At 37.4% G+C, this 61,217-nt stretch overlaps 1 pseudogene; it reads left to right on the forward strand.

The window, feature by feature from the left end:
* The first annotated feature begins 841 nt into the window (after positions 1-841).
* On the forward strand, positions 842-45,561 carry LOC118592877 (annotated as a pseudogene).
* The last annotated feature ends 15,656 nt before the right edge of the window (positions 45,562-61,217 follow it).

Raw genomic sequence — 61,217 nt, forward strand, 5'->3', positions numbered from 1 at the left:
CAGGCAAAAATGGAGGGGACCTTATTTAGGGAAAGTGGAAAGTGATAAATTCACAAGGGAGATTGTAATAACAGTAAGAATGCATGGGAAAGTCATCAGGAATCATACTACTAACAACCCACCACCCCAAATAAACTATAATTGACAAGTCTTCTCTGTATCAATATAAGTACATATTGTACATAGAATTTTTCTTCTAGGTTGACAGACAATGTTCCCTCCAAGAACTAAAACTATCTAACAAAAACACCAATCACTGGCAAAAGACACACTGTGTGTCTTTTGATTTTTGGTAGGACTTGTCTTACTGAATTCAAAATATTATAGACTATTCCTATTGCACTTGGTTGATCCCAAGAGGTGGAAGAAAAGTCGATATTGCTGAAGATACAATGTAGTTCATCATCGGACCCAAAGGACCCTGAGCCAGAACTCTCCTGAAAGCCTCCTCCATGAGGACCAGCATTCATGGTACCAGAAGACACCATGCAAGTCTCAAAGAAGAGATTCAACCAACAGTCCTACCCAGCTATGATGCCTAGTATAAGGCAAAAAAAAATTAATCTCTTATCTTTCTTTCTGAATACCTAATTATATTGGTCTAGGAGACTTGCGCCAAGAAACTGAATGATATTTCATTGTTTAATAAGTATAAAATGGTTAGAGTATTAATGTGAAAACACAGATTGAACATTGTTTATTTTGTCTCTCCTTCTGTGACCTTTGATATTTACCAAACTAGCTGCCAGTAATGCAGTAAAATTCAAAGTCACGCACAGTACTGCTAATGACAGGATTCCCAGAAACCCCACCATTGCTGGAGAGCTTTGGATTTTAGAAGATGGGGTGGTGTATCCTGTTGCTCTTTGCCAATGCTCTAACCCTATGGCTTTCTGCTGCCAAAGGAGAAGGTAAGTGGAGACAGATTTGAAACATGTCCTTCCTATGCAAATGTATTTATCTGCTGTTTGTATACAAGAATAATTTTAATTCATTTTAATTTCTAATAAAACATTACACATAGGAAAATAAACTATGAGAATATTTTAAGTGAAGACAGAAAACATTTTAAATGATAAAATACAACCTACTTATGGAAATAGTTTCTGATAATCAAGAAGAGAAAAATTGAATGAAAAGGGGATTCTCTCTGTTCTCTAAACTGCTAGGTGTGAAGAGCCCCTAAATAAAATTTATAGAGAAAAAAAGAATTTATTTTTAAAATGCAAAAATTGTAAATGTAATAAGATGAATTCAACTTAATTTAAACAAAGCCTCTGACCAGGACAAAGCTCCAACACACTCTAAACATCTCTGGGTCTGTGTGAGGTTGATTTCATCTTCACAGATTGGATATGAGTAATTTTCTCCATGTCAGTCAAATTATCATTCATCTAATGGAAATGAAGAATGCCATTATTTCAGCTGTAAACCACCAAAATGCCAACACTTTGCTCTTTTCTGATCTCTCCAATGTTTGTGTGTAGAAAGTAGGAGATCACAACACCTCTGTATTAACATGACTCTAAAGAGGATTTCACTTCTGTCCCTCAGTGTTTCATAAAGTCACCACATGAAGCCACTGCACCCATGGAATTTCAAATATAATGATTTCAACAAGGTGTAGGATTCTGGAATTTAGTCCTTGTCCTTGACCCTGCTTTCAGGAAGTCTTTACTTTTCCATCTGTTGTTTGCTAATGGTTATGTTAGGGGTATTCATGTAACTCCCCAGTCCTCACATTACATTTGTGTAAAATCCAGCCTTTCAATTTGTAACATTGTTTCAGAGATTTAAACTCATTTTATTGTGTGACCACATTTCACATTCATTGTATTTGCATTGTAATCATGGGAAATTTGTCACCTAAAGAGAAAAATCAGTCCTGCCAAGACCAAAAAAAAAAAAAAAAGTTTCCTTTCAACTTTTTTATACTTTTTAATTATTGAGATTAATGTAATTACATCTCTCCTGTCCTTTCTTCCTTCTAGACCATCCCATATTCCCCTCCTTGTTCTCTCATAGCCTCTTTTTTCACTAATTGTTACTGCATGCATGTACTTATATTATATACATACATATAATTATCCTTATATATAATAATGTATATGTGTATATATATTTACACACACACACTTAATTACATCCTGGTCAGTTCATTAAATTTGATTGTAAATACTGTGTGTCTGGTGTTCAGTACAGTCTGCAGAATGACCTACAATAATCACACTTTTCCTATTGAAAGCATGAGTTTTCGAAGTATACAGGAAGAAAAGTAAAACACTATATAACAAGTAAGAGGTGACAGACAGATACATGACAAGAAAACATTATTGCAGGCGGGCCCTCAAGATGTCCATCATTAATCCTCTAAGGCAGATAATTTATGGCACATATGTACCTGGATTTCCCCTCTGAGAGTCCCCTTGTAAGGAATAGAACAAATAGCAACCGATAGACATGACATGATCAAATGAGGTCCTCACAACTTCCAGCAGAAACTGACTGGAAAAGTTGTCACAGTGAGCTTGAGTTTCCAATTGCCCTGACCCCACCACGAGATAAACTTGCTTTGGCCAATCTTTCACCTATTTTCTCTGGTCTTCCTGGGAACCCAGATGGGCACTCCAACTGGCTTAGACATGCTTCCTCCATTTCTGCTGTAAATCTGCAAGCAAATTTGATGATGTTACCTTTCTGTTAGTTTTGTTTTTTACTTGGAAGCCTCATGCAAAGGGCCACTGCTCTGCCCTTTGGAATTCCAGCTGGCTGCAATATAAGAGCTTGCCTCCCATCCAAGTACAAACCAGGCCCGACTCTGCTTAGCATCCGAGATCAGACGAGATTGGGCACGTTCAGGGTGGTATGGCCGTAGACGTTGGAACTCTCATCCAATAACTGATGGAAGTGGATGCAGAGATCCTCAGCCAGGCCCCAGGTGGAGCTCCAGGTGTCCAATTGTTGAGAAAGGGGAGGGACTGTAAGAGCGTGTTGAGCCCAAGATTGGAAAAGCACAGGGACAAATAGCCAAACGAATGGAAGCACATGAATTATGAACCAAAGGCTGTGGAGCCCCCCAGCTGGATCAGGCCCGCTGGATAAGTAAGACAATTGAATAGCTTGAACTGTTTGGGAGGCATCCAGGCTGTGGGACCCAGACCTGTCCTTAGTGCATGAGCTGGCTGTTTGGAACCTTGGGTTTACACAGGGACACATGCTCAGCCTGGAAGGAGGGGACTAGACCTGCCTGTACTGAATCCTTCAGGTTTAAATGAATCCCCAGGGGAGTCTTGGCCCTGGAGGACATGGCAATAGAGGGGAGGGGATGGGAGGAAGGTGGGGTTGTGGCGGGAGTGGGGAGGACAGGGGAACCCATGGCTGATGTGTAAAATTAAAACAAAAATATAATAATAATAAAAAAAGAGCTTGCCTCTTCTGTTTCTTCAGGTTATTCTCTGCAGCCAGTCTGATGATCTTTTATCACTAGTCTTCTCATTTGTATGTCTTTTTTTTTTTTTTTTGTCTCTCTGCCTGCCTGCCTGTCTGTCTGTCATCTAACTATCTAGTCATGTAATTGATTCTTCGTTCTTTTATGGAAAATAGGTTCTTTTCTCATGGAATATATCCTGATTACAAATTTCCTCTGCCTCTACTTCTCCCAGTGCCTCCCCACTTCTTCTCCTCTCCAAATCCACAACCTTTCTATCTCTCATTAGAAAAAAGAGCAGTATTCTAGGAGACAACAACAAAACATAACCTAATATAATATAATACACAAAAAGAACAATTATCACATTGAATTTGGACAATGCAAAGAAACAGAAGAATAAGAGCCCAAGTCAAGGCACAAGAATCAGAGAACCACTTGTTCACATACTTAGGAGTCCCCAAATCACCAAACTAGAAACTATAAAATACACACAGAGGACCTGGTGCAGACAACTCCAGGGCCTGTGTTTGGTGCTTCAGTCTCTGTGAGTTCATAGGAGTTTACTCAGTTGATTTGGAGGGCCTTCTTCTTCTGGTGTCCTCCATCACTTCTGCTCTTACCCTCTTTCTCCCTCCTCTTCTGTGAGGTATCCTGAGTTTAAGGAGAAGATATTTGATGGAGATATTACATTTAGAGGTGAGTGATCCAAGGTCTCTTGCTCTTCCATCCCCCATCTCTTGTGTATGAAATGTCTGGCTGTGAATATCTTAAATTGTTCACATCTGCTACAAGAGAAGGCTTCTCTGATGACTGCTGAATAAGGCACTGATCTATCAATACAGCATAATATCATTAGGGATAATTTTATTATTCTTTTTATTTAAGACCAGTAGTACTTGGTTTTACCCTAGGTCTCTGGGCTACCTATTCTCTAGTTCTTGAGTCCCCAAGCAGTATTGTGTATGTGTCCCATCTCATGGAGTGGGCTTTAAGTCAAATCTGACATTGTTTGGCTATTCTTAAAAAATGGCATGTCACTATTGCCCAGGCATATTTTACAGGCAGGACAGCATTGTAAATCAAAGGTTTTGTGGCTGGGTTGGTATATGTATTTCTCTTTTGATAGCCTGCAGAGTAACTAACTTCCCCTAACAAAGTCTCTAGAATCTAGGGATAAAGGTTTTATGTAGCCACCAGCTTGTCATCTCCATGTTCAATGACTTGTGTGGGTGTTGCCTTCCCCAGTCTGTCCATCAATTTGTGGAGGGGAACCCATTGCCTTGGCAACAATTGGGTTGTTAGAGACTTTCCAGAGATCCCATTTGTCCAATAACTCAGTTTGGATGTAAACCAATCCCATGACTAGAAGCTTCACTGGTGACAAGAGATAAGACTCTATCTCCAGTATTATTTGGAGACTTTTGTAGCTAGAGTTTTTCTGGTCCTGCCTGGCCCAGGGTCAGGACAAATCTCTCACCTGCCAGTCCTGAAGCCGCTCAGACCCAACCAAGTAAACACACAGAGTCTTATATTGCTTACAATCTGTATGGCCGTGGCTGGCTTCTTGATGTCTAGTTCTTCTATCTTAAATTAACCCATTTCTATTCATCTGTACTTTGCCACATGGCTCGTGGCTTACCAGTACTTTACATCTAGCTTATCATGGCAGCAGCTTGTGGTGTCTCTCTGCCTCAGCCTTCCACTTCCCCAAATTCTCTTCTCTGCTTGTCCCGCCTATACTTCCTGTCTGGCTACTGGCCAATCAGTGTTTTATTTATTAACCAATCAGAGCAACACATTTGATATACAGAACATCCCACAGCAGACTTTATTAGAATCACTTCATATATTTTAGCAAGATTGAACTATGTGAAATATCTGTGCCAACTCTCAATTGCTCCTCAAGTCCTGCTGTCTCTCCCTGCATTCCCTCCCACTACCCACCTGATTCTCCAGTTCCAGTTGGCCCTGCTCTCAAATGCCCCAGTAAAATCTATTCTAGTTCCCATCTCATGGAGATCCATGTGCCCCCCAAAATCCTTTCCTCTATGCCTAATCTCTGTGGATCTGTGGATTATAGCTTGATTATCATTAACTTTGTGACTATCATCCACATATAAGTGAATACATACCATATTTATCTTCCTGGTCTGTGAAAAATATGTGTTGGAATTTTGATGGGGATTTCCTTGAAACTGTAAATTGAGTTTGGTATGATGCTAAATCTACTGATCTGTGAACCTGGGAGATCTCCCCATGTTTTGGTATCTTCTTCAATTTCTTTCAAAAAATGAAGATTTTTATCCTACAAGTCTTTCACTTGTTTGGTTAGTTACCCCAGTATATTTTATATTATTTGAAGCTATTGTGATTGGTGTTTTTTCCACAGTTTCTTTCTCTGTCCATTTATTATTTGTATATATGAAAATTCTAAAAAAATAATATTTTTAATTAAAAAATAAAAGTAATATGAAAAAGCAAGAAAAAAACCCATGTTTTTCCATAGAGGCATATAAAGGACAATTTACACGTTTAATTGAACAACAGCAGCAAGCAGTAATGTTCAATCTGAAGTAAACTTACCCTATCTGCTACACTTGTAAGGAGCATGAAAAAACATTCCAAGAACAATTCTATGTTTTGAAGAAATCGAGGTCTCGAGATTCTTGTCTTATTTACTTGGGGTCTTCTAACAAACACTCAGAATTCTTGTCATAGGAAGCCATTCCTGGACTGTTTCCAGACAATTTCCTGGTTTCATGGTTATAAATCACCTCTTTAGGTTGTAGTTTTCCTTATTAAACTTTCTGTTGGACTGTATTTGTAAATGGATATGACTTGAATTTTGTTTATCATGGAATGTCTTGTGTTTTCCCTCCATAGTGACTGAAAATATTACTTGGGATAGGAATCTGGGTGGCATCTGTTGTCTCCTCCAGTCTGTAGCACATCTGTCCTAGCCCTTCTGGATTTTAGAGTCTCCCCTGAGAAGTTGAGTAGAATCCTAAAAATTCTGACTCCATATGTTACATGTCTTTCTCCCTTGCAGATTTTAATATTTAATATTCTCCCTCGTTCCACATGTATAGTGTTTGGATTGTCATGTGCCAAGAGGATTTTCTTTTTTTGTTGTTCCAGTCTTCTTAGTTTTCTGTATGCTGTTTCTACTTTTAGACTCATCTGGTTCTTTAAATAAGGAAAATTTTCTTCTATAATTTTTGTTGAAAATAATTTCTCTGCCTTTGACCTGTGCCTTCTCTTTCCTTTATTCCTATTATCCTTAGATTTTTGTCTTTTCCTAGTGTCTAGCTTCCCTCAATGTTTTGTGTCAGGAATTTTTTTAGATTTCAGATGTTCTTTGACTGTTGTATCAATTTCTTTCAGTCTGCCTTCAAAGCCTGAGATTCTCCCTTCCATCTTTTGGATTCTATTGGTGGAACTTGCCTCTGTAGTTCCTCTTCAAACTCAAGAAAATACAGTTAGTTAACTTTTTAAAACAAACATTATACACTTTTACTGAAGTTATGGTATCTCTTGATAGGAGAGAAAACAAAAATGAATCGTCTATGAAATAATAATTCTCAAAATGTTTGACATATGAGGGAAGAAATGTTCAATTAAACACATTTTTGATGATTTAGTAATTATAACAGAAATGAAGCTATAAGAATGTACCATTGAATGGTACTGTTAGATAGTTGTCAAAAATGTGTACTTAAATGAAATGTGTTATACTAAAATAATAAATAATGTGAGGAAATGCAGCTAGCCACAAAAAACATGACTGACAGCCACAGATAAAATTTAGGGTTAAAAACACGTCAGACGAGGGCTGAGTAGATGGCTCAGCAGGCTGAAACCATTTCCTGTGTAAGCATGAGGACCTACATTTGAAACCATTTGAATCAATCTTCTGACTGAAATCCTGAGTTCTCACCTAAAAGAGTTTCACCTGAACTGCTTTGTTTCCTGTCTCCTCGAGCCTTATATACCTTTCTCCACCCTGCCTTCACTTCCTGGGATTAAAGGCATGTGTGCTTCCCAGCACTGGGATTAAAGGTGTGTGCCACCACTGCCTGGTTCCTCTTCCAATGTGGCCTTGAACAAAAAGAAAGAGGAAACAATAGGAAATGTGTGTGCTTTAGTTAGTATTTGTTGGAATTCTTTCGACATATCGGGTGAGGTTCCCTGAAGTAGAATCATCCTTCATGGAAAAACTAATACTTTCTGATACTAATGTACTGAATATTTATCAATAAGAACATGAAAAGGAAAAATTTTAATGAAACATGTCATATAAACTTGTATTATATAAGCTATAATAGCTCACTGTGATGTAAACACACTATATTTCTCTTCAAATTCAAGTAATAAATAAGCAGTTATCATATTGGATATTAAATATCCCTGACCTGCCTCTCTGGTGAACTGTAAGGGACAACTTGATTTCATGAGGAAAGGCATTCTCACACACCTCCGTTGCCTGAATTCCATTTGTCTCCTTCTCACAGACATTGTCTAGTCACATAGTTATTTTAATTCATAGAAAGCAATTCACTGATCAAATGGTTTGTCTCTGAATTTTTCCTATCTCTTTTCTTTTTATTGCAAGGGAAACCATGTGATTTTCCACAAATCAAAAATGGAGGTTTATATAATGCAAAGAGCCTCAGACCCTACTTCCCAGAATCTATAGGAAAGCAATTCAGCTACTACTGTAACAGAGGATTTACGACTCCTTCAGGGACACTCTGGGACTACATTCACTGCACTGTGCAAGGGTGGGAGCCTGAAGTTCCATGCGTCAGTAAGTCAATGTTTATATTAAATCATATTTCATTCTATCAAAAAGTAGGAAGAGAAGAACACATACTTAATTATGGTTAAATTTCTCATGACAAAAATAAGACCAGGAAAACAGTTTATGTGCAAGAAAGACTAATTTCTGTCTTTTGTGAGCAGCTCTTCATGAAATGCACATCAAAAATAGGGACTATAAGAATGCTTTTTATTGCTTAGATATTTTATGTATAAAAATTAAGAAAAATGGTACTCTTTTAAACATTGAGCACTGGTTTGATTTTTGAATGTGACACATGCACTTAACTATGCTAAAGATAAGTTTTAATTTAGTTTTTAAATAAATGAATGTTTTTAATTTATCATCTTGTGGTCCTTAGGGCAATGTTGTTTACATTATGTAGAGAATGAGAAATATTTACAACTGAAAGGAAGCAATGTACAGGAACACTCTGTAAGAGTCTAGTGTTATCCTAGCTACAGTCTTCCAAATGGTCAGGACACAATTACATGCACAGAGAATGGCTGGTGTCCTCAACCCACATGCACCCCTGTTAGTAAGCAACTGCCTCTGAGATCACAAGATGCTCTTGACTCCCCATCCCATATATATTAACTGTGGCAAAACGCTTATTTTCAAGTGTGTATAAATGTATACTGGTATACAGCAAAGTAAACAACTTGTAAGCATTAGGTCATATAACAACAAAACATTTAGTAAACTTTCAATTAATTTATAGTACCATAAACTTTGAAATCACTTTGTCATTTGACTCAAAACAATTATACAACTATAGTTCAAAATTAAATAAATATGATAACAGTTACACACATCATTCATATACTCAAATAGTAACCTGCCATTTTAAAGTACTGATAATTGTCTCTGAATTCTATGTAATATGTAACTGGCAAGGGAATTCTGGGGAACTGTGCATTATCTTGTTTTCATGGTTTTCTCCAAACTCTGTACTAATATATGTTTGTGTCAAATTTTTTTTCTTGGTCCATATCCTTGCAAATGATTGCATGTCACACTTTATGCTCATGAATAAACAACTATAAATAATACAACATAATACTGTGATATTCATTTATTTATTATGATTTGGGTTTCCAAAAAGCAGTTATACATCAGTTTGGAGCTAATAATTTTAATTTTTCAAATAAAATTTTTTTCTAATTCATACATTTGTAATTAGTTTGCTGGAATGTTAAGAATTCTAAAAATCAGTCTGTTTGAGTTGTACATATCACAATTGTGTTCTTTGTTTACTTCAGACTGCCAACTTCCTTTAAACAACCTTGTTTAGATTTGATTGACATCGAATTTTCAAAACAATTTTGAAATAATCAATCACATATTAATACTGTGTTTTCCTATATATGAATGTGATATGCCTTTAAATATTTAACCTGGTTTTAAATTTTTGTCTAATGTCTTCTCTTATACCATTTTGCTGATAAGAAACTTATCTTAGCTTTATTCTTTTTTAGATAGCTTGGTCATTACCTTACTTAAGGCTTTTATTGCTGTGAAGGGACACCATAACCATGCAATTCTTTTATTTTTCTTTTAATTATTAAGAAATTTTCTATTCACTTTACATACCAACCACAGATCCCTCCTCTTCCCTCTTCCGCGCCCCCACAGCTTTCTCCACCAACCCACTTCCAATCCCCACATTACAATAATTAAGGTCTTCCATGGGGAGTCAGCAGAGCCTGGCACACTCAGCTGAGGTAGGTCCAAGTCCCTCCCCCCTGCACCAAGACTGTGCAAGGTATCACACCCTAGACACTGGGCTCCAAATCACCACCCATGCACCAGGGATGGATACTGATCCCGCTGCCTGTGGGCCCCCACAAACAGTTCAAGCTAAACAACTATCTCCCATATCCAGAGGGCCTAGTATAGTCCTATGGGGGCTTCATAGGTATTAGTCCACAGTTCATGGGTTTTAACTAGTGTGGTTGGTCATCTCTGCATGATTTCCCATCATGATCTCAAAGTCTCCTGCCCACAGGATTTCTGTTCTCTCTCATCTATTGGATTCCCAGAGCTCAGCCTAGTGCCTGGCCATGGATCTCTGTATCTACTTCCATCAATCACTGGATTGAAGTTACTAGGTTATTCACTAGTCCCGTCACCAAAGTAGGCCAGTCCAGGCACCCTCTTGACCATTGCCAGTAGTCCAAGGTGGGGTCATCCTTATGAATTCCTGAGAACTTTTCCCAGCACCATGTCTCTTCCTATGCCCATGATGTCTTCATTTATCATGGTATCTCTTTCCTTGCTCTCCCACTCTGTCCCTGTTCCAGCTTGAACCTCCCATTTCTTTATGTTCTCATCCCCCATTCTTTGTTCTTCATTACCACCACATACTCCCAGTTTTCTCATGTAGATCTCATCTATTTCCCCTTTGCTGGGCTATTTATGTGTCCCTCTTAGGGTCGTCTTTGTTAGCTAGCTTTTCTGGAGCTGTGGTTTGTTGGTTGGTAATCCTTTGCCTTACATCTAGTACCCACTTATGAGTGAGAAGATGCCATGTTTGTCCTTCTGAGTCTGGGTTACCTCACTCAGGACGATATTTTCTAGTTCCATCCATTTGCCTGCAAACTTCATGATATCATTGGTTTTGTGTGTGTGTGTGTGTGTGTGTGTGTGTGTGTGTGTGTTTTGTTGTTGTTGTTGTTGTTGTTTACTGCTGAGTAGCACTCTATTGTGTATATGTGCCACATTTTCTTTATCCATTCTTCAGTTGAGGGACATCTAGGTTGTTTCTAGGTTCTGGCTATTACAAATAATGTTGTTATGAACATAGATGAGCATGTGTCCATGTGGTAAGATTGAGGATTCCTTGGGTATATGCCCAAGAGTGGCATAGCTGGGCCTTGAGGAAGATTGATTCCAAATTTTCTGAGAAACTAACATACTGATTTCCAAAGTGGCTGTATAAGTTTGCACTCCCACCAACAGTAGAGGAGTGTTCCCCTTGCTCCACATCCTCTCCAACATGAGCTGTCCTCAGTGTTTTTTTTATCTTAGCCATTCTGACAGGCATAAGATGATATCTCAGAGTCCTTTTGATTTACATTTCCCTGATGACTAAGGATGTTGAGCAGTTCCTTAAATGTCTTTCAGCCAGTTGAGATCATTCTGTTGAGAATTCTCTCTTAAGCTCTGTAGCCCATTATTTTTTTTTAAGCTGAGGATCGAACCTAGGGCCCTGTACTTGCTAGGCAAGCTCTCTACCACTGAGCTAAATCCCCAACCCATTTTTTTTTTAAATTTGATTGTTAGGTATTTTGATGTCTAGTTTCTTGAGTTCTTTATATATTTTGGAGATTAGCCCTCTGTCACATGTGGTGTTGTTAAGATCTTTTCCCATTCTGTAGGCTGTCATTTTGTCTTATAGACCATGTCCATTGCCCCAAAAAACTTTCTCAGTTTCAGGAGGTCCCATCTATTAATTGTTTCTCTCAATGTCTGTGATACTGATGTTATATTTAGGAAGTGGTCTCCTGTGCCAATGTGTTCAAGACTGCTTCCTACTTTCTCTTCTATCAGGTTCAGTGTAACTGGATTTATGTTGAGTTCTTTGATCAACTTGGACTTGAGTTTTGTACATGGCAATAGATATGGATCTATTTGTATATTCTACATGTTGGCATCCAGTTATGCCAGTACTATTTGTTGAAGATGTTTTCTTTTTTTTCCCATGGTACAGTTTTGGTTACTTTGTCAAAAATCAGATGTTCATAGGTGTGTGGATTAAAGTTAGGGTCTTCAATTTGAATCCGGTGGTCCACATGTCAGTTTTTATGCCAGTACCAAGCTGTTTTTATTACTATAGCTCTATAGTAGAGCTTGAGGTCAGGGATCATGATACCTCCAGAGGTTGCTTTATTACACAGGATTCTTTTAGCTATCCTGGATTTTTTGTTCTTCCATATAAGGTATTGTTCATAAAGTATAAAGTATTATTCTTTCCAAGTCTGTGAAGAATTGTATTGGGATTTTGATGGGGATTGCATTGCATATGTAGATTGCTTTTGGTAAGATTGCCATTTTTACTTTGTTAATCCTACCTATCCATCAGCATGTTTCCATTTTCTGATGTTTTCTTCAGTTTCTTACTTCAGAGTCTTAAAGTTCTTATCATACAGATCTTTCACTTACTTAGTTAGAGTCACCCCAAAGTATTTTATATTAATTGTGGCTATTGTAAAGGGTGATGTTTCTCTGATTTCTTTCACAGCCCAATTATCATTTGTATATAGGAGGGCTACTGATTTTTTTGAGTTAATCGTGTATCCTGCCATATTACTGAAGGTGTTTATCAGCTGTAGGAGTTCCCTGGTAGAATATTTGGGGTCTCTTATGTATACTATCATATCATCTGCAAATAGGGAAAGTTTGACTTCTTTGTTTCCAATTTCTACCCCCTTGATCTCCTTTTGTTGTCTTATTGCTCTAGCTAGAACTTCAACTCTCTCTCTCTCTCTCTCTCTCTCTCTCTCTCTCTCTCTCTCACTCACACACACACACACACACACACACACACACACTCACACACACAGCTATAAGCTTCTCTTTAATTTCTTTTCACAAGTTGGAAACTTAGCTGGGTGGGATCTTGCCCTGAAGTCACTTCTCCCTTTATTTCATTTCTTAATCTTTTTATCTCCTTGAACAAAGGATTTAGTTCTATTTCACTTCCTGGTGACCCTTTTCTCAATCTGTACATTTTATATTTTTTTTCTCAGTTTCTTCCTTTTCATTATAAATCTTCATTGGAGTTACCACTAATAACTACACAACAGAATCTTTACTAGGCTGTTTTGAGATTTCCTCTACCAACAGAATTAAGCTGAAACTTCACTTAAGGCTCATATAGACTCTTGGGACAAGGGCAAAAAGCAGCTACATTCTTCACCAAAATATCACAAGAATGATCTTTAGGACACATACTAAAATTATTTTATCTGAAACCAGTTGAGCCAGCATGTCACAGTTCAAATAACTCAAATAACCAATGTCTTCCATGTACCTACTAGTATGACCCATTAAGCAGTGCTTAAAGCATCCATTGCTTTCCTAACCCAAAGAACCAAAGTCCAAATTTGTCCAAACCAAAACATGGTCAGGCTTATCACAGCAATACCCCAGTCCCTGCTACCAACTACTGTCTCAGTTAGGATTTCTATTGCTGTGAAGGGATACCAGGACCATAGCAACTCTTATAAAGAAAACATTTAATTGGGGTGACTTGCTTACAGTTTCAGAAATGTATTCCATTATCATCATGGTGGGACATGAGAACATGCAGGCAGACATGGTGCTGGAGAAGGAGCTGAGAATCCTACATGTTTCAGGTAACAGGAAGTATTCTGAGTGTCACACTGAGAGAATCCTGAGTGAAGGAGACCTCAAAGACTACTCCCACAGTGACAAATTTTCTCCAACAAGATCACATCTACTTCAATACGGCTATAGGTTCTAATAGTGCCACTCCTTTGGGGGCCATTTTTTTCAAACCACCCATAGGTGTTATGTATTTATCTCTAAGAATTTTTATCTTCTGTGATTTAAAATTCTATGTGATCACTATTAGTGACAGTTTTAAAATTTGTACTGAATTTTTATATGATAGTCTTTCCTTTATGCTAATTTTGCTCTTACTCTTAATTTTACATATTCTTTCTTGAGGCTTTGTTTAAATGAACATTCTCCTTTTTCATATTTCTGTGGATTTTCACTTTTTTACATCTTATCCAGGTAGATTACTTTGCATTTATTATTTCAAGTAACTCAATAAGATCTTTAAACAACTGACATCTTCATGCTTACATTCCAAAGACTCATCTTTGAATAATATTTTTTTATCAAGGCATTAGTTCAGTTCACACATATTTATTGTTCAGGTCATTGAAAATTGAGTGGGTTTATATGACTACAACCCCATCAGTCTAGAACAAGTTTAAACTCTTAGCAATTTCTCTTGTTCCCTTCCTCTTCAGTCTATGAGCAACTCCACCACTCTAGGTAACAACTTGTCTTTTATTCCTGCAGTGTTGAGATTTTACTATATGTTATCAATAGATTTATGTATCATTTTTCTAACTTATTTCCCTTACTTCTCAGTAAAATATCTGTGTCACTCTCCCATCTTAAGTCTTGGATAATAACTAATTTTTATTATATAAGTATTTACCTTCACATAGATATATAATAACTAAGCTATCTATACCACTAAGTTAACATTTTGGCTGTCTTTAATTGTGATAAATTTTGAGCTATTTATGAAAATTTAACATAAGTCCTTGTATTTAAATTTATAAAATACTTCTTAAACAAATATTTAAACTGAAATAAGTGAGAACTGTCTCATGTGTACAGCTGAGAGAATCTGGCACATGGATTTTAAGGGTATTTGGAGTATTCTGCATTCATAACAACAATGAGCAAGGCTTCCAGTTGACTTGGTTCACTCTAAGCATCAGGAGAATCTAGTTTTAGATCCTAAAACATCAACAAGGAATATATCATCATACTTTAAGTTTGTCTATCTTGGAGACTATTACTTGCAGTCACCTAAAAATCCTGTTAATTGTATGTTTTATTGTATAATTTATGAATATTTTCATGCATAACCTGGCTCATCATGAGTTTCTAACAGTTGTTTCCAGTATATGTACTTTTACACTTAATTAGATGCAAGTAAATACTATTTGTGATTTATTTTTGTTTATAATGAACACTTAAAATAATTTTAATTTTTGAGATTATCTTTTTTATACTTATTTGAAAATTTCATACAATGTGTTTTGATCATATTCACCCATGCTGAACTACTCTCATCCTTCTACTACCCACCCAACTTTGTATCCTTTTCTTTTCTTTTTTTCCTTCTTAAACAAACTAATAAAGTCCAATTTCAGATGTATTTATATTCTTGGATATGCAGTATTACAGTGGAGAGTGGCTGATCTACCAGTGGTATGCTCTTAAAGAAATAATAATCTCCCTTTACCAATAGCTGTTGGTTGTCAGTAACTCTTCAGCTAGGGTGGGAATCTGTGCCATCATCCCTCCTTGTGCTGGAATTGATCTGTCTTGAACTTGTGTAGGCCTTGTGCATGTTCTCACTACCATTCTCAATCCCTATGTGCATCTTCATTGCTGTGTCTGAAAAATATTGCTTCCTCATATTCACCTACATTTTTTTGCTCTTCTACTTCTCCCCATTCTTCTTCAGTGTTCCTTGAACCCTGGCAGGAGATAATGTGATAAAGATATTCATATAGCACTGAACATTTCCGTCTCTCAGTCTCTGCATCGTGATCATTTGTAGGTATTTATTGAAAATGCATCTTGAGTGCATGAATACATCATTTTATCAACTCTCCCCGACGCCTTCTCTTCTACTTTCCTTTCTTCTCAATGTATGACCTCGTCTCAATTGTACACACACACACACACACATACACACACACACACACACTTGCACATCCTACTGTGTCCTTTTAGTTTGGCTTGAATGTAAATTTATTTAGGTCTGATCACCTGGGTTTAGATCACTTACCAGAGAGATGCTTATTCCTAGAGAAGTCTGATTTTCCTCTCCCAGCAAGTACTGATTACCTATCACTCTTCACCTGGGGTAGTGACTGAGAATTTCTCCATACACATTGGCATGTCAACTGGTATTGTGCTGAGCTCATTTAGACAATGATATTTCTGAGATTCCATGGGGGCTGTTTTCCTGTCATGTATAGAAAGCATTATCTAATAGCAGGCATTCTGGAGAGCTGACTCTCACAATCATTTTGTGCCTACTTCCATAAAGATCTGTGAGCCTTCAGTGTAGAGATTGTTTTGGAAAGACTTAACTGGGATTGGTAAACCTGCAGCCAGTTGCACCAAATGTATTTTCTTTCATATCCACCACTGTCCTTTTGAATTAGGCAGCAGTGCCCTGATGGAACTCTTGCAGCTAATGCTTGGGACACAAGACCTGCAGCATTGGAAGACTAAGTTTGTCTGATCATTTTGTTCTCTTTAAATTTTGGTTACACTGGTTTGGGTAGCTTTTCCTCTCCAACTATAGTATTCAGAATATTGATATACCTCTTCTGTGTTCTTTCTCAAGAATGAGAGTGATCAAAAGAATCAATCAAAAGAAACTTCCAGTTTGTATATCTCACATAATTGGTGTGCTGGAAATCTTTGACTTTACAGTTTGGTGTAGTTTTTGTCTCCTGGTGTTTGCATCATATCATCTCAAGCTGTGCTATACTATACTGGCATCTGTCCAAAGAAACTAGAGGATAGGCTGTGGAGATCTGCAGAGGTCTACCCCAGGTTTTCTCCCTTCTTCTCTACTTTGCTTTTCTATGCCATGGGTCTCAGTGACACAAACCTCTTCAAGAAGAGTGATATTTGTTGCTTAAATTCAGTAAAGTACTTATTTTCCTGGCTGGGTTCTTTCTCATTATGTTATTTTCTGGAAAATCCCTCTATATATAAAGCCACCTTGATAGTGTACCTCATTAATCTTTTGATACTTTGGAATGCTAGTCCAGTGCTCTTTGTCTTCCAATACTTGGCATGGGTAATTTTCAACTAGAGACCTCTGTTTCCTCATTTTTACTGCCCAACATTCTTTTATTTATAATTGTATTACTTTCCTTTACAAGATCATATGACTTCCTTACTTTTCCTGCTGAGAGCTGCTGGTAGCAATGTCTTTGCCAGAGGCTGTGGGAATATACAGCAGGTGAAAACTAGTATTTAACAGGTCAAGCCATCAGACAAATATCTCTCTGTTGGAAAGCCCCACTAGGCAAAGTCTGTGGGATCACTGGCTGTGGAAACCGGTTGTTTTCTGTTTGTAACTTTCTCATGTGCCACTACTTACCTCCCTAAAAAGAACAGCTGTGGGGTTCTTTCCACAGTCCATTGGTAGTGTCTTATAACTGGGCATACATTTTTGGGCATATATGTAACTGTGCATAGTTAGAAAGATGATTTTTGCCTAAGCTGCATAAGAATATTTTTCTTCACTGACACCAGTAAAGTAACATTATTCTTAGTCACAAAGACAGCCAATTTTAGATTTCAGAACAAATTCAAAACAGACTAGCTGCCCCTGCAGAGAACACACAAACAGAAATCCCACATGTTTATTAATGAATCAAGGTCAGAACTGAAGCAAAAGCAACTTTGGTAGACATAACCCCCTGCAGTAATTCTCTTGCTGCATGCACCCCTACCACTCCAGGATCATCAACTACTGCTCTTGTTAAGTACTGAACTTCAATGTCATTCTCTGTCTGGGAAAAGGCTAAGATGTGATTGGCCAAGCATTACTCCCTGGCTGGTCAGTGCGACCCTCATAGCCTGAGGAAAACTGTGACACTTCTATGTTATGAGAATGCATCAGACCCTGAAAATGTAATGTATCATTGTCCAGAGTTTGGCTGTGAGGAGGAGGAGAATAAGAAAAAATGTGAGAGTAAGGTGAGAGAGTGAAGGAGTGAGAAAATTAATGAGTCAAGAGTGAATAAATTATGTAGTAACATGTGAAGGAATGTAGCAGAGTAGAGAAAAGAAATGTGTATAGAAGAGAGATGTGGAGCTATGTAAGAAAGAGATGTCAAAGAAAAGGAAGCTGTGTAGATAAAAGATGTAGCTGTGCAAAGGAGGTGTGTGGCTGTGTGGAGAATGTATGGAGAGTGCAACAATGTAGAATGTATCTATGTGGAGACAGAGACAGTTTTAAAAAGAGATTATTTTTAAGATGAAGTAAAAGAGAAAGTTAGCATCAGAAAGCATGTGTGTTTCCTTATTTACCTGTCAGACAGATAGAAACTTATTTCTAAAGACCCTCAGATAAAAAAAGTTTACTAAAGCCCTCACTCCTCAGAGGTCTTCTATTCACAAGCATGGGGCATTTCTTGGGAGCTGGATCCCATGGACTGCATTATTTGCCCTTGTCTAATTTCTGCTTGATCTCCCTTCATCATTTTAGGTTTTCAAAATTTATGCTTATGTGGCTATTTAGTTTTTTCTAAATACACAAAGTGAAAACATATTTTGATTTGTATTCTTCATTCTTTTCCAGCTCTTTGATGGTGTTCCTGTCTCTTCACTACATCGTGCAATTTCCTAATGTTTTATCTTATGTTTACAGTAGTATTTATATAAAATAGTTAATGTTTTCTCCTTTGATTTCCTACTTATCTGTAAATAAGAAGATACATGTTTTGGGAAGAAATCTAGTAATTGGAAGAAGTATACTGCTATACTAGGTTTTTTTGTTTGCTTTTTAAATGTTACTTTATGTGTTATACATCTTTTTTTTTTTAGATTTATTTATTTATTATGTATACAGCATGTATGACTGCAGGCCAGAAGAGGGCACCAGATCTCATTACAGATGGTTGTGAGCCACCATGTGGTGCTGGGAATTGAACTCAGGACCTCTGAAAGACCAGTCAGTGCTCTTATCCTCTGAGCCATCTCTCCAGCCTGCTGTTTTAAAAATAATTTTTCATGCAATGTATCTGTATCTGGTACATTCACAATGAAACATTATTTAGCTTACAAAAATGAAATTAATAAATTTACTTTGAAACTTTCAAGTTCATTTGCATAAGTTTTGAGAAGGCATCATCTTGGCATAAGAACATTGAATAAACTTATTATTTGTTCTGAACTTCTTTGAACTTTGAGCATCCGTTGTTTATTGGGCATGCAGTTATGAGGACATTTCAAACTCTTGGTACTGGATTCTGTAACACCTATGTATTTTCCAAGATCATCATCCAAATACAGAACTCTAGTTGGATAAATGAGTTCTATACATCTAAAAGATCCAATTTACTCTAAGGTTTAAAGAAAAATACAAGAAAAAACATTTTCAAGAGTTCAGACATTCTGAAGGATCATGGATTCTCTTAGACAAAAAATAATATTTTATGACTGATCTAAATCTTGCTTTGTTAGAAAAGAATTTCAGAGAGGATTATGGTGTATCTTTAAAACTATGATTAGTTTTCTTCATTCTAGTAATGTAAATTATTTTGATTAACCAAGACATCACATATAAATGACCAATGGCTATTTTTATATTTTGTACATTGTGAATCCTTAAGCTACTGAGCATGCACTCATTTTTTCTTACTCCTTTTCCTTTTAGAGACATGTTCAAAGTCAGATATAGAAATTGAGAATGGATTTCTTTCTGAATCTGATCTTACATATGCTCTAAATAAAAAAACACAGTATAGGTGCAAACAGGGATACGTAACAGCAAATGGAGAAACATCAGGACCAATTACCTGCCTCCAAAATGGATGGTCAGCTCAACCTTCATGTATTAGTGAGTACTTCATGATACTCCTGCCATTATATTGGTGATGTATAAGAGTTTAGATTTATTTTCCTTTTATGTGGCTGATGCTATTTCATTTGAAAGATGAGTTTTAAACTTCAAGAAAGAATACACACCACTATTTTTTCCTTTTGGACTCATTCCTGTATTGTTGAATATCAGTTCATTTCTCTTTTCAATGCTTTAAAATATATAATTTTAAATCTAGTGAAGGATTCCTTGGCTAGCTGCCCTTTTAAAGGGTGTTCACCCTTGAATATCAAAACCTTTCCTCCTACATATAAGGTAAAGTTTCTAAGGAATATATATCTCCCTGTTTAAAAAAAAAAACAGAAAGAGAAAACTTTTGCTATAATACAATAAATGTACCTGTATGAAATTCAGGTAATCAACTTTTCTATATTTTATGAATCATTTTAACTACTAAATATGTACACTGAATTCACAAAATGCTGCCCTACAAAACACATATACTCTTTTTATTTACTTGTAGTATGGGATAAGTATAAGAAAATTTGAGCTGAGAAACTATTTTTAAATATTTTAAAAGCTTAAGTGACCTTATAAATACAACATAATAGTGTGTTTTTCATTTTAATAATTGTTTCAGTTGGTCTATTTCAGTTACTGTTGGTCTTCTAAGGTTGTTTTTATACAGTATTTAATGTGTTATCACATATTGACCTATGAATACTTGGTTCTCATGGGAATTACTCAGATTGTCCATTGACACATTAGAAATGAAATCTTCCATTTTATTTTTCATTAGAGTCTTGTGATAGGCCTATATTTGAGAATTCTGGAACTAACACTAATAACACATGGTTTAAACTCAATGACAAATTAGACTATGAATGCCATGATGGATATGAAAACAAACATAAAGATACCAAAGGCTCCATAACATGTAATTATGATGGATGGTCTGACAAACCCTCATGTTATGGTGAGTACTATTTTCTCTTGAATTTTATAAAATAAAACTAAATATTTTTATGTTACTTTAAAAGTGAATTTCCTAGAATCTTCTTTCTTATTTCGTGTAAACTGGGAGAAAGGGATGTCTGAAAGGCTAAAGACGATCATAATTGTTATTATTGTTTCATCATATTCATTTATTTATCCTGTCTGTTCATGTATGCATGTGTGTGTTTATAGAGGTGTTCACACTGAATGAAAAAAAAAAAAAAGACAAAAAGAGGACATGACTGCTCCTAGGTATGGGTGGAGGAGAAAGTTTACTGTAGATGTGAGGGAGAAAATAGCCAGAGGCATCTGGAAGAATCCAGGCTGAATCAGGCAATGGGAGGTGTGGGAGACCAAGACAGGAAGAGGAGAGAGAGAGAGCAAAGAGAGTACCTGGGAACTCAGAAACCCAGAAACTCAGAAACTCAGAAAGAAAGAGATCATGTAGCCAAAATAGCTGGATTATATATTGAAGAACAGCTGGAACAGGGCAGTGAAACTCAGGTTCCACAGAGGTTGGTTGTAGAGGGATGTACTGAGAGGAGTCAGGCCTCTGTAACAAGTTTTGGTGATGCTGAGAGAGACTGGTCAGCATCTCCTTGGATATGTTAAATAGGTACCTGAGTTAGCCATTAGTTTGAGAGCTAACACTCCACAGTGCACATGTAGATGTCAGAATGCCTGTGAAAGTCTGCTTCCTCCTTTCATCATGGAACTCCCAGAGACTGAACTCAGGTCTCCAGATTTGGAGGCCAGCCACTAACACTGACTGAGCCATCTCACTGGCCTGATAGTCTATTTTAAAATAAACCATTCTTCAGGTGTAGATGGCACATGCTTGTGATTCCATCACTTAGGAGCAAGGCACCCAAGGGGTTACATTTGAAGACATATTGAGATACATGATGAGTCCCCTGTTTCTAAAAACAAGCAAACAAAATATGTTAAATTAGTGATTCCTTTGTATGACCTGTGTATATCACATCTCTAATTAAAGTATAATTGTTTTATTATCATAAATGTGTTGTGTGATAGTGTGATAGTGTGATAGTGTGTGTGTGTGTGTGTGTGTGTGTGTGTGTGTGTGTGTGTGTGTGTGTGTGTGTGTGTTTTCTGACAAACAAAGTTTGCCTGGATATCAAAGGGCAGAGCTAGCCACAAATTAACCATAGAAGTTGGGTGGAGGTGGCTCCCATCACTATGGAAGTGGAGACAGGAAGTGATAAGGCAGGATAGAGACAGGATCTCAGCTCTTTTTTTTTAGATGCAGGAATGGAGAGACATGGGAATCAACTGACAGCTTCTCCTGGTTCTCTGATCTTCCAGGTTTTTACCCTGATATCTGACTCCTGGGTTTTTATTGATTAAGATTAATTAGATTAACACTTCATAAATGCAAGCACTTAATTATTTGAACTAGGTCTAAATTACCAAAATTTAGATTTGAAGTATGAAACAAAGTCATGAAAACGTACACAATGTGAAGGAAGAGGAGACAGGATATGTTGTAGCCCACTAGGTTTCCTAGTGGCTGTACCCAGGAGGACTGCATAAGAGGCTGATTGGACCATAGGACTAGGTACCAGTTGTTTGTGAGGGTCTACACTTGACTATAACTAGCAAGGGGAAAGTCTTTTGCTCCACCCCTTGGCATTGTTATAAATAGACCTTTGGAATAAACTTCTGGGCTGGGGATAAGGATCCAGGCTCACCAGAGTCTGTCCTGGGTTTTCTCTGTTTCTCTCCCCTCTATTTCTAACTAAGTCTCTTATTCCTCAAGAGTCCCTAGAGTAAATAATGTTGGGGGCTGGGGTCTCCCACAGGGATAATTGGAAAAGTGAAAATAAAAATTAAAAGGATAGCAGCCGAGACTGGGAAACTTGATTTGCAGCTCAATGGTCCACTCAAACAGAATTCATTAAGGATGTGTATGCCTGGCAGGGTAGTACACAACTCTAATTTTAACACGGGGCAGGTAGGAAGTATGAAGGTCTTTAGTTCCACACCAGTCTGGGCAAAGGGACTCTAGCCAGCCAGAGCATGGCTTACATGGCTCTGCCAGGCCTTATCCTTCTCCCTGTTTCTCTCTGCCTTGCTAGGAACTGTTAGATTACATTCCTAACGCTAACCTCCTAGTCCCTTATTTGGTCAATTCCTCCTTCTGAGGCTGGCTACCTAGGTCCAGCTATCTTCTGTCTTTGTCTCTTTATTCCCTGATATTTTTCCCTCTGGGGCAAATAAATCTCCTTTGTATTGAGAACTTGGTCTTGGAGTATATTAAGCTGACTTCAAGGTTCCCTGTACTAGACTACATAGGAAGGTCTATCATAAATAAACAGAAATATGTGATCTCCAAATTAAAAATAAAAATCAAACTACACAAATGGTGAAATGGTGATCATTAATTTCTCTCTGATAATAAGCAGTTCAAGATTATGAAATCAGGGCTCTCTATAATACAATCCAATACTAAAACAGAATGCTGAGGCAGGGCTGTTAGTTAAGATGAGTAATACTTGGCTAGCCCATATCCTAAGGATCAGTCCTAGAATTACAAATATAAAATGAAAAAAAAAAAAAAAAAACGGCATTTTTCACTTTAAGACAGAGTAGTATGGTATGTTTAATCAGGTAATTTCTATGAAATCAGCAAAAATACATAAACAGACACAGATATAAATAAAAGAACATCTCTGAATTATTATCATTATATTATAGAAGAATTGTGACGAGTCTTGTTATGGGGGACTTCCAGGTTAACCTAAAACGCAATATTAAAAGAAAGGAATTATTTGGGGAGTGTTCCCAGAGGGTCTCACACACTTAGCATGTGGCATTCCTCTGAGTTCCATCTCCAGCCACACTGTAAGTTATATTCATAGTAGTTTTAAAGCATGTTTTTCAAATCTTTTGGTGATTATGTGCTAACAGCTGACTTTTGAAAGTATGAATTATTTTTTATATCACCCTAATTTTAAAGTTGTGATTTTTAATTTATAAATCAGCAAAGAAAGGAAATTTCAAGGAAGAAACATTTTTATTTGTTTTTTTTTGTAATAACAATGCTAAGTATTGAAGAAAAATTTAATTTTAATGGAGAATGTTACCCATTCATAATTTGAGTAAAAATAATTAACAAGTGGTTATTAATAAGAATTGGAAGCACAACAAAGCAGTTTAGAGTAATGTAAGTGTTTTGCACATGTTTTGTACTTCCTTTAATTTAAAATATATTAATTATATTTTCCTAACTTCAGATATATTAGAACTGATTTTATGTGATATACTTTCTCAATTATATTAAACTGAAAATTTTCAATTGTGATTTAGATATTGTATAGCATTAATTTCTAATACAGGAAACAATTTTGTGTTGTTGTTTTTTGTGTGCTTTCTTTTTTTCTTTATTATTATGTGTTTTAAATTTTATACATCAGCCATGGGTTCCCCAGTCCTCCCCATTCCCGCCCCCAGCCCCATCCTCCCCCCAGTCCCTCCCCTCCATTCCCATGTCCTCCAGGATCAAGGCACCCCTGGGGATTCATTTAAACCTGGTGGATTCAGTACAGGCAGGTCCTGTCACCTCCTTCCAGACTGAGCCCAAGGTTCCAAACAGCCAGCTCATGCACTAAGGACAGGTCCTGGTCCCACAGACTAGGTGCCTCCCAAGCAGATCAAGCTATTCAATGGTCTCACTTATCCAGAGGGTCTGATCCAGCTGGGGGCTCCACAGCCTTTGGTTCATAATTCATGTGCTTCCATTCATTTGGCTATTTGTCCCTGTGCTTTTTGCAATCTTGGATTCAACAATTCATGCTCTTGCAGATCTTCCTCTTTCTCGACAGTTGGACACCTGGTGCTTCACCTGGGGACTGGCTGAGGATCTTTGCATCCACTTCCATCAGTTATTGGATGACAGTTCCAGGACAACTGTTAGGGTGTTTAGACATCTGATCACCAGACTAGGTCAGATCAGGCTTTCTCTCGACCATTGCCAGCAGCCTACAGAGGATGTATCATTGTGGATTTTTGGGGACCTCTCCAGCACTCTGCCTATTCCTGTTCTCATGTGGTCTTCGTTTATCATGGTCTGTTATTCCTCATTCTCCCTTTCTGTTCTTGATCCAGCTGGGATCTCCTGCTCCCCTAAGCTTTCTTTCCCTCAAATCTTCCCTTCATTACTCCCACTGTCATCCAGGTTGTTCATGTAGATCTCATCCATTTCTCTGTCATTGGGTGATCCTTGGGTCTTTCCTAGGGTCCCGTTTTCTAGGTAGCCTCCCTGGAGTTGTTTGACAGTCTAGTCATCTTTGTTTTACATCTAGTATCCTCCTATGAGTCAGTACATACCATGTTCGTCCTTCTGAGTCTGGCTTACCTCACTCAGGATGATATTTTTTAGATCCATCCATTTGCCTGCAAACCTCATGATGTCATTGTTTTTCTCTGCTGAGTAGTACTCCATTGTGTATATGTACCGTATTTTCTTTATCCATTCTTCAGTTGAAGGGCATCTAGGTTGTTTCCAGGTTCTGGCTATTACAAACAAAGCTGATACGAACATAGCTGAGCAAATGCCCTTGTGGTATGATTGAGCATTCCTTGGGTATATGCCCAAGAGTGCTATAGCTGGGTCTTGGGGGAGATGGATTCCCAATTTTCTAAGGAAGAGCCATATTGATTTCCAAAGTGGCTGTACAAGCTTGCATTCCCACCAGCAGTGGAGGACAGTTCCCCTTGCTCCACATCCTCTCCAGCATAAGCTGTCTTCTGTTTTTGATCTTAGCCACTCTGGCAGGTGTATGGTGGTATCTCAGAGTCATTTTGATTTGCGTTTCCCAGATAATTAGGGATGTTGAGCAATTCCTTAAATGTCTTTCAGCCATTTGAACTTCTTCTGTGGAGAATTCTCTGTTTAGTTCTATAGCCCATTTCTTAATTGGACTGTTGGGCATTTTGATGTCTAATTTCTTGAATTCTTTATATATTCTGGATATCAGCCCTCTGTCAGATGTGGGGTTGGTGAAGACCTTTTCCCATTCTGTAGGCTGTCACTTTGTCTTGTTGACCGTGTCCTTTGCTCTATAAAAGCTTCTCAGTTTCAGCAGGTCCCATTGATTGATTGTTTCTCTCAGTGTCTGTGCTCCTGGTGTTATATTTAGAAAGTGATCTCGGTGCCAATGCATTCAAGACTACTTCCTACTTTCTCTTCTATCAGGTTCAGAGTAGCTGGATTTATGTTGAGGTCTTTGATCCACTTGGACTTAAGTTTTGTGCACGGTGACAGATATGGATCTATTTGCAGCCTTCTACACATTGACATCCAGTTATGCCAGCACCATTTGTTGAAGATGCTTTCTTTTTTCCATTGTACATTTTTGGCTTCTTTGTCAAAAATTATATGTTTATAGGTGTGAGGGTTAATGTCAGGGTCTTCAACAATTTTGTGTTTTAAAATTAGGGAAGTTGTAGCTTTAGCATTAGTAACTTTCTGTAGCAAATCAGATCCTGTAAAAATAAGTTGAATTTATTAATCAATTCTATAACTAATATATTGCACCATCTTACAGTTCTCAAAGACTTCCATGCGGATTTTGGTGTGGTGTGTAAGTTTTCTCAGGCATAGGTTTTCTCTGGTCCCACCCGGCCCTGTGGTCCCACAGTTGCTGTGGGATGTTGTTCTGTATGCTGTGAATATGTGTTGCTCTGATTGGTTGATAAATAAAATGCTGACTGGCCAGTAGCCAGGCAGGAAGTATAGCCAGGACAAGCAGACAAGAAGCATTCTGGGAAGAGGAAGGACTGAGTCAACAGTCACGAGCCAGACAGAGAGGAAGCAAGATGGCAAGGCAAAACTAACATAAGATACCAAGCTACATAGCTAAATATAGATAAGAATTATGGATTGATTTAAGTGTAAGAGCTAGTTAGTAATAGGCCTAAGCAAATGGCCAAACAGTTATAATTAATACAAGCCTCGGTGTGCTTACTTGGGGGACCAAGTGGGAAAGATTTGTCCTGACGGCCGGCCAGCCAGGACACAGAAAAATTTCTGACTACACACAATTGCTTATAAAATAATCATTCAGAAGTTTATATTAATTACCTACTATATGATCTATGGTAGGCTTCTTGCTAGTTAGCTTTCATCTTAAATTAACCCATTCCTACTAATCTGCTACCACATAACAGTGGTGTTACTGGTCTGCTGGCATCTTGTTCCTCCTTTGGTGGTGGGAGGGTGTCTCCTCTGCTTCTGTCTTTCTTCTTCCTCTCTTGGATTTCCTGCCTGGCTATAAAACGATTTGCCATCAGCCAATCATAGCAACATATATTCACAGCATATAGAAAGATATCCCACAGCAAATACGCAGCATTTTTGATGAGGAAGAGGGTTACTGATGCTTCACTATAAATACACGAGAGATAAATCTAACTTAACAATATTTAACTGTATATTATGATGATCTTACTTTAAAGAAAGAGAATGCAACATTCCCCTACTAGAACCACGCTTAATCGTTAATCCCAAGAAAGAAAAATATAAAGTTGGAGATTTGTTGAAATTTTCTTGCCGACCAGGCCACAGAGTTGGACCAGATTTGGTGCAATGCTATCACTTTGGATGGTCTCCTAGTTTTCCAACATGCAAAGGTCAGTATCTGTCTTACATTTGGTAAATGAGGATCGGAAGTTTATTTCCCTTCTCCTAATATCACCCAGGCTTCCAGCATGTCTACAGGCTAAAGCATATCCAGAGATGCAGACAGCCATAATCAAGCCATTTTGTGTAGCTAATACACAGTCACTTACTTAAGAGGTTAATCTCAGGCTAACTTGCTTCTTAAAAATGTGTAGCACTGTGTGTACACATGCAGACAGTGACAGCTGAGACTACAAAGACTTCTTTCATTTTGTTGAGATTATAATTAATGCTGGCATTTTTATAGGATAAGCCTTCCATCCCATCTCACAGAGTATGTCAAAACAGCAGGAAAGCAGGTGTTTATTTATTCAATATCATGTATTGAACAAATTGAAACAGATTAATTAGATGTTTGCTGCAGTGATGATGTCTTCTACAAAATGATAACTAAATGACAAAGTATTGCCAGAAAATGTGAAAACCACTATAATTGACGTAACTTCAATTGCTGACTAGTTTACATTCATCTTTGAGGTGTCAGGTTTATTGAACATTGTTCCACCTTCAGTGCTATTTCAACAGGCATGTTACCAATGTAAAATGTAAGTCTAGTATAAATACTACTGATTTTGAAAGGTGTTGTAAAAAGTGATATGGGAAATACACTTTTAAAAATTTCTCCTTGTAAAAACCAAAAAAAAAAAAAAAAAGCCAGGAGGTAGTGACACACGCCTTTAATCCCAGCACTGGGGAGGCAGAGGCAGGTGGATCTTTGTGAGTTCGAGGCCAGCCTGGGCTACCAAGTGAGTTCCAGAAAAGGTGCAAAGCTACACAGAGAAACCCTGTCTCAAAAAACCAAATAATAATAATAATAATAATAATAAAATAAAATAAAAATTTCTCCTTGTACTAGATTTTTAGACTATAAGATGGACATTTTCATTTATAGTTACACAATATTTCCATAATAGGTCAAGTAAGATCGTGTGATCAACCTCCTGAACTTCTCAATGGAGAAGTTAAGGGAACAAAGAAAGAAGAATACAGCCATGGTGAAGTGGTGGAATATGATTGCAAGCCTAGATTTCTCCTGAAGGGACCCAATAAGATCCAGTGTGTTGATGGGAAGTGGACAACCTTGCCAATGTGTGTCGGTAATTAGTGTTCATACTTAAACACTGCTTTGTATCTCATGTGATGCTTTAATCATAAATACACATTTGTGAAACATCTTTCTGCAGAGGAGGAGAGAACATGTGGAGACATTCCTAAACTTGAGCATGGCTCTGTCCAGTTTTTTGTCCCTCCCTACCATCATGGAGATTCAGTGGAGTTCAACTGTACAGAAAACTTCACAATGATTGGACACGGGTCAGTTTCATGCATTAGTGGAAAGTGGACCCAGCTTCCTAAGTGTGTTGGTAAGGTTATGTGCCTCAGATTGGTACTTCATGAAGTGTGGTATTTTTATTGAAGGAATAATTCCTAATACATATTTTTATAGTTTGTAATATTCTTAGAACTATCCAGTCTTAAAAAATATGAATCCAAACTTTTATTGTTTATAATTTGATGCATGTCTAAAGATGAATGAAAATTATTAATATAATCTATAAATGTTTGTTGTTTATCTTCAGTCAAATCTAGTTGTTAGTTATAAATTTTCATGTGACTAAAATGTGAATAATAATACCCAAGAAGATATGAAAATGTTACAAAAGCATGATTGCTGTTATTATATGGCACCCTCCTTCCATATCATTAAAAAAAACTAAGAAACCAAGTCTGCAGATCACCCATTCTTACTCTCCCATAACAAACTTTCCTCTCCCAGAATTTCTATGATGCTTCTGTCTATTCTACATGCTAAAGCTGAAGACGATGTGATGAGTGTGTGGTCCTAGGTCCTCTCATTGACTGTAGAAATCAGCTCTATGAAAAATTTTGGGATTGGATGAAAAATATGGGTGACTTCACTCTGCAATGACTCCCTCTGTTCTTTTGGCAATTGAGCCTTTAATGAATAGTTGAAAACATCTTGGTGCTGACATGTACTTTTCCCTGAAACTGTGGTGTTTTTCAGAGTGTTTTTGTGTCATTACTTCAGAATAGCCATTGGTGTCCAGTCCTTGATAATCATTTATTTATTGGAGTTTTAAGTGTTGGATAATGCCAGAGAAACATGGATCTCTCTTAGAAAGGTCATGTATGCCTGTGTTATTTAGTGATATGTTCTCTATACACAGAAGACCTACCCACTTTATAATAGTTTTTTCATGTAAATCAATATATCTACTGCATATTAATCCTTACACTTTTTGCTAAACAAATACATCATGCCTTCAAGCCTTTAATATCACTGTTTTAAAACTGCTTAACAAAATAAATTTCATATGGGAGAGAAATCAGACATATTGTCAGCCATGAAAACCCAATTCTGCATTCTTTTTACAAAGTTCTGCTTTATCATTTGTTCAGACTTCAGAGATTTTGTTCTGATGGTTGATTCGCCTATAGTCATCTTCATATGACTCTCTCCAGTTATCACAAGCTGTGCTACGTTAACTTTACAGTATAAACATTTTATTTTGCCACATTCACACAATTCTTCATATCTTTTGCTTTCTCTTGATGAATAAGAAATCCTTTCAGAAACAAATCAATCACACAGTCAACATGGTATCTTGACTATAGGTCTTCCCCCACTTACCTTTACAAAATATCAGGTTTTGTCTTCCTATGAGCCAATCTTAAGGAAGGGATTAATTCTCAAGTGTCTTGAGAGAGTAAATTACTCTGGTCAATATTTTAAATATTGTTTTATAAAACAATTGTAGCACTTTAGCTAATTACTTACTTTTATTTGCTTTATCCATTCTCATCTCTTTCTTTACATTTCTAATTATTAATAAATGTTATCCAGGATCCATATTGAAATTTTGTCAGTTTCAAAGAGAACTCTCATCTTCACTGAGTAGTTCAAATATATAGAATATTAAAAGATCCACATATAGACCTTACTTAACTCATAACACAATCAACCAGTTTTATTACTTTTATATTATAGGATGATCTAGTACATAAAACAGCTGCTTATAGATGCTTTTAAGGGAATATAAAGGAGATAGGTGGTGACTACAAGCATTTAATTTCTTATATCAATTCTTAGAAAATAGATTGAAATATTTGTTTTCTACACAGTATATATTAAATATTCTTTTCTTATATCACATCTATTGAAAAAGAACATTTAAACAAAAAACTTCTTGTGTTCTATCCACATTTTTAATTTTATTTTTTTAAGTATTGGACTAAAGATATTACAATTGGAAAGCAACAAATGTGAACATTTCCACAGCTTTCAAGTATGGGACCAAAGCTGGTCATGTCATAGTCATTTCCTATATAGAAGAGCATCTGGACAGTGATTTCCTATGTGCTTGCAGTAGTCAAGTACCCAAAACCCTTCATGACCTAAACTCTCTGAGATGTATAAGACTGGACATGAGATCTAGTTCTCACATCATAAACCACTTCTGCATGGCAACCCTCAGCATTTTGGTTGGCAGAATTTATAGACGCAAATCATAGTTTCATTGTACATAGACTACATAGCTATTTTTAATGTAGTGGCTAGCTCAATTCTTGTAATTGGTCTTACTTTTCATGTAAATATTTTTGTGTAGCAACAGATACACTTGAGAAGTGTAAAGCGCCAAGGTTAACTGCAGTAGGGGCAAATCTCCCCAAGAAGAGTGAATTTAATCATAACTTTAGAATGAGTTACAAATGTAGAGGAAAGCAAGACTATGAACACTCAATCTGTATCAATGGAAGATGGGATCCTGAACCAACGTGTACAAGTAAGCTCTTGTTTGTATTGTCTTCCAGTGATTATTGTAGTCTTTTTTCACCTGTAGTAGTAATAGCTTTGAGTTCCTAAAACAATGTAAGTTTTTGAGTATTTCATAAGAGAATTCTGTATGTATATAATTTCTGCCTCTCCCTCTTCCAACTCCAACCTGTTTCTATGAATTGAGCCTGATGAATCCATTTAGTGTTTCTACTATGTGTATATGTTTAGGAATAAATGTTTGGGATTGGATAACCTATTGGTTGGCTCTCTGATCCTGTGTAAAGACTGATTTCCTTTTCTAGATGGCCATTAAGGAAGGGCCTAGTAAGATTTTCTTCATTCATGTTGGTATGTCAACTGGTATTGCCATCATGCAGGTCTTGTTTAGTTGACCATGCTAAAATTTCATAGGTTCAAATACTCTTATATGAAGACACTGTCTCATAGCAGACATACTGGAAAAATAATTTTAATAGAGTAGATGATTTAGAAATTGATAACTATTACATCTGTTAGTGACCTGCAACATAAATACTCAAGCAAACCCAATCAACACAAATTCATCTCTGTGTCATAATGCCCTTGCTTCTAGAGTCCCATTATTTCTAATTCTTTTATCACAACAAATGTGCTATACCATTCTTATAAATATGCTTAATCATTATGCATTTCTGTATGAATGTCAATCAAATAATCTATTCATTCTTGTAATAATTGATCTGTTTATCTAGAAAACTGACCAATATGGCATCTCCAGTTCCATGTAAATAGCAAAGAGTTCTCCACTATATTTGCTTACCAATCTGTACTTGTTACTTCCATTTTTGATGCCATGCCTCAGTTGATATTTTAAACTACATCTTAAAGACTAAAATTCACAGAAAGTATTTCCATGCTATTCCAAAATCAACTCATTACATACAATTTTCATGAAATATACACTATTTGTATTTGCCCCTAGTTTTATTATATCTGATATAGTTTTGATAATAATATGAAGTAAAGTGGTAATTGTTTTTATTTCCTGTATGGTTAGCTAGTATTCAAATAATGTGAAAAAATGGATTTAATACATAAGTGTTTTAATATCTTTCCAGTCATTCTGCTCTGCTTAATCAGAAATAGAAGAAAAATGATTACTATTAACCACAAATAAAGTACACTTTCATGTTATGAATCTGAAAGATGAATATGAAGGTGTCTTGATTTTATAGTGAATTAGACAAGAAATTTTAAAAGTATATATGCACATAAAATATATGTAATTATTATATTGTCTTAATTTGATATTTAAAGAATATTATTACTTCATTAATTTGAGATACTATATTTAGTCAAGAAATCTGATTTCCAATGTTTTATAGGAGTAAAGAAAGAATCCTGTCCTCCTCCACCACAGATTCCAAATGCCCAAGTAATGGAAACCACAGTAAAATACCAGGATGGAGAGAAAGTATCTGTTCTTTGTCGAGACAGTTACCTAATACAGGACACAGAAGCAATGATGTGCAGAGATGGAAGGTGGCAGGCATTACCACGCTGCATTGGTCAGTAGCTATGACTTATTTTACAATGAGAATTCTGGTGTAGGGGAGGATATTGAAAAAATGAGGGCATGACATAATACTGTGGAGACATAATCCAAACAGTTTGTTTTTATTTTCCAATGTAACCTTTTTGTCTATGCTTCACTAATTCATTTCTGTTCTTCATATAGCAAAAATTCCATGTTCCCAGCCCCCTGAGATAGACCACGGATCTATTAAATTACCCAGATCATCAAAAGAAAGGACAGACAGAATGGACTCCAGAATTCATGAACACGGCACTACACTCAGCTATGTTTGTGATGATGGATTTAGGATGGCTGAGGAACATGGGGTAACCTGTGACATGGGAAAGTGGAGTGCTCCACCTCACTGTGTCGGTGAGAACAACATGAAAATTCAGTTCTGGTTTTAGAACAAGTCTTTAATAATAATCTACTCTCATGAAAACCAGGAGAAAGAATGATTTAGATTGGCACATACAATTGTTTTTATTTATTATCCATAACTTACTATTTGCATAAGTCAGTCTTTCCTGCTCTTGTTAATTTTATTGATTGTCTTGAAGTCATTAGCTCTTCCATTTCTGTTTTTAAATATGGTGCATAGTCTCTTGATTTCACCCGCTTATGTGAGCTGTAGTGTGTGATTTGCCACCAGGTGTTGAACTCCTCAGTTCCTTTTTCCCACAATGAATTGCACCTGCGATATATATTGTGTTTCCTGAGATTATTATTTCCTCCTGGTTCTTTTTTTCATTCCTTTTGTCACTCATGATATGTCAGACATTTTGTTGTCAAGTTCTTCCTTAGTGTTGAAGCAGTTGAACAGATGCAAGACACAGAAGGTGATCTTAGGAAGCACTGTCCACCTCTTCTGTGATGGACAATCTTCCTTGTTAACATTTCCTTCTGGTACAACTACACATAGAACTGACACATACGAGTGAGTTTCTGAATTAGTGCAATGTGGAATCATTTCACTCTGTTCCTCTCATTGTGTTATTTTCAGGACTTCCTTGTGGACCTCCACCTTCAATCCATCATGGGATTGTGTCTCATGAGCTGGACAGTTACCAACATGGAGAAGAGCTGGCATACAGTTGTGCTGAAGGCTTTGGAATTGTTGGACCAGCATTGATTAAATGTGTAGGAGGAAAGTGGTCCCAGCCACCCGCTTGCATAAGTATAGTTTTGTTTTCATTCTCTGTGTAATAGATTATCTAACTCAAGCTATATGTGGTACAAATAAGAAAGTACGCTGTAAATCTAGCATATCAGAAGGTTTTACTGGATGCTGGCAGACAAACACAGTACTGATAATACCTAGTTTGATACTTTGAACCTAATTACTTCATTTTTGCTTCATGTACCCTGAGCTATCAGCATCCTCAGACTTCAGAAGACACTGGCTCTGTTCAAGAGGCCCATCACTACCATGATGGTTTTAACAGCAATGCCACCACAACTACATATGCTCTAAAAATTTAAAATAATAATTATAATTATTTTACATTTGATGAATCTAAAAAATAGAAGTATATATAAGAGTGGAAAGTAAGTGAAAAAATTATACACAATGAAAATATCTCAAGAACTATAACTATCAGTATTCTTTATCCGTGGTCATTCCCACCTCATTTATTTTCAGAAATATGAAACAATTCTGTATATTTAAGTCAAAATGAGCAGCTATATTATTTACTGTTCTCCATGAACCTTACTATTATTTCATATATTATATATTCTACAGTTTTCTGAAAACAAAATCCTATCTATACTTTTTCTTTCAGGAACTAATTGTGACAATATTCCCAGGTTTGAAAATGCCATACTCATAGAAGAGGAAAAAATTTCATACAGGTCAGGTGAACAATTGACATTCACCTGTGCACCTTCTTATCATATGGATGAGTCCTTCACTGTGACATGTGTTAATCGCAACTGGATTGGAGAGGTGGTATGCAAAGGTAGTTTGGTGAATTTTCAAAATGTATTTATTATATTTTTACAATATTGATTAAAAGGTCTAAATAATTTAAAAGTGGGCAAAGGTTAGCTTTTAAAGCAAAATGAAGTTGGTTTATGTTTAAAAATAAAATGCTGAAATTGAAAAGCCAATGACTAAGCAAATAGAGTGATGGTCTCTAGTGTGGTCCATGGCCAGCATCATCAGTATCTTTGGACTGGGTTTATGAAAGTAATTTAGTACTGAGAAGCTCATCCTAGAGATCTTAAATAGAAAAATATCTAAAGGATCTTGAGTCCACTATAATGTCCTTCATAGATTCTGGGCAAACTCGGTTTGTAGTAAACATTTGTAAATGCATTGCTAAAGAATCACCTTTCAATTGATATTTTCTACATATATCATTTTCTATAATTGTTAAGATATTAGGATATTTTTTATTTGAACATAGTTTTCCTATAATTTGATATTCTTGAAACAATCTTTCTCTGATCATGTTGAAAATGGATTTTTTTCCCACATGATATATCCTGATTATGTTTTTCTTCTCACTACTCCTCCTAGTTCCTCTCCACCTCTTGGCCCATTTGAACACAGTCCCTTTAAGAAAAGACAAGAGAATGATAGAGACTGAAAACCCCACTCATTCCCACACTCAGGAATTCAAAAAATACACTAAACTGGAAATCATAATATATATACAAAGGATCTGTAGGGTCAAAAGAGAGGAGGAACATATAAATAAAATAAAGTAAAACTAAAAGCAAAACAAAAATAAAATGGAATTTAAAAAAAAGAAAGCCTTAACAGGACATTGTGAGACAAAGAACCTCCAAAGATGTCTTTGAGTTTATTTTATTCAGCCTTCCCTTGAGTAGTTTGTTTCTCATGTCATATTTCCTTGCAGAACTCTAAATTTTTATCTGCCACTGGTTTTCAATTGGAGATTGCTTCTAGGTTAGGGATGTGGGTGTGTGGCACCTGCTCCTTTTAGCTCTAGAACCCCATCTGGTGCAGGCCCATCCAGGCTCTTGCATGCTGACTCAGTCTCTGTGAGTTCATATGTGCATCAATCTTGTTTGTTTAGAAGGCCTTACTTTCATGGTGTCCTCTATCTCTTCTGGTTCTTACACTCTTTCCACCTCCTCTTCTGAATGGGTCCTTGAGCCACATAGGGAGGGATTTGATGGAGTCATTCTATGACAAATCTTGGAGTGTTCAAAGTTTTCTACATAATGTCTTTATTTGGGTCTCTGTGTTTGTTCCCATCTGCAGCAGGACAAAGCTTCTCTGATGACAGCTGAGCAAGGTACTGATCTAAGAGTGTAGAAGAATGTCATCTGGAGTCCTTTTATCACTATGGGTTTTTTGTTTGTTTGTTTTGTTTTGTTTTTGTACAAGAGTCATATTTGGTTTTACAGTAGTATTAGGTATCTGGGCTATCTAGTCTCAGGTTCTTGGTCACCCGAGCAGTGTCAGATATGGGTTACACCTCATGGAAAAGCTCTTAATATATTCCATATTTCTTTGTCAATCCAACAAGCTAGGTGTCTTCATTTTCCTATCATAAGTTGCAGACATAATTCCATTATAAATAAAGAGAGTGTGGATAGGTTGGTGTTTATGTCTCTATTTTGGTAACATGAAAAATACCTTCCTTTACCAAAGATGCTAGCCTATATGTAGGCACCAGTTTGACTTTGCTGTGTTCAGTGAGGTATGAAGGTATTGTCTTTCACAATGTGTCCTTGCCTCCAGTTTGTGTAAAACAACCTATAGCCTTGCCAAAAGCTTGGGTGTTTTGGAAGTTCTCGTGTGACACCTTTGGCCACTAATTCAATTAGGTGTAACCCCACCTTGGTACTAGAATCTTCATTTGAGTAACAAGAGTTGTCCATTGGGGCTCTGTCTCCCCACATTTTTGGTTATTTCATTTACATTGTCTTCATATATGTATGTATTTTAGGAAGTCTCTACTTTATTATGTTTCTATAATATCCCTCAAATGATGCTTAGTTTTAGTTGTACTTTCATGTATTCTGTTCCTTGCCTTGCCTTTCCTAGTCCATAACTATCTATACTATTTCCCTATGCTATGGAGAATACTCCCTCCCCTGGTCTTTGGCTGTACACCTAACCTCTGCTGGTCTATGGATTGTAGCCTGACTATCGTTGACTTAACAGCTAGTATCCATATAAGCAAATGTACATCATATATGTCTTTCTTTGTCTGGATTCCCTCACTTGAAATGACTTTTTTCTTGTTCCATCCATGAATTTCATGAGTTTATTTGTGTGTGTGTGTGTGTGTGTGTGTGTGTGTGAGAGAGAGAGAGAGAGAGAGAGAGAGAGAGAGAGTATGCATGTGTGTATGTGTAAATATACCATATTTTCTTTATCTACTCATCTGTTGAAAAATACATTCAGAATCTCATGTGTTGACGGATACTTAACATGAACAAATAGGCAGTGATACTTTCTCTTGCTCCCTAGACAATTCTTGTGTGGATCCACCACTTGTGAAAAATGCTACTATAGTCACAAGGCCCATGGATAAGTATCCACCCAATGCAAGAGTACGATATGAATGTCATAAATCTTTTGAACTATTTGGGGAAGTAGAAGTGATGTGTCAAAATGGGGTTTGGACAGAGCCACCAAAATGCAAAGGTAGGCCATCATATTTCCCAATGTTTATTTGATAATGTAATTTGGTGAATGTACATTAGTGAAGATAAAGTAAAGTAATTCTTATGAGAAGCATTTTTCTAATTTTCTTTTTCCTTTTAAAATTGAAAATAGGTTCTTCTCTAATACAATACATCTCTACTGCAATTTCCCCTCCCTCCACTCCTTCCAACTCCACACACACTCACACACACACACACACACACACACACACACACACACACATCCACTCTCCTTCATCCAGATCCACTCTCTCAGCATTTACCTTCAGAAAAGAATAGGCTTTCAAGGGACAACAACCAAACAGGACAAAACAAGATACAATAAGACAAGGTAAACCCCCTCATATTGAGGCTGCACAATGTAACTCAATAGGTGGAAAAGAGTCCCAAGAGCAGGCAAAGAGTTAGAGATATACCCACCTCCACTGTTGGAGTCCTAGAAAAACACTAAGCTAAAAGCCATAACATATATGCAGAGCACCTACTGCAGACCCATGTAGGCCTGTGTTTTCTGCTTCCCATGTGAGCCCTGCTGAGTGATTCAGTTGATTCATGTTCTCCTGTTGTTCTTCATCCCCTTTCACTCTGCAATCTTTCCTCCCCTCTTCTGTGGGGTTCCTCAATCTCCACGGGATGGATCCAATCAATACCACCAATTTAGACTCCTCATAATGTCTGGCTGTGGTTCCCTGCACCCACTCCCATCTGCTCCCAGAGGAAGCCTCTCTGATGATGACTAGACAAGGCACTGATCTTATTACTCTGGGCTATCCAGTATTTGTTTCTTGGTGACTCAGTGCTGTCTAGAGATGGCTCAGCCATTAAATGATAGACTCACAACCAAAATGATAAGAAAATGAAAATAAAATGGTATTTATAAAGTTTTAATTCTTTTGGTGAGTTTAATGAAGAATTGTGGTGAGAATTTTTCAACCAAGGCTCTATCAGATTACAGAAACATTTTTCACTAAGAAAAAATGCATCACATTAAATATTAAGCCACTCACTTATTTATTGAATATTAAATGGATAAAATACATTTATATGAGGGTTGAGAAAAGATTTTCAAAATATTTACTTTGAAATGTAAATGAATAGTGTAATAGAATATCTTCACATAGTAAAATGCAATATCTTCTTTGTTAGATTTCCCCGTATCTTTTTTTAACCATTTTATTGATTCCTTGTGAATTTCACATGGTGCATACTAATCCCACCCATCTCCTTGTACCCTTGTTTCTGCCCTCTGTCCTGACAACCTCCCTTGAAAAAAAAAATTTGAAAGTAAAACCAAAACCAAAACAAACAAACAAACAAAATCTCAGCATTGAAGCTGTAGTGTGGTCCAGTGAGTTACATAGTATACCCTTTGGTCCACACATCTTTACTTGTAAGTGTTTATTGCAATGACTCATTGATCTGGTTCAAGGCCACTGGCTTCTGCTAATCTGTTGATACTGGGTCCTTACTGGGACTCCTCTTGGATATTCTATTTTTGCATGTGTCATGGAGATCCTGTAGCTTTGGATTTGCAGGTTTGGCCCCTTTACACACTCCAACAGTTCATAGGTGAGGTGGATGTTGGGTGGTCTACTTTGTAGTCCTGGTTCTGGGTCTGGGTTATAGCTGGGTTGTTCTGCCTGCCAGGTTTCCCTCATCATCACTCCCATGGCAAGCTCTCCAGCATTGTCCTGTCTATCTCACCCAATGTAGCAGACATCAGGGAGCAGGGCCAGTTTTCCTGTTCTCATATCCCAGGCTCTGGCTCACATTCACTCACACCACCAGGACCAGCTCTACTCTTTTCCCCAAGGAAAGTGCAGTGCCCACTCTCTGGATTGCACTTGGAGAGGGACAGGGCCAGCTCTGTTCCTCTCTTCTCATCCCCCTGATCTGACTTGCCTGCCTGTCTGTCTCAGGTGGTAAGGAGTGGGGGGCATATTTCCCTTACCCTTGCCACTCCATGGCATATGAGGCCTTAGACTTCTGCTACACTCTTGATACTGGGCCCTCATTGGGACTCTTTGTAGATCTCCTGCTGTTGCCCTGCGTGATGGAAATCCTACAGATTTGGATCCACAAAACTGGCCCTTTCATGTGCTCAAGCAGTTCATAGATGGGTGGATGTTTGGGTGGGCCAACTCAGTCCTGGGTTTGGGCCTGGGCCTGGGTGGCAGCTGGGTTTGTCAGCCAGCCAGCTCCCCTTCAACCTCACCACCATGGAGAGCTCTCCAGCACTGCCTCAGCTAACTCACCCAATTCAGCAGGCATCAAAGGATGGGGCCAGTTCTCCTCTCACTCCCTCAGGGCCAGCTCACTTGTACCCACACCACCAGGGCCAGATCTACTGTGGGTACAAGGTGCAGGGTCCACTCTCCCAAATGTAGCAGCCTGTGAGGGGCAGGGCCAGCTCTCCCACTCTCATGCACCCAAGACCAGTTCTTCCTCTTGATGCAGGTGGCAAGGGGTGAGGGTAAGGATGGCATATTTCCCTTACCCATGCTCCACATGCCAGAAGGAGGGCCAGCCATCCCACTCATGTCCTAAAGGCCAGCTCAGACAAGCCCTCACCAACAAAGTCAGCTCTACTGTGATGACCAGGCCAGGTGCAGGAACCACTCCACAGCAGGTCAGGGGCAGGGCCAGCTCTCCCACTTTAATGACCCAGGGACCAGATCTCGTGCCTGCCACATATGATAAGGGGTAATGAGATTTTCATTTTTAAAAAATATTTTTTTATTCATTTTACATATTAAAACCACAGATTCCCCCTCTCATCCTTCATCCCTCCTCCCTTTTTTCCTCCTCCAACATCCTCTCCCAACCCAACCCCCCACTTCCCTTTCTCCAAAAGGGAGTTATCAAAACCTGGTACAATCAGCTGAGGCAGGACCAAGCCCATCCCCCCTGCATCAAGAGTGAGCAAGATGTTCAACCATAAGTAATGGGCTCCAGAAAGCCATCTCATGCACCAGGGATATTCTTACACGTTGTATTCAAAATATGCCTTTAATCCCCACACTGGAGAGGCAGAGGCAGTGGATCTCTGTGAGTTTGAGGGCAGCCTGTTTTAGTAAGTGAGTTCCAGGAAGGGCTCCAGAGCTGCACAGAGAAACTGGACTCAGAAAACAAACAAACAAACAAACAAACAAACAAACCAAACACACACACACACACACACACACACACACACACACACACACACACACACAAAAAAAAAAAAAATTAGAGGTATTTTCTGTGAGTACATGTGGAGACTTAGTTTTACAAGAACAGAAATTTCCCAAATTAACTCTATAAGTCACTTACTTTTGAATATGAACTATATATTGCTGATGAAAAAATTTACATCATATCCATAAAGAAACTTCAATTGCCTAGTCCACCACTAAAATTTCGGTATTCAGATCACTTGCATGTAAACAATTCCTAGTAAATTTGATATATCTCTTCTTTTGTTAATTTATGTTTGAGTTCTGTGATTATCAGCCATATTTCTCCTTTTTCCTCTTGCTTTGGAGGAATAATTCTTAAGAATTTTATTTTGGCATGCATCTTTTGTTGGTTTTGAGTGCACACTTTGAGTATGCTATCTCTAATCATTCCCTAACCACCTATCACTGAAGTCACCCTAGATCTGTGTTTGCTATCCTTAGTAATGCTGACATTATATATTTCAAAGGAAAAGTAGAAACATAAAATCTATTTATGGTTCCCATTTTCCATATTTTACTTAAAGATTCCCTTAGCATTTCCTGTTACATATATTGAGCCCCATTCTCTAATGGTAGATTTTATCCAAAAAATAAACATAATTTTATGAGCAGAAAGATCATCTAGTATATACTCTCACTTTATTGGTTATTTTTCTCCTAAAGTCTAATTGTTATCTTTATTCCCTGTATAAAGAACTCTGTTGGTGATAATCCTTTTAATCTGCTTTTATCTTATAATATCTTCATTACTGTCTTTATTGGAAAGGCTTGCACCACAGGACATAGAACTCAAGGCAGACATTTATTTCCATTACTTCCTATGGCCTCCATGGTGGTAGATGGGAAGTTACTGTCTTTTGGATCTTGAACCTGCATGACTGGTGATTCCATAAAGATGTCGTTTTTCAAGATATTTTCTTTAAGCAATTTCAATACATGTATCAACATGAACTTAATGAGACTTATCCTGTTTGAGTTTACTTAGCTCTTAAATATGCACATGCAGCCTTATGCCCAACCTTTTTCATTTTCCTTCATGCTAAGACATTTTCTTTGAATCTTGAACACTTTTTTTTCTTCTAAACAATGTCGGAGTTCAATTCAGTTTCATGGTGCTCCAGGTGACACCTTACTCAACACAACATACCATCAGTAGTACTTGATTTCAGCCTTTTCCTGTGGCTTCACCAGGACAATCAGCAGTCCAGAAGAGAAATAAATATCACACAGCACTATGCAGCTAGTTGAGTTCTGAATATCTTAACTAGAATTCCCAATGTCTTCCCTTTCCTATATTGTTTACTAAAAATATTATTATGTCCAAGAACTCTCTTGTACCCAGCAAATATGACATATAGATGCTATACTTACTTCACCCACATCAGGGATCCAGAAAGCCTCTTTTGCCTTCTGTAACTTTAAAAGCTTCACATTCTTGTCTATAAATATGTGTTGCTAAAAAATGATAATGAAAATAAGGACTATATAGAGCAAAAAATACTCTGATGTCTTGAAAACAAAAAAAACACTGCCTATTTACATTGGAGTCTGTATGCTCAGAAGCTATTAGGCCATTTATGAGCACTGGCTTCAGAGCAGACATGTTTGTTCCATTTTGTTAAGTGCTTTAGGTGAGAAAGAGGGAAGAACTTTTAACTCTGTTTAAATGATTGAACTTTCTTCTAGCGGTCATTTCTGTAGCCAGAAATCACTGAAGTCTTGTTTAGTACTCTTTCATTGGTTTTGCTGAAGTCTGTACTTTGATTTCATCTCTCAAACATTCAAATGTTGTGTTCTTAGATTCAACAGGGAAATGTGGACCTCCTCCACCTATTGACAATGGAGACATCACCTCCTTCCCATTGCCAGTATATGCACCATTATCATCAGTTGAATACCAGTGCCAGTCCTTATACCAACTGCAGGGCAACAAGAAGATAACATGTAGAAATGGAGAGTGGTCAGAGTCACCAAAATGTTTACGTAAGTACATCATTCTTACAGATCATAGGAGATTCAGTTTCATGATATGGATATTTTTCTTTTAATAAAATTCACAGACTAAAAGTACTCTTTTGCTTAGTGTTTCATTAACAAATATCAGCTTGTGAGGAAAGCAAGATTCTTAGATTCTTTTTTATATAAAAATAGTTTCCAGGCATCAGTGGTGTATGCCTTCAGTCCCAGCACTCAGGAGGCAAAGGCAGATGGATGTCTGTGAGTTTGAGGCCAGCCTGGTCTAAAGACCTAAACCCAGGACAGTATTCAAAGCTATACAGAGAAACCCTGTCTCAAAAAGACAAAAGAAAACAAAAAACATTGACAAATATAATTATGCATATTATTCTTTATTATTGAATTTTTGCTAACATATATTGATATCCATAAAACTTTGTACCAGCATGACATTTCCATACCCATTGTCTCAGTCAGTGTTCTGTTGCTTTGAAAAGACACCATAACAGTTTCCTCAACTGAGGCTCCTTCTTCTCTGATGACTCTAGCTTGTGTCAAGTTGACACACAAAACCAGCAAGTACAGAGGCCATTCTTGTTCAAATCATCACACTTGTATATACCTTGTACATATTAAATCTAGTATCCCTCACATAAGCTCCCCTTCCCTTAATTTAAATCATCTATCTCGTATCCATCACTGTCAAGCATTTAAGAGGAATTTTAGTTTTTCTTTCCACTCTGTGAGAAAGAAAACAAAGGACTTGTATTCCTGTGTTTGCCTCATTTCACTTAATGTCCTTCAATGCCTTTTTCTAAATAAAATAATAGAAATTTCTATAATGTCTGAAAACTATTTCTTGTATAAATATACCACATTGTCATTATAAATTCATCTATTGGTGGGCAGCTAGACAGTTTTACCATCTTAGTTACTATGACATAGTAATGTGCAATAAAACTATATATGCAGGTTCAATAGGTTGATTTCATTTTCTCTGGGTACATATCAAAGTGGAAACACATGAACTGTGGACCAATAGCTGAGGAACCCCCATGGAACTAGACCAGGACCTCTGGATAAGTGAGACAGTTGATTAGCTTGAACTGATTAGGAGGCCCCAAGGCAGTGGGACCGGGACCTGTCCTGGGTGCATGAGCTGGGTTTTTGGAACCTAGGTCCTATCCTGAGACACTTTGCTCAGCCTTGGTGTAGGAAGGAGGGGACTGGACCTGCCTCAACTGAATCTTCCATCACCACCCAGCTCTAAAACAAACTTTTAAGAGAATTTTTGCCCCTATAATTGCCTCTTCTCTATACTTTTTTGTATCTTCTGTTTTCATGGGATTTATATGTATTTAATATTTGATGTTGGTAATTATATTTCATATATTTCATATATGTTGAATGTTGCACTCTCTAGAGCACATTTAGTTAGTTACGTTAGATATGCATTCATTCAGTTTTTCATTTAATAGGCTTTATTTTCTATTGGGTTTTTTAGTTGGTTGGTTTTTTTACTCCAAGTTGATACACCTCAGTGAACTTCTGAACAGTTAGAATTGTCATTTGGAATGGTCAGGATTTTTCTCCTAATGACATTTTTACCTATTTTAATTAACTTATATAGATGTCAATTTCCAATTATTTTGTCTGAGTCTATTTCAAACTGTATCTTGTCCATAAATTTTTTAACTCATAATCTCCATTGTATTTTTTTATTTCTTTAATTATTTTTCTGTTTTCCCTTGGAAATAATTGTGTTTTTTTTAAAAAAAAAAAAAACGATTTTTTAAACTTTTCAATTGACAGGTGGGGTGATAGAGACAGTTCAGGGTTCAGGGCACTTGTTGTGTCAAGATTCCTACAGTGAGTGCTAGCTCATGGAAGATGATGCAGGTTTTCTCAGAAACTGTGATTGGCAGGTCTGCTATGTGCAAGAGTTATTCAGTAGAGGAAGGTCAGCAGGATTCTCCTCTGACTAGACAGTGGCGTGATACCAGATGCTGCAATGAGAAATGGTTATGGGAATTTGCCACCCACACTGTAGCACTTTGTCCCAACCTTTATAGTAGTATGTGATCAAGATGTGCTGTGGGGCAGGATGGCAGCACTAAGTGAATTGGTTGGAGAAAGCATGAACTTGGACATTATGTCCTCTTGCTTTTCTAGCAATTTAAGAAAGGCTGGGGGACAGTGTAGTAGTTGTTGAAGCTGTTTTCCAAGCAAGTTACTAACTTATCCAGTGTGATAACTTGATAGATTTACTTTTAAAACTATGAAAATCAAAATCGTAATACAATAATAACTATTCATAGTTACAACCTTGTGAGTGAATGATGAACATCATGAAGGTAGTTAAAATTTGGCTAAGAGCAGTATTTTTCAATATACTCATCTCACTGAACATTAGGTCTGAATATCATGTACATGTCAAGGCTCAAATTTTTTGCAGGGCGGTGGTAGCACACGCCTTTAATCCCAGCACTCAGAGGCAGAGCCAGGCGGATCACTCTGAGTCCAAGGCCAGCCTGGACAAGTTAGTTCCAGGAAAGGCACAAAGCTACACAGAGAAACCCTGTCTCGAAAAAAATATTTTTTTTTCACCTTTGCCCAATACCTAAATCAATGCAAGCAACCACGAATGTCCTAAAATCCTGGTGTCTTATTTCATTCACATTAGGTATTCTTGTTTTGAAATCTAATTATCACATTAAAAACATTGTTTTGACATTATTTGCTATTCAGTACAAACTAATTCTATGTGCTGGTTTAATACAGGTTTTTAAAGATGTTGATAATGATACTTGAAAGCTGAGTCACTGTAGATTTACATATTAATAAACTTTTGGTAATTTTTCTTTCAGATGCATGTGTAATATCAGAAGAAATTATGGAAAGACATAACATAGCTCTCAGATGGAGAGAAAAGCAAAAGCTATATATCCAATCAGGAGACTATGTTGAATTTCAGTGTAAATCTGGATATAGACAGACAAAAACAAGACCTCCATTACGTACAATATGCATTGATGGTCGCATCAATTATCCCAGTTGCTCCAAAAATGTTCTTGTCAATGGGTGAATGAAACTTTGTTTAGAAATGTGCATGTCTATTACTAATACAGTTTCATTTTATGTTTGAAGTATTGTTTAACTCATTTCTTCTCATGAGTATAAATTTGTATTGATGTGTGGTGATTAATTTGGAGCCTGGGAGACCGCTGCCTCAAATGCAAAGCAATGCACTCAGAACTCCTGAAGCAGAATGGGCTGTGCGCTAGCACAGTAACCAATGGTAATAAAATAGAATCAATTACTTCAGTGTCTGTTTCTATCCGTCACTTTTCAAAATCTCTCCAATCTTCTTCAGGACATTTTGAGCTAAGTTTCCGATTCCTGGTGAACAGAAGACATATTGTTTCATCTTCAAATTAGTATTATCTCACAAATATATAATAATCAAACTGTCATACTTAACTTACTGATGAATATAAGTATTTGCTAAATACTACTTTTGTATTAATAAACAAATCTAAGAAACATTTTAGTATGAACTTCTGAATATGTTGATTTGGCACATTGAAATATTCAAGCAATTATACAAAGCAATTAAAATTTAATTCAGTATAGGATTCTGCCACTGATATAAACCTATAAATATCCTCTGTACCTGTTAAACAGGCAATAAGCACATACAAACTTTGTGCTCAAATTAATAATGGAAAATAACAATAAATATAATCAAATTTATTTTTAAAAATGCTATATTTATTATTAGGGGAAATAGTGTTAAGACTTGCTATTTAAGCTGGGCAGTAGTGGCACACACCTTTAATCCCAGCACTTGGGAGGCAGAGCCAGGTGGATCTCTGTGAATTCGAGGCTAGCCAGGGCTACCAAGTGAGTTCCAGGAAAGGCACAAAGCTATGCAGAGAAACCCTGTCTCGAAAAACAAAAAAAAAAAAAAAAGAAAAGAAAAAGAAAAAAGAATTGTCATTTAATATTTTTTATTAAGAAAAATATTTTCACTCATTTTACACACCAATCAAAGATCCCTCTATTCCCTCCTCCCACCCTCCCAGATGCCCTCCACAACCCACCCCCCTCTTCCCCCCCTCCCAAGAAGGCAAGGCCTCCCATGGGGAAGCACAACCAATAGAGGTAAGTCCTAGCCCTCCCCCTGCCTCAAGGCTGGACGAAGTGTCCCATCATAGGTAGTGGGCTCCAAAAAGTGCCTTCATGCAACAGGGATGGATTCTGATTCTATCACCAAGAGACCCCCCAAGCAGATCAAGCTATACAATTGTCTCGCCATGCAGAGGGCCAAGTCCAGTCCCATGCAGGCCCCACCGCCATTGAATTCCCACAAGTTTGGTTTGGTCGTCTCTGCAAGTTTCCCTATCATGATCCTATTTAATATCTTTAAAGATAGTTTCTAGTTTACAATGGATAGACATAACTTACTGACTTTACAATAGTGAAAAAGTGATTATTCAGCAAATACTGCTAAGATTTTATCTTTATTCCTGTGCTCTCTATATGTAATATTACATTGTGAAAATGGGCAGCAGTAACTCATCATAGTTCCTATTTGAACAAGGAAACCAGGCAACATATCAAAAGCCCCATATTGGTTTACTCTGATTAATAGAACTTTGGGTACTTAAAATGAATTAAAACTGACATTGTTTTCAGTGTACCTTGGCTAGTCAGAATATAATTCCAGTATAAACTGAGGAGTATTAAATCTTTATCTTTATATTTTAGTACCTCTACCATGAAAATAATAGGTTTTGAACCACAAAAACAAGTTATTTTAAGAAAATAACTAAAGATATTTTTTATTTTTCAAATGTTTGTGATCTTTAAGACAAAAATAAATAACAAGGTTAAAATTGAACAAATATCTTATAACATTCTATAATTCTATTGGATAGTTGCCAGAGAGAGTATAAAATAGTTTTAACAACATAACATTTATAAATAAGTTTGAAAAAAACTGAAAGAGGATATGATTAAACAGTGAAATGAAAACCAAGAAAACGCAAACTAACAGTTTGATAAAGGTAAATGATATAATTGAAGATCAGAAAATAAACTCAATAAAAAGATAGAAATCCTGAATAAAAATCTAAAACAAAACAAAACAGGAAATAATAATGCCAGTAAGTTTTATTATGCACTCAAATAATAGATACAGTATCCTAGCAGTAGTGACAAACTGCCATTGTCACAAAGGCAGATCCTACAAATGTACACATTACTTTGAGTTATACTTGACTGAAGAAAAGAGGTTAATTTGATTATTTCTGTACAGTTCAAATTACTATCTGTGAGTACGCCTGACAGAAACCTGAATGGAAAGACAGACTCATGGGTAGAAAGGACAAAGTGGAAGGAGAGTAGCAGGCCTTGAATACAAGCTGGAGGAGTTTGACCACTCTGAGGAAGAAATTGATAAATCGAAGTCAAATCCGAAAAACAAAACACTCAGGAACTCTGGGCCTCTCTGAAAAGACATAATCTTCTAAACAAAGTCACAGAAGAAGAAATCCAGATCAAAAACAAAATATTTTCAGCCAAATTGCAGAAGAATTATTCAAATCTAAGGAAAGACACCAAGATCTAGGTGCAAGAGGTATAAAGAACCAGAAATACATGAAATCTTCTGTTTCATGTAAGCCAAAACACTAAATGTACAGAACAAAGACAGAACAGCTGAAAGCTGCAAAATATTTTCGTTACAGGGAATGTTGTCCCAATATGTGCAAATATATCAGTACATTGCAGCACATAACAGAATCAAAACAAAAACCACATCGTCGTGTCAATGGATGTAGAAAAGCCGTTGACAGCATTCAATATCCCTCATGCTAAGAAGCCTTAGAAGGACAGGAACAGGAATCTCACATCTCAGAAAAAAAAATATCAGTCATACATCATGAATTGCCAGGATTATTCTGAATGGAGGAAAATAAAATATTTTTTCTCATCATCCATTTAAGATGAGGATCCCCATGGTCACCACTCTTGAACAATACAGTACTTGAAATATTTGTCAAAGCAATAAAACCAAAGAAAAAATGAACAAGATCATTATAGTGAATTACCTAAATTTATGGTACTGTGATCTTATTCTTGAAAGCCCCTGGTGACTCTTACTGAAGATTCTAATATTTGACCAACAATTGCTATATAGAATCATAATACAGAATGAACACACAAATAACAATATTTTTCTACATGAAAGTAATGACTACTTCAATTAATATTCTACCAGGCACTGCCCAACCTGTCAAATACTCCTCAATAGGGGAGTGAGGATTGAGAAATAATAGATAGGAAAAACAAAGTTGTAGAACTAAAAGAAAAAAACAGAGACAAAGGACAGTTTGGGAATAACATAGCAGCCCGGAATTTATTTCTCACAGCCATTTTATACCCAAAGCAAGGGGGCAAAAGATCTCCCCCTCTAAAGGACACCATAGTTCAAGGTACAAACAAGCATAAACACTTCCTTAATTCTCAAGATATCTGGTAAGAACACCTTTGGCCAAACATCCTGTTGTTTGGCCTTGAAGAGTGAAACATCTAAGTAGTCAGGCGTTTGGCTAATCATCCTGTTATTCAGCCTAGAAGAGGAAAACCAAGCTTGAACTCTCTGACCTTCAGTCAAGATGGAATCAAGTCACAAAGTGGAGTTACTGCAGGTTCCCACAATATGCCAGGAAAACAAATTTATTCACAACATCCACCCAAATTATTTAAGAATACACATGAATCTCCCTGGAAATGGGAAATAAAATAGTTATCATGAGTGGACTGGTGCCAGGTGGGGATAGGAACCAGAAGGACCAGATAGAGAGGATTTAGGGAGATAGCACTGGGAGAGACAAGGGAATTGGGGGACATATTCAGGGTTAGGTAGAATCCTAGTGCAATGGAACCCCTGGGAATCGACAAGGGTGACTCTAGCCAAGACTTCTAGTAATGGGTGGTGGTGGTGGTGGTGGTGGTGGTAATGGAGCCTGAACTGGCTATCTCCTGTAACCAGGCAAGACTGCCAGTGGAGGAGTGGGGAGGGACAGCAATCCAGCTATAAAACCTTCCACCTACAATTTGTCCTGCCTATAAGGTGTGCTGGTATTAGTGAAATTATTAAGGCCACTCCACATAGTTAAAAGGGAGGTTTATTTTGTGGGGTAACTTATAAATGAAGGGATAGGTTGTAGGGTCTAGCAAAGGTATGGCGCAGTATGGCCATGTTCTCTGGAGAACTCTGCTCAGTCTACCTCCTGTGTCCAGCATCCCCGAACCAAGAGAGCTTGCCCCTCCTCTCCGTCTTGGGTCTTCTGCTTCCTCCTCCGCCCCGCCTTGTGGGTGTGACCATTACCGAAGCCTCAATGGTGGTTGGAACTTCCAGGCCAATGCTGGGATAGCTATCCACTACATCTCCCCCTTTTGTCTAAATAAGAAAGTTCTAACCTAATACAAGACTATATACAAAGAGATGGTTATCAAATATTGTCCAGGAGTAATGAGGGATAATGACCTAGATAAGTTGGAATTACAATAAGTGCAAACAATATCAAGCAAAAAACACACAGTGAAATCCAGGGAAGTCTAGAGCATGGGTAGGTGGCATGTTACAAAGATCATTCCAAAAGGTGTTCTATCCTAAAGAACCTGAGTCTAATACTTAACATATTCTATCTAAGATATTATATATGTATATATACTAAGTTGTAACTATAACTGCTAATCTTCAACCTCATCAAAGACCCGAGAAGGAATATAATAATACCTGAGAAATGGGAGAAGGACACAAGCAACTTTGGGGACATGTAAAGACACCGGTAAGCCACAAGCCATGTGGCAAAGTATAGACTAACAGAAATGGGTTAATTTAAGATAGGAGAAGTAGATAACAAGTAGCCTGCCATGGCCATACAGTTTTATAAGCAATATAAGTTTCTGTGTGCTTTCTTGGTTGGGTCTGAGCTACTGTGGGACTGGCGGGTAAGAGAGATTTGTCCTGACTATGGGCCAGGCAGACAAACTCTAACTACATGCTGGGATAAAGGTGGAGCAGAACTTGTAGAAGTGGCCAACCAATGACTGATCCAGCTTGAGATACATGCCAAGAGAGGGAGCCCATGCCTGACACAGTATGGAGGGCCAGAACCCACAGGATGGATAGCTAAGACACAGGATAGAACCACACATGACCAAAAAGAAGTCAACAAAATGATTCTGCTGTACTCATAGACAGGAACCTAGCATAATTATCATCCCAGAACCCTCATCCAGCAGCAGTTGGAAAGAGATGTAGAGACCCACAGCCAAACATTAGGTGGAACTCATGGAACCCTATGGAAGAGGGGGAGGAAGGATTGTAGGAGCCAGGGTTGTAAGAGTCTAGCTATAGCAGTTCAGAGAAACTGGAAAGGAGATGTGGAGTCTGTAGGTAGACAAACACAGGAGACTTATGTGAAGTAGCAAAACATGATTCTTTGTCTAAGACAAAAATTTCTATGCAAGAAAAAATTACAAGTTACATATTTTCCAAAAAGTAAATTAAAATCTTTACACAGAAATAAATCACATTATGATCACCAGTTACATATTGTTCTTAGGTACCCACAGCTAGTTAAACATTTGTTGCATTAATTTTCCCACCATAACATCTTTAGCCCAAAGCAATGATTCTTTTCTTATTAACAAAGTTTTAAGCAAGGCAAGTATATTTCAGCCAGTTTCTTTGCACTAGCAGGCAGCTGTAAGTGGAGTTTCTCATCTGAACTGCTGGCTCCCCATTAACCACAGAGACTTATTAATTATTAATTATAAATACTAAGCCAATAGCTAATCTTGTTACTAACTAGCTCTTACAACTTAAATTAACCCATATTTCCTATCTACTCTCTACGACGTGTTGTTACCTTTCTTCAGTATGGCATGTTCATCTTGTTGCTCTATGCATTTGGCTGGTGACTCCTGTGACTCTGTCCTTCTTCTTCCCAGTGCTATCTTAGCCTGGTTTTCCCACCTAACCTCTTCCTGCCTAGCAACAGACCAGTAAGCTCTTTATTAACAATGAGAGCAACACATCTTCACAGTGTGCAAAAGGATTATTCCATAAAAGTGGTAGTTTGCAGAGTCAGTGTATCAAATTCTTAACTTACACTATTCTATAAAACCTTACTCAAGTTGTCTAACTAACCATCTATTTTTCTTTAAACACAATAACGTCATTTAATCTCCTTTCACAATTTTGTTTTCTCAAGGTGTACACCAAAACCTGTGATTAATTCTGTAAACTACAGAATGACCAAGGAACTCAGACCTATCTTGGGTAAAGGGACATAATTGCCATTTTGAATATCAGCCTGTTTTCCACAGGCTCATGAATCTATAAGGTATGAAATTTCCTTATTTTCATTTTCCATCCTTAGCAAGTCTCACATCTCTAAGTGTCGTTGCTCTATGAAAATCATCTTCATTATGATCTGAAAGAAAATTACCTAGTGAGGAATAGGATTTTCCCATGAAATAATCACACTATTCTAGATACAGTGGAATTCTTCCAGTAAACAATCAGACCATGCCAAACACAGTTGGTACAGGATAGCTGCAAGCAGGAGAAGGCATAGCAGGAGCAAAGGGCATTCTGGAGACAACACCCCCTGGGCAGGGGAGCTTTGCCTCTCCAGGGTACACTCAGTGTAGCTGTGCTAACCAGTGAGCTGTATTTCATAAGCTCCATTGTGAACTGCTGCTCCTCTCCCCTGGCCTCCACTACAGAGGGGTCTAGGACATCACAAGACAACCCACATAATCAACTAACCTGGGCTCCCAGGAGCTCACAAGGACACAACCAGCAATTAGGGGACCTACATGGGTCTAACCTAGGCCCTCTGCATATACATTATGGTTGTGTGGCTTAGTCTTCTTGTGGGACTCCTATCACTGAGAGTGAGGGCTGTCTCTGACTCTTTGCCTGCCTTTGGTACCCTTTTCCTCCTACTGGGATATCTTGTCCAGCTTTAATATGAGGGGAGGTGTCTGGGCTTATTGCAACTTGACATACCATGTTTGGTTAATATCCCTGCCATTTTCTGCAGGGAAATAAAGGAAGAGTGGGTAGGGGGTTAGGATGGACTAGGAGACGAGGAGGTAGGGAAAACTGCAATTGAGATCTGATATATAGGGGAAGAAGAAATGAATAAAAATTACCTAAAAATAGGTCCAGAGTAGGATGAATTGGTCATTGAAGTATCTGCCAGGCAAGCATGAAGACTTGAGATTGGTTTCCCAGAGTCCGTGTCAAAAGTTGGGTATGAAACAGGTAACTAATCCTGGGAGTGGAGAGGCAATATGTTTGATTCATAGAGCTCACTACCACCTCCACCTCCCCAAGGACTCAACACAGTCCCTCACCCTTTACATTTTTCTCATCACTAGATAAAATATTGCAATGTTTATGTCGAAACACAAATAGCCAAAATCATCATGAGCAAATAGAGCAATTCTGAAGGTATCACAACACTGATTACAAATGATATTTCAGACCATGCAACTGACACAGAAACAGACGTCAAGCCCAATAGAATGAGTGGGATATAAATGAACCCATGAAACTGTAACTGTCTGATTATTCATGAAGGAGATAAAACATCTTTTAAAGGAAAATTGAAATTCATAGTAAGTGATGCTGGAACAACTTGATATCCACACAGAATTACCAAACTACCTCTCATTCTATGGAAAAATCTTCTCAAACAGCATTAAAGGCCTAATATGAGGTCTGAAACTTTCATACTGCTGAAAGGAAATATAGGGGAATTCTCCAAGATACAGAGGTAGGCTGTAGATTTTCGGTAGGACCCAAATAGTTGAGTAAATAATGTTGAAGATTAGTAGAAAAGCTTGTATTAAATTAAGTTGTTTCTTCAAGTGAGGAGTAGAAAACAATCAGCAGAGAGAACAGACAGCCTACAGAACAAGAGAAAGTGATATTCTAGCTTTTCAGATGGCAGGGCATTAATATATAGAATATATAAAATTTTTCAAAAGCTAAGCAACAAAGGAACACAAAATTCACTCTAAAATTGGGTAACAGAATAGAATGTGCAGTTTGCAAAGCAGAAAAATAAAAATAAAAAATAAGAATGTTCATACCTGGGAGGAAAAAAAAGCCTTCTGCCATTATGGAGGTAAAAGTTGGACGTATATTAGGATTCCACCTCACCCCAGTTAGGATGGCAATCACCAAGGAAATAAACAACAAACGCTGGTGAAAATCAGTGCTGGGGAGCTTATGCTGCCTTTGTGGGAATGAGTTTTGAGGTTTTGTTGGGGTCCCCACTTCTGAGCATTTGGCTAAGATAAGCAAAGAAGAACATAAACATAGGTACCTGCAACCGCATGGTAGAGTTCCCATCTCAGTTACAGACAACCTTAGTTCCCAAACAGCACAGAGTAGAGAGCATGTGGTACATGTATACAGAGAGCAGAATTTTCCAGTCAAAACAAGAATCAATGGAATTGAATTGTCTGCAGGAAAATGGATAGAACTGCTGGTTATCACTCTTGTAGACTGAGTTTATCGGGAACGTAAAATCTATATTTTTTGAGACTTTGTCCAGTTTCTAGAAACAACAAATGGATGTTTTTGTAATTTATCTTATTACTGTCCATTTGTTGAAGGAACTCACATTAATTTGCTCACATAAGCTTACTTGAAGTCCTATAGAATCAAAATAATTTGAAATGTAGTTTATCATTTAAAAATAGAAAGCATTACTTAGAAAATCTATTGTTAATCATATTTTTAAATATGTGTAACAATGTAAATATTATTGTGAGAACATAGTCAGTTTTAAAAGGACTTTGTAACTAAAGAAGAGGGGCTGCTGTGTGAACAGAAGAATTAAAAACTTCTGTTTCATTGAAACTGTTTTCCTCCATACAAGATGGAGGGCAAAAACAAGCTTAGTCTCTCCTTTCCCTTCCCTAACACTTCAGTTTGAAAGACTAAGAGACTCGCACAAGGATTGAATGCTATTCTTTTGCTCAATATGTATAAAATGATGAACTTAGAGTGTTATTGTGAAAACACTAAATTAACATTGCTTATTTGTTTTCTCCTTCCTGTGAAATTTGATGTTTACCAAACCAGCCACCAGCATGCACTGAAAAGCAAAGTCATGCACATACTGTTAATGACAGGATCCCTACAAGCACCACCACTGCTAGAGAGCTTTGATTTTAGAGGATCAGGATTGTGTAGCATGTTGTTCTTACCCAGTGTCCTTCTAACCCTAAGGCTTTCTACTGTCAAAGGTCAACATAAGTGGAATCAGATTTAAATATTTAGTTGTTTGCCAAATGCACTTATCTGCTGTGTATGGGTAAAAATAATTTAAGTGAACCATTAGATCATATTTTGAATAAGTGATCAAAACAGAATCTATCTGTAAAAATATTTCCTAATAAGCTATTAAAGAAAAAATTGAATAAAATGGGATTTTCTCTGTTGCCTAAACCTCCAAGTACAAATAGCATTTAAATATTATGTTTAGGTATGTTCATTGTATTCTTGATCTCTAAGACCTTTATCATGAAGGTGTGTTGGATTTTGTCAAAGGCTTCTTCAGCATTTAATGAGATGATTATGTAATTTTTCCATTCAATTTGTTCATATGATAGATTACATTGACAGATTTTCATATGTTGAACCATCCCTGTGTCTCTGGGATGAAGCCTACTTGATCATGGTGGATGATTTTTTTATGTGTTCTTGAATTCGGTTTGCCAGTATTTTATTGAGTATTTTTACATCATTATTCATGAGGGAGATTGGTCTGTAATTCTCTTTCTTTGCTGCATCTTTGTATGGTTTGGGTATCAGAGCAACTGTAGCATCATAGAAAGACATCAAAATACCAAAGCAATCCAATAGAAAAAATGGGCGACAGGTCTAAACAGAGAATTCTCAAGAGAAAAGTGTCAAATAGCTGAAAGACATTTAAGAAACTGCTTAACATCCTTAGTCATCAGGGAAATGTAAATTAAAATGACTCTGAGATATCATTTTACACCTGTCAAAATGGCTAAGATCAAAATCTCTGATGACAGCGTATGTTGGAGAGGATGTGAAGCAAGGGAAACATTCCACCACTGTTGGTGGGAGTGCAAACTTGTACAGCCACTTTGGAAATCAGTATGGTGACTTCTCAGAAAATTGGGACTCATTCTTCCTCAAGACCCAGCTATGTCAGTCTAGGGTATATGCCCAAAGGATGCTCAATCATACCACAAGGACACTTGCTCAACTATGTTCATAACAGCAATATTCATAATAGCCAGAACCTAGAAACAACCTAGATGCCCCTCAACTGAAGAATGGATAAAGAAAATGTGGTACATATACACAAAGGAGTACTACTCAGCAGAGAAGAACAATGACATCATGAAATTTATAAGCAAATGGATGGAACTAGAAAATATCCTGAGTGAGGTAACCCAGACTCAGAATGACAAACACGGTCTGTACTCACTCATAAATGGATGCTAGATGTAAAGCAAAGGATAACCACACTACAACCCACAGCTCCAGAGAAGCTAGGAAACAAGGAGGATCCTAAGAGGGAAGCTTGGGTTACCTTGGGAAGGGGAAACTGATGAGAACTCCATGAATAAACTGAGTACAAGGGGAGCAATAGAGGGGAGGGGTGGGGGATGAGAATATGAGGGAACAGGATGATTGAGATGAGGGAGGGACAGAATGGGAGAGCAATGAAGGAGGTATCTTGATAGAGGGAGATATTGTAGGGTTAGGGAGAAACCTGGTGCTAGGAAAATTCCCAGGAATCCACAAGGATGACCCCAGATTAGATTATTAGCAATAAGGAGAGGGTGCCTTAATTGACCTTCCCTGGTCATCAGATCTGTGACTACCCTAACTGTCATCATAGAGACTTCATCCAGTAACTGATGGAAGCAGATGTAGAGATCCACAGCTAAGCACCAGGCCAAGCAAGATGCAGGAGTCCAGTCAAAGAGAGAGAAGAGGGATTATATGAATAAGTGGGCTCAAGATCACAATAAGGAAATCTACAGAGACAACTGAACCAGCTCATAGGAACTCATAAACTTTAGAACAACAGCTGTGGAACCTGCATGGTGCTGGACTAGGCCCTCTGCATGCAGAAGACAGTTGCATAGCTTGATCTGTTTGAGGGGCCCCTGGCAGTGGGATCAATAAAGTTTATCTGAGGATCAGAGGAAAAAGCCATTCACTATTGTAAACATAGAGGTCAGGCAATGAGAGCACACACCTTTAATCCCAGCACTTGGGAGTCAGAGACAGGTGGATCTCTGTGAGTTCAAGGCCACACTAGTAACAGAGCTAGGTATGGTGGCACTAGCCTTTAATCCCAGCACTAACCATAAAAAAAGTATACGTTATATCCGGATCATGGTGTTCTTAATCCAACTCATCCCAGATCATTCATACACTCAACTTCATTAATTTCTTATCTTTATTTTTAGAAAACAAACAGGCCAAAAGAATAAAATCAATCAAGCAAACAAACAAAAAGAAACAAAATGGAAAAAAAAAGAAAAAAAACAGAAACAGGCACAATATTTGAAAGCATACTATGTAGTCAAAACACCAGTATGACAAAATAAATGCTCAAACAAAGAAATACAAGACAAAAAGTTTAGAAAAAATACCATGGAATTGTTTTGTGTTATTCATCTAGGATTGGGCATGGGACCTACCTTTAAGTGTGGCTAATATACCCAATGAGATTCCATTGAAGAAAACTAATTTTTCTTTTGAAAGTGTCAGTTGCTTCTTTTTGGGAGACCATGTCTCTCAGCACTGAAATGACTCTTAAGGACTTCTGCTATATCCATAGTTCAGTGTCTTGCTCATTCATAATTAGAGAGACTTCCCTTGCAGTAAATGGGAACTAAAACAGAGATCTTCATCTGGACAATGCAAAGTATGAGAGTTTTTGAACACTCAGTCCTAAGTAGGATGTCTTCCCAAACCTTCCTCTCATGGCTCAGAAAGCTATGCAGAAAAGGAGGTAGAAGGATTATAAAAACCAGAGGGAATGTTGTCACTAAGGAAATGATGTCCCCTAGACACAACAGGATTGATGTGCACAAGAACCGACAGAGATTGTGGCACTGTGCACAGTGTCTGTATAGGTTCAAGCCAGGCAGGGTCCCAGTGACAACCTTCTTGCTCTGCAGAGGGCTCATTTATGTAGTGAGAAGATTTACCTTGCCCACACTGAGCTCAGACTTCTGATGCCACAATTGCACATCAATGCTGAGTAGCCCCAAGATTGAACTTGACTCACCACCCACTTGATCTAATGCCTGCCAAGTTGAGGTTAAAGTAAATGCAGATTCAAATCTCCACCCAATGAATGTACCAAAAGTTACAACCATGGACCTGCATCCAGATGCCCAGGTCCCACTGAAAAAATACATACATGAAAAATAAAGATGGTAGGTCTCCTCCAAAATTAGTACTCCCATATTAATCTTCCTTACAAAAGTAAAATAGATCACAGAATGAAAATGAACTCAAATTAGGAATTATTGGGACTAGAGAGAGACGAGGCTTCAGTTAAAAGCATGTATTTCTCTACCAGAGGATCAGAGTTTTCCTCATAGTACTTACATAAGGAGGTTTAAAACTACCTGTACCTCCTGCTCTAGGAGATTTGATGCCTTTCTCTGCCACACATGAACAGAGAACAGAGACATAAAACATAGAACAGAGACAACACCATTTAGTGCAATTTTATTCTTTAATTTCTTGTTAGGAAATATTTTCATAAATAGATTCTCTCTTCATCACTTATTCAAACTTTCACTTAAAATAGCCTTATACATAACAGATAAATGCATTTGACAAACAACTAAATATTCAAATCTGATTGCACTTAGGTTGTCCTTAGAGTGTAGTAAGCCATGAGCTTAGAAGGACATTGCTTAATCCAAATTGGACTTGTTTCTTTTTCTATTCATTTCTTCTTCTTTGGGAGGGGAGTGGGTGGGGTCCTGGAAGGGCAGACATTGGAGACTGAGAAGTGAACGGGATTGGGATGCATGATGTAAAACTCCCAAATAATCAATAAAAATACTATGTTAACAAAATTAAAAAACTCTGGGACTCTGTGAAAAGACATAGTCTCATCAGCAAAGACAGAACCGGAGGAATCCAGATCAAAGGCATAAAATATTTTCAACCAAAAACAGAAGAAAATTGCCCAAATATAAGGAAAGACATTCATGTTCAGGTGAGAAGGCATAAAGAACAATAAATAGACTAGACCAGAAAGACATCCCATGTTTTATATAAGTCAAGACAATAAATGTACTGAACAAATAAAGAATAGTTAAAAGCTGCAAAATATTTTCATTACATGGGATGTTGTACCAATATATGCAATTACTGTCCACTAGCCCAGCTCTACAGAAGCAACTAGAAGGAAAAATTCAGTCTGAGGAGGTTAACTACACCAATGAGTACAAAGGATGAATAATTCCAGAACAGTAAATCAAAAAATAGGGGGATTCTCTCACCACCACAAACAAATAACAGGAGTCAATAAACATTGCTCAATAATACTCACAATACTAGTAGTCTCGATTCTTCAGTCAATAGATGCAGACTAGTCAATGTGATAGCCTCATAGGACTCACAGCCTCATCTGCAGCCCTGTAGCAGACCACTTCCATGAACCTGTCCTCCCTCTCTGCCTCCAATCCCTAGAGATCCCACTGAACCTCATGAAAGAACCATCTTTCCTCCTGGAATGGACACTTTCAGCCCTTCCCCTTACTAACATCATTATTCCTCCCTGTCAGTGCTCATTTCTCAGAATCACTTCCTTCCTGGTAATCCAGCGACCTCACCTATAAGGGAAGGACTACCAAACAAGACAAGGCACCACATGTTCCTAAGGATTAGAGAAAGTAACAGAAAGGAAGAATGTAAACCCACACTAGACAAGACACAATACTAACACCTAAAATAACAATCAGCACAAATCCAGAAGCCTTAACATCAGCATAAAAGACAATAATTAACACCCACGACAGTGTCTCCATCAGAAGCCAGAAACCTGACTACAGGTGGCCCTGAGAAATGTAATATAGCTGAAGCACAAGACAAGAACTTCAAAATAACTATATGAATATGCTCAGGGACCTTAAAGAGAACATGTATTAATCCCTTAGTGAAGTCTGTAAAAGAACAAACAAACAGTGGGATGAAATGATGGGAACAGTACAAGACATGAAAGCTAAAAAAGTCACTAAAGAACACTCAAACCAAAGTAAAACTAAAAATGAGAATTTTAGGAAATGAAAAACAAAACCTCAAAGGTAAGCTTCATTAACAGAGTACAAAGGATAAAAGAGAGAATATCAGGCATTGAAAACAAGACAGAAGAAATGGATAGCTCAGTCAAAGAAAATGTTAAATGTAGCGGGTAGCCACCCCAGCCTTTGACTGGAAGTTCCAAGCCCCACAAGGCGGGGCTGAGGGAGGAAGCTGAAGACCCAGGATCGAGAGGAGAGGTCTTCTTGCTTCTGGGACCCTGTCGCTGGAGGTAGACTGAGCAGAGTTCTCCAGAGAACACTGCCGACTGCACCATACCTTTGCCAGACCCTATAACCTATCTCTTCATTTGTAAGTTACCCCACAAAATAAACCTCCCTTTTAACTACATGGAGTGGCCTTAACAATTTCACCAGTAGTTAAATCTTAAAAAAAAAAAAAAAAAAAAAACAGGCACAAATCAACCATGAAATCTGGGACATTGTGAAAAGACCTATAAATAATAGGAATAGAGGGAGGGGAAACAGGTAAAGACACAGAGAATATTTTTAACCATATCATAAAGAAAAAATTCCTAACCTGAAGTAGCAGATGCCTATTAAGCTACAAAAGCATACAGAATGTCAAATAGACTGGTACAGAAAATAAATTCCCCATGACAGGAAATGATGACAACATTAAAGGTATAGAACCAACAAAGAATATTAAAAGCTGATAGGGAAAAAGAACAAACAACATATAAAGGCAGACCCATTTGAATACCCCTGATTTATTAATGGAGACTCTAAAAGCCAGAAGGGCCTGAGCAGACATTATACAAAAACCACAAGAGACCACAGATACCAACCCAGACTTCTATACCCAGCAAAACTTTAAATCACCATAAATGAAGAAAGAAAATCATTCTATGATGAAACAAAATTCAAGTATTATCTATATGCAGATCCAGCTGTACCAGAGGTTCTAGATGAAAAATTTATTCCTGAAGAGGCTGACTACACCTGAGAAAACACAAGGAATAAATAATCTAAGATCATCAAATCAAAATAGGTGAAAAAATCCACACTATAACAAAAAATAATGGGAATCAATAAATGCTGCTTGTTTGATAACTTTTAACATCAATATGCTCTCAATTTCCCAATAAGATGACACAAACTAACATGATGAATGTGAAAACATGATCCATCATTCTGCTGCATCCAAGAAACACACTTTAACATCATGGATAGCTATCACCTCAGGAAAAAGGATAGAAAAAGATTTCCCAAGCAAATAGACCTAAGAAGCAAAACCATTTTAATGCCTGACAAATAGACTTCAAACCAAGACTAATCAGAAGAAATAGAAAAGGAAGCTAC

The sequence above is a fragment of the Onychomys torridus genome, chromosome 11 (genome assembly GCF_903995425.1).
Source record: "Onychomys torridus chromosome 11, mOncTor1.1, whole genome shotgun sequence".
In the NCBI taxonomy this organism is placed as follows: Eukaryota; Metazoa; Chordata; class Mammalia; order Rodentia; family Cricetidae; genus Onychomys; species Onychomys torridus.